At 38.6% G+C, this 67,266-nt stretch overlaps 6 protein-coding genes and 1 pseudogene across 6 annotated transcripts; 5 read left to right on the top strand and 2 right to left on the bottom strand.

The window, feature by feature from the left end:
- Nucleotides 1-4,659: 4,659 nt before the first annotated feature.
- On the bottom strand, nucleotides 4,660-5,542 carry LOC128317025 (olfactory receptor 52J3-like; annotated as a pseudogene).
- A 5,868-nt stretch (nucleotides 5,543-11,410) lies between these two features.
- Nucleotides 11,411-15,317, top strand: LOC117599102 (olfactory receptor 52K1). Its single transcript, XM_034310873.2, has 2 exons — nucleotides 11,411-12,424; nucleotides 14,875-15,317. Exons 1-2 carry the CDS (start codon nucleotides 11,539-11,541, stop codon nucleotides 15,315-15,317), a joined length of 1,329 nt encoding a protein of 442 aa, XP_034166764.2. The 5' UTR covers nucleotides 11,411-11,538.
- A 3,121-nt stretch (nucleotides 15,318-18,438) lies between these two features.
- LOC113539071 (olfactory receptor 142) lies at nucleotides 18,439-20,991 on the bottom strand. The gene is made up of 2 exons (XM_026934628.3): nucleotides 20,872-20,991; nucleotides 18,439-20,535 (listed from the first exon to the last, which is right to left on the bottom strand). Exon 2 carries the CDS (start codon nucleotides 20,230-20,232, stop codon nucleotides 19,309-19,311), a length of 924 nt encoding a protein of 307 aa, XP_026790429.1. The 5' UTR covers nucleotides 20,233-20,535; nucleotides 20,872-20,991; the 3' UTR covers nucleotides 18,439-19,308.
- Nucleotides 20,992-33,787: 12,796 nt separating this feature from the next.
- Nucleotides 33,788-35,382, top strand: LOC113539072 (olfactory receptor 51L1-like). The gene is made up of 2 exons (XM_034310862.2): nucleotides 33,788-33,847; nucleotides 34,038-35,382. Exon 2 carries the CDS (start codon nucleotides 34,071-34,073, stop codon nucleotides 35,007-35,009), a length of 939 nt encoding a protein of 312 aa, XP_034166753.1. The 5' UTR covers nucleotides 33,788-33,847; nucleotides 34,038-34,070; the 3' UTR covers nucleotides 35,010-35,382.
- Nucleotides 35,383-46,755: 11,373 nt separating this feature from the next.
- LOC113539073 (olfactory receptor 1D2-like) lies at nucleotides 46,756-47,717 on the top strand. The gene has a single exon (XM_026934630.3). It carries the CDS (start codon nucleotides 46,776-46,778, stop codon nucleotides 47,715-47,717), a length of 942 nt encoding a protein of 313 aa, XP_026790431.1. The 5' UTR covers nucleotides 46,756-46,775.
- Nucleotides 47,718-51,862: 4,145 nt separating this feature from the next.
- On the top strand, nucleotides 51,863-52,807 carry LOC113539074 (olfactory receptor 142-like). The gene has a single exon (XM_026934631.2). The coding sequence runs from the start codon at nucleotides 51,872-51,874 to the stop codon at nucleotides 52,805-52,807; it is 936 nt and encodes a 311-aa protein (XP_026790432.2). The 5' UTR covers nucleotides 51,863-51,871.
- A 6,753-nt stretch (nucleotides 52,808-59,560) lies between these two features.
- Nucleotides 59,561-60,559, top strand: LOC113539075 (olfactory receptor 1500-like). Its single transcript, XM_026934632.2, has one exon. It carries the CDS (start codon nucleotides 59,564-59,566, stop codon nucleotides 60,494-60,496), a length of 933 nt encoding a protein of 310 aa, XP_026790433.1. The 5' UTR covers nucleotides 59,561-59,563; the 3' UTR covers nucleotides 60,497-60,559.
- Nucleotides 60,560-67,266: the final 6,707 nt, after the last annotated feature.

Raw genomic sequence — 67,266 nt, forward strand, 5'->3', positions numbered from 1 at the left:
AGTACTAAGTATAAAGTGTGTTCATATATTTCACATAGCTGTATATTTTGTAGAATCCATTTTAAATGTATAATTAAACTCAAGGTATTATTTCATGTTATTAATAACCTAGAAGATAGACTGGATAATTAATATAAATTTCAATTTCATTATTTTCAGTGCACTGACTGACTTGGACTATTTGACATGAACCATGCATTTAAAAGTTTTAATCTGGAATATCTAAAAATTGGTATTTAGAACATACTTTTATGTGGGAGTATACATGTTTGTAAAATGTAAAAAATAGAGAATGTAAAAAATAAGTTTGTAAAATGTAACATTTTTGTAGGAAAATTGCATTAAAATTAAAGTATAAACAAAATATTAAAAGATGTTCTAGAATTATATATATAACAACAATCTCTTGTATTCTTCAGATGTCTGGGCTATGGGGTAGGGTGGCTAGACAGAAGCACTTTCTCACAAACAAACATGTAAGCCCAACTAAATCACCCTAAACCATGTGGCAAAATGTGTTATGGTCTGATGCTAACAACTCGAAAAGGGATTATAATTTCATAATTCCAAAAGATATATTTCGAACGAAAAAAGCATATCACCAAAACAATGCCATACCCAATGTGAAGCATTGTGGTGGCAGCTTCATGCTTTGGCTGCTTTTCTTCAGCTAGATCTGTGGCTTTTATCAAGGTGGAGGGAATCATGAATAGCTACAAACAGCAGTCGATTTTAGTACAAACCATTCAGGCATCTGCTAGAAAGCTGACGATGAAAAGGAATTTCACCTTTCAGCATGACAATGACCCAAAGCATACATCCAAATCAACAAAGGAATGGCTTAACCAAAAGAAGATCAATGTTTTTGAATGGCCTAGCCAGAGCCCAGACCTGAATCCAACTAAACATCTGTGGGCTGACCTGAAGCAAGCTGTGCACAGGAGATGCACTCACAATTTGATGGGTCTAGAATGTTTTTGGAAGAAAGAGTGGGAAAATATTGCTAAGTCAAGATGTGCCACGCTGATAGACTCTTACTCAAAAAGACTGAGCGTAATAAAATCAAAAGATGCCTCAACAAAGTACTAGTTTAGTGGTGTGCACACTGATGCGACTTGGTCATTGTAAGTTTTGTATTTTTCTTTTTTTCCTTAAAAAAATTCTGATCGTTTTTCACTTTATTTATTTTACTTTGCAATCTCATATTGAAATTTCACATTGTTTCTGATTGTTTTTCACTTATTTTTTTTTATACTTTTTATAATTTCACATTAAAGGTGGGAAAAGTTCTGACATGATTTATCTTAGTTTCATTTTTTGCGTGTTACAACACATAGAGAGAAATTAAAACGGCTAACCAGATTTGTGTTTTCGCTTTTACATGCACTGCGAGGACAGAACACACAGCCGAAACTTTGGTGATTATGTTTGTACCCTTGACTAAAAATGTGTACATTTCAAACTTTGCTAGAAGAGGATAATAATCATATACCCTTGTTACTATTAGTCTATGTTAATATACTTAATTAGCTAACTCATCATATGGTTTTTATTTTTTTGTTTGTTTCTGATTGTTTTACATTTACTTTTTATACTTTGCAATTGCACATTAAAGGTGGGAAAAGTTCTGACATGATTTATCTGTTTCATATATACCACCTGTTAGGTCTGATACGGGGGTCCATCTTACTTTACCTTTTGCAACAGCAGCACGTTTCTTAATATCTGTATGCCTGAGCATGTCTGACAGAGCAAGTCTTAATACTTTCTCAGCAGCAGCAGCAGCAGATCTAGTCTGCCAAGATCAAACCTATTTACACTAAACGCTGTTAATTTCATATATAATTTCATTTTATATAAGTAAGTATGCAATTTGAGAGAGTCTCAGTTAATGGCCCCTTTTATTACATCTATATTATGGCTAGATTTTGATAAACTTAGTATGAGAGTTAGATTTTGATAAACTTAGTAAGAGTTAAGAAATCAAACATTAAAAAGGATATAAACAAGATTTTTGGCCAATTGATATTGCATGTCTGTGGTACATACAGTGTGTGTTCACATTATTCCTTGTAAATTATGTTAATAATTAATGAGGTCACTACCTTCTCATTGTTAACCCTATTTGTTCCCTTGATCTGTTCTGTATCCTGCTCCTCGCCATCAACCACCAGGAGTCCTTCCTGTCAGTGACCAGAAGCGTTGGTGGTGCTCCTCAGGTGTCCAGTCAAACGGCTTGCAGGACCACCCTCTTGATGCTGGAATACTTCAGCTGTGTCCATGGCGGCAGCAACAGGACAACAATATAATGATGGTCCATCCTGGAATCACAGCTGTCACTTCATCAAGTTCAAGTTCATGCTTGGCGGCATGTTTATGCAGGTGTGTCTCTCTGCCAGCTGAATCACACACTCTCTCTCTTGCCGGTTACAGGAGCCAGTGAAAGCACAAAGAGACACAAATAAGCTTCTGGCCACTGCTACCCATGACACTTACAGTATGTGTCCATTAATCAACAAAATTCTTTCATTATAGGCCAAATTTATTTACAACTAAATTAAAAACCTACAAATAAATCCTTGACAAAGTCTCATGCTTTTGTAGATTATTGGTAAAACAATAATCCATAAACAACAACAGTAAACTATCAACAGATTATCAGGAACATATTAAAAATATACAGGTATTTGTGGAGTACCATTCTATAGACATCAGATGTCTACAGTTTTCAAAGTTAATATGTTATTACATTTGGTAGATGCCATAGTTAATTTTACTGTCAGGGTAGCGCCAAAAGGGCGCTGAACTACACTACCCATCAGCCCCAGTACATCACATGTCACTAATCACTCACACCTGTGTCCTATTTTACTTTGATTGGCACCACTATTTAAGTTCATGTCTTCCAGGGTCTGTTTGACAAGCTTCTGTTGTCGTTATCATGGTCATGGGTTGCCATGTGTACCATAGCTTGCATGGTTTGCCATGTGCCTTCTGTTTAGTGTTATAGTTCTTGTGCTCACCATTTTAGTTGTTGTTTTGCACTTTCCACAATAAAAGTCTGCACCTGCAGCCACCGCGTCTAGTTTACATGACAGAAACATGAATGACTGTGGATGCAGCAGACATGTTTTGGTGCATGTGGGCCCAGAAGGAGCAAATATGGGAGAACCAGAGGCAGCTCAAACAGCTTGAGGCCTTCCTGGACCAACTCATGGCTGGGCCTGAGACCAGGTGCCTCCTTGGGGAATTTATTGGGTAGGGGGCTCCCTTCTTGGCCAGCTTCCACCCTCCCTGCCCCACTGAGGACATCACTCTGTCCCCTTGCTCCTCTGGGGGGTGTCCCCCTGCCTCTCTGCCCCTCAGAAGACACCTTTATCAATCATGGCCTCACCATGGGCATCACTCTGTCTCCCTGCTCTGCCTCAGACATCACTATGCCACCCGACTCCACTTCGGATGTAGCTCCACCTCCCTGCTCTGCTGAGGACGTTGCGCCTCCCCTTGCTTCACGGTGTGCATCGCTCCCCCTTCTTGCTGCTTGGAGGACATCACTCCCTCGTCTGGCTTCGTGGAGGACATCGATCCCCCCTCTGGCTCAGCGGAAAACGTCGCTTCCCCCTCAGGCTTTGTCGAGAAAGTCATTCCCCCCTCTGGCTCCGCCTTGGGCTTCGCTCCTTCTTCTGACTTCTCAGTGGCCGTCGCTCCGCTCTCACCCCTTAGCTATGCGGAAGGGATCGCTCCGCCTCACTGCCATGTGGAGGACATCACACCTCTTGCCGTCTACGCTAAGGGTATCGCTCCTGAGAAACTATGTTGGCCTAAGGGCCCTTATCATCAAAGAGACTTCAGGGCTCATCAGGAGATGTGTGTTAAGGAGGGCTCTGTCAGGATAGCGCCAAAAGCGTGCTGAACTACACTACCCATCAGCCCCAGTACATCACATGTCACTAATCACTTACACCTGTTTTACCTTGATTGGCACCACTATGTAAGTTCATGTTTTTCAGTGTCTGTCTGTCAAGCTTCGGTTGCCATGCATGTTGCCATGCGTACCATAGCCTGGATGTTTTGCCAAGTATATTCTGTTTAGTTTTATGGTTCTTGTGCTCACAATTTTATTTGATGTTTTGCACTTTCCACAATAAAAGGCTGCACTTGCATCCATCGCCTTGTCTACAATTTACATGACATTTACATGACATACACTTGCATTAGAGATGCATTGTTAATATGTTACTGCATGTAGATTAACAGTCTGTACCATTTCTCTTGACACACAGAATCTCAGTTACTGCAAAAGAAATAAAAACATCCTAATACAATATAAGTCCTTGAAAATAATTATTTACAACATGTAATATAATATTTACATTAAGGTCTACACAGATGCACTGATGCTTTTACTGATAGTTTGATAGTTTACAGATTGTCTCAATTAAAAATGCTTCACTACCACTAATCTACTCATATGTTGATAAATTGTTGAAGGTCTGTAAATTATTTACCACTTACACTGCAACACTAAAAATGAACTGTTATTAAACCTTATTACTATTTCATAAATCAATACATGGAAGCCCAAACTTTTGCTATTTCACTGGAACAACTGTGACTAGGTGCTAATTTTATTGTTTCGAATATTTGATCAGATTGATTCTAATTCTTTAGTCGTAAACCACAAATAAGGGGGTTAAAGCAGGCAGGGTCTAGGAGATACATTAAGGTAGTCAAGACCTGCACAACTCATAGAATTGTATTTACCCTATCTCCAACAAATGCAGTAACAATACTGAAATAGGTAACTGCTATACTCATTGAGTGCTGCATGTCTGAATGGCTTTTTGGCAAGAGTCTCTATAGGGAGACTGAAATATTATCAAAAAATAGCAACATAGGAGGAAAGTATAAAGACACAAGCAGTACTTGAAATGCTGAAACCTAATACACCAGCTATATAGTTTTTAGAGACATCACCACAGGCCATATTAACAACTGATGTATGCTCACATACGCAGTGGTAAATTAGGTTTGACTTGCAAAATGGCATTGGTACGACAGGACCAACAATTCCAAGTACAAAATTATGAATTACCAAAATAGAGCGGAAAAGGAGAGAATTGTTTCAAATTTTTCAAAGTTATGGTAATGTAAAGGGTAGATAATGGCACAAAACCTGTCAACAGCCATCCAAATAAAATGCTTGACTGAAAGCAATTTGTAACATGAAGAACAAACATTTGGATGAGGCATTCACTTTTAGCTATTAAATTCAAATCACGCAAAAAACTATTCAGCATCCTGGGAATACGAATATTGGCACAGCAATATTACCAAGAGCAGTAATTAATGCAATCAAAATGTACACAGGAGCATGCAAAGTGTTTTGCTTTAAAATTACCAATATCAGTACAGAGTTAGCTGTTAAAGCATGGGCAAATATGATCAAAAAGGGAATAAAGAGGAGGGGCCGGTATCCTTGAAGGTCTGTAAATCCAATTAAATGGAATTCACAGAAGTTGTAGACTGACCAGTAATCCATCCCTTCAACTGAACTTTTCTGTACAAAACTAAAAATTCAGAAATAACAAATTTACACAGTCATGTTTTGACACAATTTCATAACATGTAGAGCAAATTCTGTGTAATTTTACCATATATAGACAGTGTGTTATTTATAATAGTAAATGGAAATAATCTAAAATGATTTTAAAACCTTAACACTTCTACGTGTTCTGCACAGTAAAACATTACTATGTACTCTGTGTAAATCTTTTAACTGCTATTGATATTGTTCATCAAGCACACTTGGAAAATCTTGTTATTGGTCTGCTTAACTGACCTGACTTTAAGGTGCTCTTAAATATAAATTCTATCCCCTTGACATTCTCCCAGTCCTGTAATAGAGCCAATACCAAAAAATCTGATTACTTTCTAGACAATTAGAGCCACATTTCAAGTCAGAATATTGTTAGTCTTTTTATATACCGGCTACAGATTATGACTGTAGATTGTGGATTGTTATAAGCTGCCTTGAATAACAGCATGTAATAAAGGTGCAGATGTTGAATGACTAACAAGATCAAAAAGAAACATGGCTAGAAAAGGTATTTGATATTTGAGGTGGAATTTATCATGTATGCACAGTACATATTTACCTAATTAGATGCTGGGTTAGTAATATGTTATTACACAGATGTGCTTTGTAACAATAATAATAATAATAATAATAATAATTATTATTATTATTATTATTATTATTATTATTATTATTATTATAATGAATATGCAGTTACTATATGAACATGATTAGCAGGTTTATCTACCAGGAAGTGAATCCACAATATTGACATTGCTACCTATAACCTGAGGGTAAGCACTTATAATTATGCTTAAGGAAAGACAATGCATTTGGGAATAAATCAATTAATATGTTTACACAAAATTAGCAGCCTTTTGTGGATGCACACAGTATACAGAAAAAATACCTGTTTAATTGTTCTTAATTACTATAAATTGAAAAAGAGCACTCTCAGCTGGGAAGGTGGGTAAGGTAGATAAGGTAGAGAGAACAGTTAAAATGTACAATTTTTAAAAAATATATAAATGAAGACAGGATAAACAGTAGATAGATGACTGGGTGGGGGTGGATTATGGGCCCATAAATCATAAAAACACTAACTTGATGAAACAGAATGGATTACTATTTTATCTTCTTTTATTTGTAAATTATTTTTCAAACTATATACATTTAAATTTATGATACACTCTATATTTCCTGTTAAGTCCATTTCACACACTACAAAATGCAGGGGGTGATACTTATGTCAGCCACTGTCAATATCAACCATTTGAGATTTAAGTTGTTTAAGTTGTTGATTAATTGCTATAATATAAAGAGTTTATTTTTCCACTGTTTTATAAACTAGTAAGTATTCATATACCTTGCCTTTTACCAAAAAAACCATGGTCAATTGATAATTAACTCTATGTCCTTACCTTTAAGCAACTTTCAGGGCTTTAGTCTGATTCCAGTGCTTTTAGGAGCATTGTTGCTTTAAACAAGAACATTGTTGACATATGCTGCCTTCATCCCTGCTTACTTCTATCGCCATCTAGTGTCATCTTTTTCATCTTGCATTGTTTTCTATTCTATGCAAAGTGGGTACTTAAGTTGCAATGGACCTGGCCTACTTACAATTAATTAAAAAATATATATATGGTGGGCAAAAGCCTTAATGCTAATTAATTAACTAATTTTTAAATCTTAAGATCTGAAACCATAAATCAGTTTCTTGTTTGCTTTCAGGATGCTTTGGTTCCATTAACTTATATAACGTAGCCTGTTATTTGGGTTGTTACTTGAAAGCAGAGATACAGTGTGTCCTACATGTTCCTGAGGTTATTTAATACATACGTTGGCATTATTTTATAAATTACTTTATTGTGTTTTTCAGTGGTCACTCAGTAACCTAAAACAACCATTTTTGTAGTTTCATTAATGTGCTTTTATTAATATTAATAATTCAATTCAATTCAATTTTATTTGTATAGCAAATAAAATTGGACAATGGACAACAATGGACATTGTCACAAAGCAGCTTTACAGAAATAAATGGATTCACAAAAAATATATTGTAAATATGTGAATTTATCCCTAATGAGCAAGCCAGAGGCGACGGTGGCAAGGAAAAACTCCCTGACACAATATGAGAAAGAAACCTTGAGGGAAACGAGGCTCAAAAGGGAACCCATCCTCATCTGGGTGCAATGGATAGTGCAATTATAAATAAATCCCTTCTATTTTTGTGTACTATATGGACAAATAGTGCAATTGTGCAACCAGTAAATTCAACACAGTTTTTGCAAGAAGTCTGGTTGGTTAAAATCTATCCACTGTCCACTGTTGGAGTCCTGAGTACGAAAGTGCTCGTGGCAACTGCAGCCCCAAAGCCACTACAGCAATCGCAGTCCCAAGCCATTACAGTACAGCTCCCCATATGTGATCCCCAAGCCATATCCACAGCCCCCAGGTGGAACTATCCCCAGCAATCCAAATGGTTCTTCAGGCCGTCCATATGGGGCCCACCCCCAGCAGCAGCGAGCAAACTCAGCTGATGAGAACTCCAACCAGAAGTAGGGCATCAGGATGGGTCAGACAGGTCCGGGAGCAGAAGGGGTCAGGATCACTGGCATCTCAGAAGTAGCATGTGTAGCTCGACAGAGAGTGAGGAATAAGAGTTAATAAGAGTGCTAATAAGAGTATCATCTTAGCTATCTTTATCTATCTATATATATTCCTAGAGTTTTTGACATTTACTCATAAATTTTGTGTAATAATTTTTATTATTAAGGTCATATTTATATAATGTTAATGTCAAAACTCCAGTTATGTAATCAGCAAGGTTACACAGTGTCACCGGTGTTTCAATTTCACCCTTCCTAACAACCAGGGACCATTTTTAAACACCTGGATAACTTTTTGTGCACATGAGGCAAAGTCACATGATGTGTGACTGTGACTAATGGCTATCTGTACTTTTCACCTTAGAGTGAATGCACACAAAGTTGTTGGCCCTGATGGCATTCCAGGCTGTGTGCTTAAGACCTGTGCAGAACAACTGGCTGAGGTCTTCGTAGACATTTTTAACCTGTCCCTAGACCAAGCAATGATTCCCACCTGCCTCAAGACAGCAACTATTGTGCCAGTCCAGAAAAATTCCATGGGCCTTGATCCTCAGTGACTTTTCTCCTGTTGTCCTCATACCCATCACTGCCAAGTGTTTTGAGAGGCTGATCCTTTGCCATCTGAAATCCTGCATGCCCTCAAAACTGGACCCATATCAGTTCGCCTACAGCCCAAACAGGTCAACACAGGACGCCATCACCACAGCATTCCACTCTGCCCTGACCCTCCTGGAAAACTCCTACGTTAGGATGCTATTCATTGATAGAGTGTGAGCCATTAACACCGTTAACCCTTCCAAGCTGATCTCCAAGCTTCCCGACCTTGGCATCAGCACCTTGCTCTGTAATTGGACCCTGGACTTCCTCACTAACATACCTAAGTCTGTTAGGTTTGACAGCCACATTTCCTCCACCCTTGTACTGGGTAGATAGGTGAGCTTTGCTCAGTCTCCTCAAGAAGTATAAACTCTGACATGCCTTCTTGATCAGGGTCCATCCCACAGGGCTGTGTGCTTATCCCTCTCCTCTACTCCCTGTCCACCCATGACTGCATACCTGTTTATAGCTCGAACTCCATAATCAAGTTCTCTGTCACCATGCAATGATGACGAGATGGCCTGCAGAGAGGAGGTCCTGCACCTGGTGTTGTGGTGTGCTGACATCAACCTGTCCTTCAACACCCAGAAGACCAAGAAGCTCATTGTGGACTGCCAGTGGACCAAGAAGACCCACATGCACACCCCTATCTATATCAATGGGACTGAGGTGGAGTGTGTAGCTGGCTTTAAGTTCCTGGGTGTCCACATCTCTTGGGCCATCAACACTTCCACCCTAATCAAGAAGACACATCAGCATCTTTACTTCTTGAGGAGACTGAGGAAAGCTCACCTAATCACACAGATACTAGTTAGCTTCTATCACTGTTCTTTAAAGAGCATACTGATGAATTGCATCTCAATGTGGTATGGCAGCTGCTCAGTCTCCGACCAGAAGGCCCTCCAGTGGGTGTTGAAAACCACCCAACACATCACAGGTGCCCAGCTACCCTACATTGAAGACATCTGTCACAAACTTTGTCTACTTTTGTCTACTTTGTCATGGACATCTTGCACCCAAACCATAGATTGCTCACTCTTCTCCCCTCCCAGAAATGCTACAGGTACCTCATCTCCAAAATATGTTATGCATGTCACTCCATATCAACATACAAAGACTCAATTTCATAAAGTCCAATTGTACATTTGGTATCCCATGGTGAAAAGTGTACAATGTATGTATAATGCATTATTATTTTGAAAATAAATTATAAAATGATCATGATTTAGTTAAATCTCTAGTCTCTAGCTAAGTCTCTAGAGTTTACACAGAATGCTGCAAAAAACAAAACAAAAAACAAAAAAAATGCCTTGTTGTTAAGAGAGGTCAGAGGAGAATGACCAGATTGGTTCGAGCTGCCGGGAAGAATATAATAACTCATGTAATCACTCTTTACAACCCTGGTGAGCAGAAAAGCATCTTAGCCTGCACAAAACATTGAACTTTGAGGTAGATGGGCTACAACAGCAGAAGACCACATTGGGTTCCACTCCTGTCAACCAAGAACAGGCAGGAATCTGAGGCTATCATGGGCACGGACTCATTGAAGATTAGAAAAAAATTTCACCTGGTCTTTTCCAGTCTTCAACTGTCCAGTTTTGGTGAGTCTGTGCCCATGATAGCCTCAGATTCTTGTTCTTGGGTGATAAGAATGGAACTTGATGTGGTCTTCTTCTGTCTCACTGCTGTGAGATGCATTTCTGCTCACCATAGTGGTAAAGAGTGCTTATTTGAGTTACTCTAGACTTCCTGTCAGCTCAGACCAGTTGGGTCATTCTCCTCTGAGTTCCCTTATCAACAATGTGTTTCCACCCAGGGAACTGCCGCTCACTCAGTGTTTTTTGTTTTTCGCACCATTCCGCGTATACTCTAGAGACTGCTGTGTGTGAAAATCCCAAGAGTTAAGCAGTTTCTGAAATACTCAAACTAGCCCATCTGGCGCCAACAGCCATGCCACGGTTAAAGTCACTGACATCACACTTTTTCCCCATTCTGATGTTTGATGTGAACATTAACTGAAGTTCTTGACCTGTATCTGCATGATTTTATGCATTGTGCTGCTGCCACATGATTGGCTGATGTACTAGTGTTCCTATTACAATGGACCATAAGTGTATAATCAATTAATTAATGTTCATATATGTATATATTAATGTTAACAAATTAAACTTTATATGATCCTTAAGAGATCTTAGTATTAAAAATAAATGTTAGGTTAACTCGATTATAATTTGTTTTTATTATATTAATTAATGTTAACATGGCACATAATGTTAACACATTAATCCACTCTATAGGATCATTAACAAATTCATATTAATCATTAAATAACAATATACAATTGCTTAAAATAGTTTAATAGCAATAGTAATAGCAGTAGTCTGTATAACAAAACTGCTTTGTATAACAAAGCATTCACAATATCCACTATACCTTTGACCTTAAAATGACATGTGCAATACTTCTTAATTAATGCCAGAGGGGAAACTGTTGCTCAGTCTTCCATAGAGAAATTTCTAACAGTTAAAGGAAAGCTATATAAACTAGTTTCTGGTGAACAGAAAACTGTCATGCTTGGCAAGGTCTTAACAAAGTCCAGGTATGGTCTGTAATATAATTCTCAGTATTTTTAACGCTGGCTTTTTTTAATCACTTTATAAAGATTTAAGAGTAATACATTTAGTGGAATGTAACTTTCTTGACAATGCTGTTCTATAATGTCTACTCTATGTCTTTTTTACAGAATCAGTAAATATGCTCAATTTTAACATAACTTTAATTTTTTTGGCTTATGGACCTTCTGGGCCTCTCAATTATGCAGTTTTCTTTGTCAGTTTGTTGACTTATCTTGCAACGCTTTTTGCAAATTTATTGTTGATGCTGGTGATCTACCTTGACACAAGTCTTCACAAACCTATGTACATATTTCTATTCAATTTGGCATTGAATGGAATTATTGGAAGCTCAGCAGTCCTGCCTAACATCATGAACAACCTTCTTGATAATATGAAATTGATCTCCTTTCACAACTGTCTGTTTCAAGTATTCTGTGTCAATATTTATGCAGCATGTGCATACTTAATATTAATGATTATGGCATATGATAGATATGTTGCTATTTGTAAACCATTGCAGTATCATAACATAATGACAGCAATGAAAGTTAGGTTGCTTCTAGGCATAGCCTATATTTTTCCGATTTGCTTTTTAGGTACACAAATACATCTTACTTCACAGATGCCTTTGTGTAGGTACACTATAAACAAGCTGTTTTGTGATAACTTGGCAGTTATCAGCCTCTCATGTGTTAAGAGTGTATTTGGAGACATGTATGGCTTGGCTTTGGTAGTTATCTTTGTTGTTTTTCCTTTGTTATTTGTGGTTATGTCATATGTAAAAATATTACTTGTTAGTTTGAAAGCATCAGCAAATGCCAAAAAAAAGGCTTTAAAAACCTGTCTCCCGCATTTAATCACATTTATTAATTTCTCATCAGCTACTCTTTTCTCTGTAATATATAATCGATTAAATTATTATCTTCCAAAAGAGCTTAATGTTTTCATATCTGTGCATTTTATTCTGATCCCACCCCTCCTGCATCCAATTATATATGGAATGAAAACTGAAACGATTACTCAAAGTTTCATAAAACTTCTGCATAAAAGAGTTTTTGCACTTGAATTTCATTTTCAATCAGTAAAGACCATTTAAAAGCCTGCTTTATGTTGTTCTTAATATAAAGTCTAGTTTGTTACAGTGCTGGTCAACCATAGTATAATTTTGACTGTATAGTTTGCATAACTTCATGATTTTTACACTGATTTGGTGTCTTTGGGGGGGTCAGTATTACAGTAAGTGTGTGTGTGTGTGTGTGTGTGTGTATAAGAGAGAGAGAGTGAGAGAGAGTGAGAGATGGTATGAAGAGTATGGTATGAAGCTATATGTCATCCATATTTCTCTAACATAAATTATTTGGAAATAGTTGCCTTAAAATTCATTATGCACCAATATGTGCAGCTTTCTGCCTTATGCTAGACAACAGTATACAAGAATGCCTACAAAAATGGAAGAAATGAGAAGACGTGGAAGAATTAATCTATGTATAATGCCAATGTAATGACAAGTATATGTAAATAAATGCAAATGTTTTTTATTTTGAAGAATGAATCTTCAAAATGTTATGTTTATGTGTGTTTTTCCCCCAAGAAATTAAATGTGAGTTCATGGACTAATGAAATTGTGAGTTTTGTGAGCTGTGCTTTGTGCATTGTAAAATCTTTATTTTGACAAAATTACACAGCATTTACTACAAGATTGAAAACAACAAGAAGATAGTAAACTAAAAATGGAAAAAATCTAAATTTAGATTGATATGTATGTGTATGGGAATCCAACGGAGACTGAAATTATGTTGGTAAGCCTGGTACACTGTTAAACATATTACAATGAAACATACAAACAAAATAATATAGCCAAGTATGTCAGTAAAGAAAGCAGCATTTAATGTAAGAGACCACTTTTCAGACAAAAATAATAATGAAGGCCACTTGGTTTGCATGCAAAAATAAGAAGCAAGTGCAACTGTCAAGGTCTCCAGAAGAACTATGGCTGGTTCCGCAAGATGCTCAGTAAAACTTACCAGCTAGTTTCCCTACAAAACTGCACAAATTGTAATTGAAACTACAATTTTTTTTTCCTTTTAAAGCAAGCGGTTGTCACACCAAATATTGACTTTGTTTATTTTATTACTGTTTACTGCTCTTTATAGTATTTTTTAATGTAGAAACATTTAAATTCATTATTTTGAAGGTATCTTTACTGCTATTTATAGTATTTTTTAATGTGGAAACATTTGATTTCATTTTTATTTTTGAAGGCATCTTTGCTCTACAGCATTTCTTTGCATGTGCCTAAGACTTTTGCATAGTACTGTACATGTGATACGGACTACAATAGGCCATTCACTTTTATATGTGGAATATGTAAAAAGTGGGAAAGTATACATCCAGGACCTACCATCTGTGTGCCACCTGTTATTATAGCCTAAGGGATTGTCCCGTATTGAAAAATACACTATATGGCCAAATTTGTGGACACCTGACCATCACATCCATATGTGGGCCTTTCCCAAACTGTTGTCACACAGTTGGAAGCACACAATTGTATAGGATACCCTTGTATGCTGTAACATTAAAATTGTCCTTCATTGGAACTAAGTGGCCAAGCCAAGAACTGTTCCAGCATGACAATGCCCCTGTCCGCAAAGCGAGGTCCGTGAACACATGGTTTGCCAATGTTGGAGAGGAAGAACTTGAATTGCCTGCACAGAGCCCTGATCTCAACCACACTGGACACCTTTGGGATGAATTGGAAGACTGTTCAGGTGTCCACATATAGCCATATAGTGTATAATGATGTGTCCCCTGGTGAGTCAATAAGGAACACAAATTGTCCCATATTCTTGTAAACTTCATTTCATACATACACAGTGGTGAGAATAACATAATGGTGAATAAAATCAAAGCATTTGCACAAGAAATAGCAGAGAAGCTCAAAGAAGCTCAGTGGTATGGGGAAGAGCATTATGGGCACACACTATATGAAGTTGCATGTCATTGTTGTCCTAGTTACAGAAAATGTCTTCTAACCCATGAAACACAAGAGGCTGTTGAGGTACGGGTGTGAATATGAGAGGAGAAATGTAGTCAGTCCTTCCCCTGATGATGAATACAAGGCAAACTATACAGTTTAGTGTAGAGCATTTTCTGTCACCCATGGTGTACTGTCTGACTTGAAACAGTATGAGGCAGGTAATAACCATGTCCAAATGGCTATAGAGGAGAAAACAGAGTGAAATCACTGAATTCTTTTAACTTGGACTTCCCTGATAAGGATATGGTAATCAGTTTTTATGTTATGTATTGCTCTTTTTATATATCTGATTGAATGTTGAGGGTTAGGGGTGTTCCTTATTTTTCAACATTGAAGGTGGCAAGCCTAGTGATGAGGTTTTCTTGCTTTTTAAATAAAATCTGAATTTTTGCACGGTAAATCCGTGCATCGTGTGCACACAATCGGTGGCCTATGCAGCTACTCCTGAGGTGGACTGGGTCCAGGGCCACTGGCCCACATCCCTGGATGAAGCCATGCAGCTGTCGGAGAAACACTTGGTGACGGTTCACGTCCCTGGTCTTTCTCACTCTCTCGCTTCTCTCCCCTCTTATTCCCCAGTTCCAGCTCCCCAGAATGAAGGTGCCAGGGACCCCAAAACTGACACCCTGGACCCGGTTTCCTCCCTGATTTTCTTCTCTCTCTACACAGGTAGGATCTTCCGGGCAAAGCCTGGGCAGGTTTGCAGGCATGGCGGGAAAGCCAGGCATTTCCATGATTATTGTTCTCTCATGGAAGTGGGCCCTGATGTGCCGCAGGCCTCCCCCGGTCGGGCAGGAATGTACCGCATGTCAGTTAGTATACGAATAGTACACATCAGACCTTGGTGGACTCAGGGTGTAACCAGACCACTGTCCATCTAAGTCTGATTCAAAGGCATTGGGAAATGCGTGATTGGTGAAGGGGGGGACCCTGAGGCATGCCTTTGACCAAGTGAGAGTAATTGATGGTCAACAAATCCAGCCTAATGTTGCGCTAACCCACCCGTACTTTTCAGTTATTCAGGAAAGGCTATATTTAGTGAAATAGGCCACTCAAACCAAGGAAGAGACTTGGGACAGTCTAAACCATCTCATGGCCCATTTTTATTGGCAAGGCATTCGTGGCAATGTTTGCAGGTGGTGTGCACCAGGTCACGAATGTCAGCTGGTGAATCCAATGGCCACCCCAAAAGCAGTGTTTACCAGTGTTTACCATCTGCAGACGGACGGGCTAGTTGAAAGGTTTAATCAAATGCTTAAAAATATGATTTGTAACTTCATTCACGATGATGCTTGAAATCAGGATAGGTGGCTCTAACCTCTGTTGTTCGCAGAACGAGAGGTCCCACAAGCCTCCACAGGGTTTTCCCCAATTGGCTTATTGTACAGGTGCAAGCCTTGCAGCAGCTTAGACATCTTTACGGAAAATTGGGATGAGCGACCTTCTAACAACAAAAATGAAATTCAGTAGGTTCTGGACCTGAGAGCAAAACTCCACACCTTAAGTCACCTAAAACAGGAGAATTTGTGTCAGGCCCAAGAATGACAGTCCCGACTATATGACAGGGGTACTCAGCTATGGCAATATGCACCAGAAGATAAAGTACTTGATTTACGATGCACTTCAAGTTCTGAATTACTGGCAAGGTGGCAAAGACCCTTTGAGGTCACATGGCGAGTTGGAGAAGTCGACTATGTGGTCAAGAGAAAGGATAGAGGCGATGCATGTCAAATATACCACCTCAACCTCCTGAAACCATGGAGAGAGGCAGTTCCTGTGGCTCTGGCAATGGTGGTTCCCGATAGAAAGGAGCTGGGAGCAGAGGTAAGTCTAAAAGTGCAGACCAATTCACCCCAGTTCAGATGAACTCAAAGCTATGCTCAACCTAGGAGTAATAGAGGAGTCACACAGTGATTGGAGTAGCCTGGTGTTCTTGGTGCCCAAGGCCAGTGGCTCAGTCCATTTTTGTGTCGACTTTAGAAAAGTCAATGCGGTGTCTAAATTTGATGCATACCCAATGCCTCGCATTGATGAACTGCTCGATCGGTTAGGTGCGGCTTGCTTTTATTTGACACTGGACTTAATCAAGGGGTATTGCCAGATTCCCTTGACACCAATATTTCAAGACAAAATAGCCTTTTCCACTCTGTTTGGGTAGTACCAATTTGTCACCCTTCCATTTGGGTTGTTTGGAGCCCCAGTGAAGTGTCAACATCTCATGGACAGAATACTCCGCCTGCACAATGCATATGCCGCTGCTTATTTAGATGACATAATCATTTATAGTAATGATTGGCAGTGGCATTTACAACATCTGAGGGCTGTTCTGAGATCCTTGAGACAGGTGAGACTCACAGCAAACTCAAAGAATTGTGCAATTGGATGGGTGGTATCTGGGCTTTCACTTGGACCATGGGCAGCAGCGATTGCAGCCTGCCTGAGACCCAAGACAAAAAAGGGGTTGAGGCAGTTCCTGGGGCTGGCTGGCTATTATCAGAGGTTTGTACCTAATTTTTCAGCCTCCTGAATGACCTCACTAAAAAGGGAGCACCAGATCCGGTCCAGTGGAGGGAGCCCTGTGAGCAGGCTTTCTGCCAGGTAAAAGTGGTTTTGTGTGGGGGCCCACTGTTGTATTCTCCTGAATTTTCTCTCGCATTTGTTGTGCAGACTAATGTGTCAGGCAGAGGGCTGGGGGCCATTTTGTCCTAGGTATTGGGCGGAAGGTGCACCCTGTGCTGTACATTAGCCGCAAACTTTCGGTAAGGAAGACCAAGAACAGCACAACGAGAAGGAGTGTATGGCCATCTAGTGGTCCTCACCCTCCGGTACCACCTACTGGGGTGCCCCTTTACCCTCTGTTCCAATCATTCTCCAATGGCTCCACCACATGAAGGATGCCAATGCACAAATAACTCATTTGTATCTGGCACTTCAGCCATTCAAATTCGAGGTGGTCCACAGGCCAGGGGTGCAGATGGTGGTGGTGGATTAACCCTCCCACTTGGCGGGAAGGGTGGGTCAGCTGCAGGCCGGACGGCTCCCTGGCCTGAGTCAGTGGGGGTATGCGGCAGCTCCTGAGTCTTCCTCCACACTCTCACACGCCGGGTTCTACACACTGAAACAGGCTGAAAGATATTAGCCCATATGGAGATTAAAACTAGGGGATATGTCACTTACAACCACTGGTGGTGTTGTTGCACTCAATTTCACAAAATTATTATTATTTTTTTTTTATCTTTGACAGACAGTTGGAGCTAGCCCTGCAAGCATATTATGAATGCCTTAGATACAAAGACACAAAAATACACACTGAAAAAAAAAATACACAAAAATACTCACTGCATGACCATTATGCATATGTGGAGAAGCATGCACAGAGCAATCACAAATTTAAACATGTACTGCATGCATTTTTCCATGTAATTTTTTTATATTATGGTAACCATGATTACTATGTTTACTATGGCTACTCAAATAGCTAGTTTCCAACGCTGATGTTAAACACTTGATTCTTATTATATGCCCAGTGTAACTATGTAGGTATCGTTCTAGCTAGTTAGCTTATGCTAACCTTAGCTTGCTGAAAATTATTTTAAAATTTTCAATTATTATCTATAATTATCAAAAATTATCTATATTGCAGAAAATGTTTTTTCCACAAATATCTCCATCATAGAAGAATCCTGCCGTCCTTTTCAAATGGACGAGGAGAAGTGATGTATATGCATATAACGAAGTCTCAGTTGCATGCGTGCAGTCAGAGAAAACAAGCATGTTAAAAGTTTGCCAGCATTCCCCTAAATAGAGTAATACGCTTAGTAAAGGTATGTAGTTATTAGAGTGAAGAATGTAAGACTTGACTGCTAGCAAGTCCTGCAAGGGGTCTCCTATAATTGTTATGGTTATTGTTTTTGTTAAAATAATGAAAAAATATATACATGGAACAAAAACAACAATATTTTATTAGTTCTTTTCATTAGCACCCCTGCTGTCTAGGGACAAAGGTAGAACATAACATGTGAACATTATAATAACATTTAAATAGTATGTAGCACACCACCACCATTTTTCTATCTGAATATCCTATATCCATCTAAGAATGCAGATGATTCTAATATGGAATATTGGAATCATCTCATATAGAATACATTGTGTATTTGGATGCCATTTTATACATATACAGTTGACAACATTCACACTTGGCTTATCACCTGAAATTACTTTTTCATTTTGAGACCTTTTAAAACACTCACATTACTGCTCCCAAAATAGTAACCTATACATATTGCAACCTATACATACACACTTGTCAGAACCTGTTACTGTGTCATATACACTTTTCCATCTACTGGTTCTTTTCTAGGCACTCAAGTCTGTGGGCCTCATGACAAACAATTTCTGAGTGCTGCCCACTGTTCCCATCCATAACCGGTTTTATTTTAACAATCCACATCAAATGTTTCATTGTAAACATAATTGTAGGCTTGAAATGGTAGATAGCATCTTAATAATATATACTAAGTGATATTTAGTTTGTAAAGAAACAATTCCAGCAATTTTGACTAATTTATTTCTGCATCACTGATTTCAGAGGCCACTGAAAGTATCTGGAATGTTTTACAACTTGGCAAATATAAAAGTTTTTTTGTTCTTTGTAGGATAGAAATATATTTTATGTTTTTTCTGGTCATCTTAGTAAGATCAATTACATTATCTGCATTAATCTTAACAAGTTTGGTAAAGCAAATATTTCTCTTACAAATGGCACAGGTTATTTTATGTTGCTTTTAAGTCTGATATTCAGTCTTTAATATTAAGGAAGCAATCCAAACATCACCAAGTGGAAAACATAGAGAAGAGAAGCAAATATTTCTACTTTAAATAGAAATGTTTTTTTAAAGATGTCTTTATCTTAGCCAACCTTATACCATACATAATAGGATTAAGAAGTGGTGGACAGATCACAAAATATACTGAAATTATCACACGCAACACAGGAGGCATGTGTATCTTATCAAATCTACTTGAAAAAATCTCAAATGAACAGCCAAGAGAGAAATTTAAGAGTGAAACAAGGTGTGGTACACAGGTGCTCATGGCCTTTTGAGTAGTTTCTACAGAGGAATTTAAGCAAACTCTCAAAATCATCATGTATGAATATAAAATAAGCATTAAGGGTAGAACTATAGTGACTATGGCACCAATTATACCATAAATATTATTCACACTGGTGTCAGAGCAAGCAAGTTTCACAAGAAGATAGTTGTCACACCACACTTTCTCTATTACATTTCCACATAACTCTAAGCGTAAACTTAATAAAATGTTTATGGTGAACTTTAAAAAAGATACAACCCAAACCAATACAATCAATATGCCCACCCTGTTACAAGTCATTATACTGCTATATAGTAAAGGATAACAGATAGCAATATACCTGTCATAAGACATAATTGCTAAACTTCCAAATTCCACAGATGCATAAGTATACAGACAAAATATCTGTACATAACAAGAAGCAATTGTAACTTCATGGGATGTGGTTAATATATTTGTTAAAATAAAGGGGAAAAATGCAGCACTGCCATATAATTCATTAAGAAACAAACAACAAAGAAAAATATACATGGGTTCATGTAGGGATCTCTCTACACAAATTACACCAATAAGTACTGAATTTGCTAATATGATTGTTATGTACAATATTATTGAAAGAGCAAAATAAATGTAGTTAGCCTGCCCTACCTCAAAGTAGCCAGTCAGTATAATAGTAGTGAAATGTGTTGAGTTTACCATGATTCTTTTTGAAGATTAAATTACATAGGTAAGTAAAGTAAACTAAGTTTAATAAGTGTAAAATGAGACTGTACAGGCAAATAGAGCAAGTCAAAAAATCTGTAGTGATCTGACAATTGTAAAAATATATATAGATGCATATATAGTATATATAGTATTGAGTATGCTTATCTGCTTTTCTTACAAATGTGTTTCTTTCAAACTGATGATATGATCTCTGTAGTTGAGTGTAGGCATCAGTAGCAATGTTGAGATTTTCCTTAGGAGTTCATATCACTTCAGTATCAGTGGCACACAGAGTTCCTTAAAGTTGCAAATAGAAAGGCAGTTATTTATAAACAAGACAGATTGTTTTAAAGAAAAGAATCTAGGTAGAAATAAAGAAAAATGGTGATTTGAGCATGTTAAAGCATTTGCCAAACCTTGTTTTTTATATATATATATATATATATATATATATATATATATATAGTAATTAGAGCAAAAGCTCACGTATATTTGCACATAAGCTCAATGTCTGATTACACAGAGACAACTAGGTTATCAGGGATCATTACAGTTATATATAATAAATCAAAATTAATCAAAACAGTCAAATTTAGGCATACAGAATTATCAGAAGGCATTATAATTACTTACTTTAAAACTTAGGGCTAAATGGAAAGATCACTGTGCACAAAAGTTCCTTTGCACTAAACAAATAAAAGATGGTAAGAAGCAAATATCAATGAGCTTTTGACTGAGTTCAGCAAGGAACTTATTTGATGTGTTGCCACAGTATGAAATCACCTATATTTATGGTGTGGGAAAGAGTGATGGGTGTTGTTTGCCAGAGAGTCCAGGGATTTCTTAAGCGATTGCTTTTCAGTTACTGGACCACATCAAAATCCCTGGTAAATTCATGGTACAAACCATGTCTGACTCTTAAACTACAGGACTGTTTGCTTCTCTGTTCTGATGTTAGATCTATACTTTCTTTAACCCAAACAAAGTTAAATGCCAGAACATGCTATCTAAAAGCATGAAAGTTTATATGAGCAACTTTCTGCCATTTCCAATAGAAAAAGTATAACTCCATTGTCCATAAAAGAAACAAGTCCAGAGAGAAATAACTGAAATTTCTCTATTTCACCATTTAGTTAGGAGAGCATGTTTGGAGACATAATATGTTAAAATTCTTTATTCATGTTTTGCCAAAACATGCCAGTAGGTCAATTAGCTACTCTAAATACCTGCTAGGTGTGAATGAATTTGTCAGTGTAGGTGTGCGTGGTGCTTTGTGATGGACTAGTATCTTATCGAGGGTGTATTCCAGCCTCACGCCCAATCATAAGGATAAAGTGGATATTAAAATGAATAAATTCAATACCTCAGTTCCATTTTTTCTCATGTGGGAAAAATCAAACACTGAATAAAGTCCATAAAGTCTTTGAACTACTTCAATCTGTTCCTAACCTGTTCCTACTTCAATCTGTCACTATGTCATCTGTCTTTCTGCAGTGAGTAACTGGTAAATATGAATTCAGTGATCGTACATCAAATCACATAATTTTAACTATTATATGTTTGTTTTCAATAAAAGGATAAGTCAGTTTAGTTTTGGGCATTTGCAGAAGTTGCAGAAGGATTGTTGCACGTCAACACCTTGCTAGACTGTATAGGTCCTCAACAAACCCTTCCCCAATCTGTTTCCACAAAGTTTGAAGCACACAGTTCTCTAGAATGTCCTTGTATGCTATAGAATTATGATTTCCTTTCACTGTGACCTAGACCAAACCATGATCGTCCTCCACTAAACCTTACTCTTGTATGCCTCCAGTCACGTTCTGTGAGCTTGTGTGGCCTGCCATGGCTAAGCTGTTGTTTCTCCAGTTTTGATTCACATTCTTCTCCTGTATGCAGATTTTGCCAATGAAATCAAAAATGGTTTAGATAGATGCTTGTGGTCACTTTGGTCTCTGATAATTCCAAGTGCAGACATGAGATACACTTATCAGTGCTCCTATGAAAAAGGCTGGTCATAAATTTGCTGTCAAAATCATTTTTGAGGAGGAAATGTTGAGACAGTTGGGAATGGCAAACCATGTGCACCACCTTCAGTTTAGCAATTATAAGTTGTACTTAAGGTAACTGGGATCTGCAGAAAATAATGATAACTGATAACTGAAATCTATTGTACAATAATTTTCTTAACTGCACAGACTGCATTGAAGGCCTGAACCTAAATTTAATTGCATGGCACCACTATAAACAAAACAACTGCCCCTGAAGTATCAGCAAATAAATACATTCATTGTGTTTTTATAAATACTATATAGTAAGAGCTGAATTCAGAGTTGGCGACTTAAGGCCAAACGTTACATCAATATTTATGGAAAGTTACTCACATTAAGAGACAGTTTTTGCACATCCTCCTCATGCATGCAAATCCTGTAGTATATATATAGTGTATACTATATAAATAACTAAATAAATCCAGAATTACATCTGCTGTTTGAATACTATTCCATATTAAATCCTCACTTTGTGCGCATAACTCAACTCAAACTATTTTCAAACAAATAAAATTACCTTTACCACATTATTTGTGAAATCATTTTATTAACTTCAGTAAATGAACCAAAACCCATGGAAATGTATTTTCTCTGGATTATTGGATTATACAAAAGATATCATCATTTCAAATATCATTTGCTGTATGTTAGCGATTTAGGAAATTGTTAAGAAGAAAATGGTTTCCATTGTTGGCGATGTAGAAAATTAATCCCATATGCTTGTTTTGTAAAAGCCAAAAAGCAAACTTTCTGTATGAGAATCTTTTTCTATTAGTATGCCTTTTTGCATTGTGCAGTTCACTTTTAAAAGCTCTGGGCAAAAACGTAAGCAACAGTTTGCCTGGACTGTTACAATTTTACAAAAATTAAATTAAAACTACATACAAATAAGAATTTATTATTAATTAATTAATTGTAAGTACACCAGCATTTTGAGGTGGAAAATAAAATTAGATCAAGTTAAAGAATAATTACAGTTTGTGCTTAACTTGTTTGGATACATTATTACTGTCTTTTGTATGCCCTTGTTAATTTAAGGGATAAAATTAAATTAAATAAAAACTATTTTATCTGACTTTATACATAATTTTAAAGTGTGTTTGTATGTTATACAGAAACATGAAGGATAAATCCTTACTATTCTTGTGAATTCTTCTTGTGCCATCTAATCATCATCATCGTCTTTCAAATGCATTCTCTACAGTCATCATGTTTTACGTTATATATACTTATTTTTGTAAATACTTTAGTGGAAATTAGGAAGCAACAATATTTTCCTATTCACACCAGTATTTTGCTTTTACCTTATTATAATTTATTGTAAACTAATGTTTACATCATAGCTACTTCCCTATGGCTTTATCAAGCTAAGCATTTGTTCCTTCTTGTTCTGGCCACAGAGAATTCACATTGTTACGGAGTTGCTAGATTTAAAAAACAAGTGGACTCGGGAGAACAATAAGATATAGTGGACTAATGATCGGTTGCTTAATGTGAAATGAGAGACATGTTTATTAAGCATGTTTATTTGTGGTTTTTAACAGTTGATGATAATAATAAATATGTTGACACTCCCATTCACACTTAAATTTTCCATTTTCACTGTATGGACAAAAAATATCCATGTTATCCACTCAATAAAGTTACATTGTCACTTGTTATAATTTTATCATAATATGAAATAATTTTATTTAAGAAATGCCATTTTTTGTATACTTTCATTCACGGTCATTTCCTTCATAGTGTACAGTTCAAATCAAGATTGACACAAATTAAGCAACTTGTGGTTTGCCTGACTGCATGACCAGTGGGACTTAATTATATGAGCTGTAATTGCAAAACACGTTAAAGTCTGGACCCACACCTAGGGATGTTGTACACTGTTCCCTGTGGATAAATGGCTTAAATTGCTTTGCTAGGTTTCAGGGTGGACTGTTTTGTAGTGTGTAACAAAACATGTTTATCTGTGCTGTATGAGGTCACATGAGGATACTAGAGAGTTTGACCTTGCAGTAAATGATGCCTGCATTACTACAACTAGGTTAAGATGAAATGTGGTGAAGGCAGGCCTATACTGCTTAGTTGTAGCCTGTCTAAATTTTAAGGCTGTTTGAGGGCACTTGTCTTTACATTTGGAGTACTGCAAACTTTCTTATGACTACTGTTCTTTTGATGTAACTACAACTGTGTAAACTTATTGAAGGCTCTTATAAAATATTTACTAGTCACATTTAAAAATCTATTTAACCTAGACTATTATTGAATGTGGTAAGCTTGCTATTTGAACAAATGAATGTACAGTTGAGGTCAAAAGTTTACATACACCTTTCAGAACCTGCAAAATGTTTATTATTTTACCAAAATAAGAGGGATCATACAAAATGCATGTTATTGTTTATTTAGTGCTGACCTGAATAAGATATTTCACATAAAAGATGTTTACATATAGTCCACAAGAGAAAATAATAATTGAATTTATAAAAATGACCTAGTTCAAAAGTTTACATCCCCTTGATTCTTAATACTGTGTTGTTACCTGAATGATCCACAGCTGTGTTTTTTTGTTTACTGATAGTTGTTCAAGAGTCCCTTTTTTGTCCTGAACAGTTAAACTGCCTTCTGTTCTTCAGAAAAATCCTTCAGGTCTCACAAATTCTTTGGTTTTCCAGCATTTTTTGTGTATTTGAACCCTTTCCAACAATGACTGTATGATTTTGAGATCCATCTTTTCACACTGAGGACAACTGAGGGACTCATATGCAACTATTACAGAAGGTTCAAACGCTCACAGATGCTCCAGAAGGAAAAACCATGCATTAAGAGCCGGGGGGGTGAAATCTTTTTAAATTTGAAGATCAGGGTAAATTTAACTTATTTTGTCTTCTGGGAAACATGTAACTATCTTCTGTAGCCTCTGAAGGGCAGTACTAAATGAAAAAATACGATATTTAGGCAAAATAAGAAAAATGTACACATCTCCATTCTGTTCAAAAGTTTTTACTCCCCGGCTCGTAGTGCATGTTTTTTCCTTCTGACTTTTGACCTCAACTGTACCATACCTGTTCTTATTGCATACATTCCATAGAGGTCATTTCACCTTTTCATTCGTTTCATTCATTCATCTTCATCTAGAGCATCTCAGGAATATTGGGCATGAGGTGGAATTAGACCCTGAATGTAATCACACTGGCATACTTATTCACGCAAAGGGGTAATTTAGAGTAGCCAATCCACCTACCAACCAGGATAAAGATGGATGTATGGATGGATGGATGGATGGATGAATTAATATTTTCTACATTATGTATGCTGTTAGGTGTATATGACAGTAGGTCAGGCCTTAATCACAGCTTTATTTACAGTGACAATGTGATCAATGTGTTTGTTTCAATGGGCTCACCAATGGGACTAATTAAAATGAACAACAATTAACTACAAGTTGTCATTATATTTAAGGGTCTGTACAAAGATGCCCATTGGGAGATGGTGGACACAGAGCTCATTCAGGATTAATGAACTAGGGAAGCATTTGAGAGACTGGAAAAAATAATATTTTGTAACAAACATTTCACAAAGTTGAATTATTATTTTGGGACAAAGTGAATTAATTGAGTTATGTGTAGACACTTTGGATCTCCAATAAATGCAACATTGAAATTGAATGTTTGCAGGCCTATTTGTGTTTAGGCATTTCTTTTAAAACATCTTTTACAACCAGTCCCATCTGTTGTAATGAAGTTCTTGCAATGAGCTTGTATAATAAACCATTTGTATAAGAATTGTTTTAACTATTAGGAACAGATTAGGTCATACTGTGTGAATGAAGGGGTGAAAATATGCCATCATTAATTGTATCTCCTTTAAAACTTCAGAAGCACATTTGTTGCCACACTTATAGTATGACTGATGAAGTACTTAATGTGAAATGGAAATGTCTGGCATTTTTATATTATATATAATAATATATAGTATATTTTAATATATTCAAAACAGTTATTCCAAAGAGTTATTTAATAACTCTGGAAACATTTGTCAGAAATTCGTAATGTACAAATCTATTGTCTCACTCAAAACACAGTCAGACTTGATGCATGTGTATATTCGCATATTCGAAGTTGGTGACTAAAGTCTACTACTTCAGTCCAAATGTTGTGTCAGTACTGATGAGTGTAAAGTTTCACATATTCAGAGACAGGTTACACAGCTGCTTAAGCTGATTTTCTGGGCTCCAGATTCAAATAAAACACCTGCAAGTAGTTCACAGCTCCACTTCAATAGTGTCTAGGCCACCAACTTTAAACAGAAGCACTTGCATTTAACCTGGAAGAAATTCAGGAATAGGAAGAAGACTGAAGAAAGAAATAGCATTTATAAAAGCAACATAAAAGCAAGAGACAATTTGAAAGTAAAAATTAAAAAAAGACTAATACAATGATATATGAATGAGAAAATTGCAAGCACTGAAATAAACATTTAATATGACCAGGGGCTTAGCAGACGTGGGGGATGCAGGGGGACACGTCACCAGAACTTATTGCGGACAAGTGACTGTCCCCCTCACTTTTTCTTCACATTGCGTATGCCCTTGAGCTGGTCACTGAGAATTACAAATCTCTGAGGAAAAAGAGGCACACAATATTTTTAGATAGATAGCATATTTCAAAGTATTGTTTATTTTGGACTGACTGAATGGTGACCCAGCCAATCCCAATTAAGCTGCATAGGACTGACTCAGAATGAATGCATTGCATGCATGAAGTCAGTGACAGTTTTATAAAAAGTCAAGCTCCTTTATTAGTTAGGATTAAGGAACTCCACACAGGGGGTAACCCAAGCTGTGAGGTGGCAGAGGTGCCCAATGCACCATGCTAAAAACTCATTATGTGCTGTCTTTTTTTAGTACATTTGTTTTAGTACATGTATTTTCAATCAATTAACAATGGGATTTATTTAAAAAATATCCAAAAAAAATTATCCAAATTTAGCCACCCCATTGCCTTGGATGAAAGTTGGTGGAGATCAGTCTGTCTGCATTGATTCAGATGCAGATGGCTCTCTAAAGTTGAACATGTGCAGCCTCCCATGTCTGCTCACTTCTTCTCATCTACTCATAGACCACTGGCTTTTCTGTGGGCTCTTTAGACCAGGGAAACAAGGGACCATGTGGTAACGCCCATGAACATGTCAATAAGTGAATTTTGGGTGTAGTCAGCCCATAGCAGATAGTGACTCCAATCATGCTGGTTTTGGCTACAGTAGTGTCTAAGGAAGCATCTGATTTCTTGGTTTAAACTCACTATTTGTCTATGGACTGTGGATGGTCTCCAGAAGAGAGACTGGCATGTATGTGCAACTATTGGCAGACAGCTCTCCAAATGTGTAAAGTGTATTGTACCTTTCTGTCTATGGGATGCCTTCATGACAGTATAATACACTGAAACTTGCTTCTGCAGTTTCCATTGCCTCGGGGTAGCTTGGGTAATGGTAATAGATGGCAGGCTTTTGAGAATCTGTCAGTGGATAGTGGTAAAACATTTAGAGACAGGGAGATCAGTGAAGTTTGTTGAGATGTATGGCCAGGGGTGACAAGGGACAGAAACAGGCTGAGAGGGTCTGAGGGTAGGTGCCTTGAAGTTCAACAAAGTGTACACATATGACAGGCTTGGACATATTGAGTCACATCTCCAAATGAAGAAAGATTTTGGCAGGAGGGCAGTTTGGGAGTGCTGATTCCTCGCTCTGGGCCATCTGGATAGTGTCCATGCATTCATCTTATGGGAGCAGTGATGCATGAGGCATGGTTTGGTCATGGGGTTGATCCTTCTCCTTGTCATAGAACCGTGATAAAGCATCAGCTTTAGTGTTCTTGGATCCAGGACCTCACATATTCCAGATTTTTATGACCTGTCAGAATGATGAAGGGGTGCACTGCTCCCTCCAGCCTGTGCTTCCACTCTTCTAAGGAAGCTTTAATGGCTTGCCATTTAATTGATTGGCATTGTCAGAGTTTGTTCTGCAAAATTTAACTTTCTAGAACAGAATGACTGATGACTGATGGCACATTAGCTAGCACATAAGACATCACCAAATATTCATAATGCTCAGGTGTGGTGATGAAAGCAGTATTCCATTTGTCAACTTCTCTGAGGAAGTGCACCAAGCACTACTTGGATTCTGAGGACAGTTGGTGATTAGAAAGGAAATGGTTTCTAAATGCAAAACTCTGGTATGCATGATGAGAAGCATGGTGCACTAGATAATTCTTTCCTTTCCCATCAGGCACCCAACAAGGGCATGCATGCTGAGGGACTTGAGCATGAGAACATGAACACCATGAAATGCAAAACGGAACAGAAATTTTCTACCATAGGGGCGAGTGTTATGATTAACTGAGTGGAGTGTCCCTCTCTAGAACAAAACATGCCCTTATTTCAAAAATGCCCCTTTTTTCACAGTTTCTCACAATGCAAAGTCCAAAATTCCAAAAGATAGTCCAGAGTCAAAATTACAGAGAATCAACCAGGGGCATTCAGAACCAAACCAAACCAATAAATAAGGCCAGGGTCATACACAAGAGATATCAGACAGGATACAGTGATTGAGAATTATAGCAATATTGGCAAGACCTCATAATTTGACTATGAATGAATTGGTCCTTAAATAGTCTATGAACAGGAAATGATTAGCAGATAGGAAGTGTGTGTGAGACAGTTCAAAACTCATGGTGGGGGACCTCTGCTGGCATAGAGGTGCCACAATGTAAACTGGTGTTACAAAATGTTAATAATCTACCGAGCCCTAGGTGGCCCAAGGCATATGCAGTCCCAGATCAAAGGGCTGACACCACTGCAGAGAGTTTGATGGAGTAGATGTTTCACCAGTTCAAGGCACTCTTGAAATTACATAGTGACCAGAAGCAAGGTCTGTGCCAAGGTCTGTCAGCAGTTGGGAGCCAACAGAACCCACTTTACCAGCAGAGTAATGGCCTTGTTCAATGCATTAACTGGAACTCTACTGTCTTCTTTCTGGATGACTGCCCCGTAGTCCACCAAATGCATGCCAGCTGTTCTGATGTTTGGCCAGAAGCTAAGGACACCAGAGAATTTGGTGTTTGGGGCCCCATCAGAGCCAGAAATGCGAAGGGAGCACTTGCACCAACTGTGACAGTACCTTTAGGAGCTTGATAATCGTTAACACACTCATCTCAAAGTGAAGACCTGCTCCTTACCAGAGCTTGTATTTTGTCCTCCTAACTTAGGTTTCTGGCATTTTTTAATGTTTGTTTTTTTGAAGTTGCCTCTTGTTATCTTGTTTCTGCAATAAATGGCTGTGTTAGCATTGCACCCATGTCTTTAGTGTGTGTTACAGAAAGATTTACCTTTCAAAAATTGACACGGTAGAAGGTTAGGTAACATAAAAGCCAGATTAGCATGGAAAAAGTCCTCCATAATCTAGCTCTTTAACAACATCATGATACATGAAGCCACCCCACAACCCATGCTAATTACTATGTTTTGCTGTGGCCTCCAAAAAGAACTATAGACAAAAGCTAACCCTTGACCAGGTCACCTCTCTGCCCATCCATAATGTAAAATTTGCTTTGTGAACTTCAGACTCTGGATCCCCAATGACCATAAAAATTGAGCTCATCTGACCTGGAAGTGGGGGTGGTGTGGGTGCTGCTGCACCCCGAAATTTCAGGATTCCTTTAACTATAACTGAGCTGCAATTGCTATAATAATAATAATAATAATAATAATAATAAGTAAAGCTTCAAGCAGCATTTTCAGGGGCCAAGCACCCAGACTTAGAGAGCCTCACATTCACAGACATGATACAATTGTTGCCTAAGCAATCACAGGAAAGCAGAGCCATAACTTTAGGCAAAGAGATTCAAGAGTGATTTGTAGTTTCAGTCATGATGTGTATGTTTTGATCATGGAATTCTCTGACTGTAGGAGGAAAGGTCTAGATGAACTAATGGGCGGCAGCGTGGTATTGCTGCTGCAGCTGCCATTACTGCTGTGACATGTGGTGTTGTCTGTTGCTACTTTGACCTGTGGTTGTGATTGATGCTGCTCTGACCTACATTTTTTTTTCTAAGTTATTGATGTTTTTTCCCACTATGTGCAAGTTTAGACAGGTTTCAATGTGATGTGAGCCAAATTTGGTGAAGATTGGACAAAATTTGGAGGAGGAGTAGCAAAACTGGCAGTTAGATGTAAGCATTTTTAGCATGTTATTGTAACTTTTGACCAGTGGCACTGTCACGAAATTTGTTGCATAGCCTCAGGTCATGGTCCTGAAGATGCCTACCAAGTTTTGTGTCCCTGCGCTAAGTTGTTGCTGAGATACAGCCTCACATCCTGGTTGGCAGGAAGAGATCGTCAGATTCATTGACCCATTACAGCCAAACCGCTTGGAGTAATTAGCGTAGGAAGAGTAGAAAAAAAAAATGTTTTTGACAGTATCCAAGATGGCGGAAAACCTAATTAGGCAGAAATTCAACATCACAGGGTGCACTGAACACATCTCAACCCAGGGAACCCAGGGATGTCGGGCTTTTAAATTTTAAATTTGCAAGTGGCGATCTGCAGCATCCGAACAGCCTTTGCATACACTTGTGAAGTGTGTGCTGTGAGTTAATTGGCCATGTTTTTAAAGTGACCCAGTCAACATTATAAAGCCACTTACAGAGTAGCACAATGCTGCATTAAACTACATTTCAGCTTGATCAGACTTACAGAGCCTGAGAAACAGTTATTGAACTTAATGCTGCCCCCTATGGAGGACGAGCATTTAGTCCTGTGATTCAAGTTTCATACAAATCCATCTAAAATGATTCTTGAGGCTTTTTTGTGTGGGAGAACCCAAGGAATAAATGGGAAAAATATGATAGAATATGATAAAATACAAATTACACCCAGGGTTCCAGAAAACATTTCCTGAAGTCCAATGAACAATAGAGCACTTATTCCAGCCTTTCAGCCTCCCAGGATAAAGCATTTCCTGAAGTCCAATGAGCCGTCAGTTGGGAGAGACAGAGACACAGTGAATGCGTTTATGGAAGGAGACTGGCAGGTACAAACAAATTCAAATCATAACACCAAGATCAGAGCCACAAGGTCAGGCATTGTACAGACATGTTATCGAAGAACAAGGCTATAATCACAAAACAAGAGAGCAAATGTGGCTCAAAACAAGAAGTAGCAAACATGAATCAAAGGCTTGGCATGTCAGATGTATAAGGCAGCTGAACAAATACTTTGCAGTGTGTGTGTGTTTGGAGTGTGCTTATATTGTTGAGCTGAACGCCAAATCTGGCATTGACATGGCATGAACTATAAAGCACTTACTAAAGATGAATTAATTATGAATAAATATCACAATATATTTCACATATGTGATTTAAATGTGGTTAATACCCTAACAGATATTCCTATACTGTACTATTTTATTCTTCAATGGCATTATTATTGTAATATACTACTACTACTACTACTACTGATAATAATAATAATAATAAGAAGAAGAAGAAGAAGAAGAAGAAGAGGTATTGCTCCAATTGGGACCAAACAGGGTCCAAACATTCTTAGCGTATAGCAACCATAGTGCCTAGTTCTTGTGAAGTGTGTGCCGCAAGTTGATTGGCCAAGTTTTTAAAGCAATCCAGTCAACAGTAGAAATCCACTCACCACAATTATGCAGCACAGCAAATTCCAGCTTGATCAGACTTAGAGTGCCTGAGAAACAGTTATTGATCAATGAATGATAAAGCACTTACAAAGGGTGGATGAATTATGAATAAATATCACAATATATTTCAATCACATATGGGATTCAAGATGTTGGTAATATTATACCAGATAACCTTAGGAACACACAGCTGAGACAGGGTTGAAGAAATCAGAGAAATGCATCATTTTTTTGTGCTTATTTCCATCCAGATATAATCCTGATACTCAAGACACATGACACCCCCAAGTAGGATCTTTGATGTGGTAACCATCTTATTCATAAACTGTCACTGAAGAGACTGTCAGTCTGTAGGAAAGTATTGAAAATGAAGACTAAGGACTATTCTAAGGGAGTTAAAGATAATGTAATAGAATTTCATAACTGATAATAGTATAAGTATAATATAAAAATATGGGGGTTGGACATCCCAGTAAGCACTGTTGGATCGATATTGAGGAAGTGGAAGCTGCTTCACACCACACAAGCACTACCCAGACAAGGCCCTTATGCAAAAACAAGACAGACACTGGTGAGGGAAGCCACAGTGAGGTTAGCAGTCATTCTGGCTAGAAGCAATTGGGTGGGTAGAAACAATTGCCCAAGAAGAGCCATATGAAAGCACAAAAGTGGCCCAGTGAAGATGTAGCTTTTTGGTATGATGAGACAGTTTTTAAATTTTTTGTTTAAAAATCTGCTGACACATAATGAATTTGAAGATTTACTTTAAGAGCATACTTATTGAAGTATATTCTAGACAAATTTCAAATTGCAATTGCAAAATACTTCAATAAGCATGCTCTTAATATTTGCATAATTCAAATGCAAATGCAAATTGTGACAAAATTCAAATGGAATCACAATTCTCTGTGCATTTGCATTTCCGATGCCTTGCACAGAAACTTGTCAATCAGTGCTTGGGGTGGGAGTACACTATGCGACGTGTTTAAAAGAATTGGTGCCAGCTAAAACATATTAATCACTGCAGTAATGATCCAATCATAGGCTCTTAAGTATTTGCTTATTTAAACCCAAACAGCGACCTTTTTTTTGGCCAGGCAGTGTACTTCCATACACATTGATTTGCAATAAAAAATATTCACTGGAATAGTGTGTCATGTGTAATCCAAACAAATCTGATGACTTAAATACTTTTGCAAGGTACTGTATAAAGTAATTATGCATTAATATTAGCAGAAAACATGTTTTTAAATTAGTTTGCTGCAGAGTGTGTTTACTGCTTTTAATGTCAAAAATAAAAATATATGAAATTTGCTGGTACAACTGTATATACAGTAAGGGAAATATGTATTCTTACACTTTTGTTTATTTGAATAGCGTACCTATTTAACTACTTTGTAGTCACAGCACAAATATAAATCATAATGCACTACTTTCACAGTTTGAAAAACAGTCAGGTCTGGAAGTATTTGGACAATGACAGCGTTTTTGTGATTTTATACATCACCACAATAAAACAATCAAGACGTGATCGAAGTGTAGACTTTCAGCTTTATTTTAAGAGGTTCCACTAAAATATGGCATTTACCATTTAGGAATTACAGTCATTTTCAACAAGGTACCTCCATTTTCAGGGTCTCAAAGGTATTTGGACAATTGACTGGCAAGAAGTTAAACATCAGATACTAACAGCTAATTAGCAAGAGCTAATCAGCAGTGTATTTACATTAACTCAAAGGGAAATCCTTAGTGACATATCATATACTATATAAGGTAAGAGAAGTGTTGAATGCTTACGCATTCACATGGACCCTTTTGTTAATATTACTACAGTTATTGATGCAGTTTATTTAAATTGTAATTAGGTACAGTATGCTTTTCAGTTCAATAATGAATATATTCAAAAATTAAGCCTAAATGTTTATTATAATATTAGAATTTATTTTATTTTTTATAGCTATTTTTTCATAATAATGAGAGTATGGGTAATCACATTTGTTTCTGCAGTTAAAATGTTATATACTGCATAATTTAAATGTTCTTTCTTCATTTCAGTTCAAGACAACAACATCCACGTTTTTGAGAGTAATGGAAAATGATACTCTTCTTTATTTCTCCATGTTTGAAAACATGGGCCACTTTCGATACCTTTACTTCATTTTAGGATCTCTCCTATATTGTACTATTTTGTTCTTCAATGTCATTATAATTCTTGTAATATTTATGGTATCTTCTTTGCACCAGCCTATGTATATTTTGATAGCATGTTTATCAATTAATTCTCTTTATGGCACTGCTGGCTTCTTTCCAAGATTACTAACTGATTTGTTATTATATTCTCATTCAATCACTCGTTCTGGATGTCATGTACAAACGTTTGTCATTTATACCTATGCATCATATGAATTTACAATTTTAACATTAATGGCATATGACAGATTTGTTGCTATAAGTAAGCCATTGCAATACCACAGCATTATGACACCTAAGATGCTTATTGTTATGGTAGCTATTTCTGGGATTTATCCAATGCTTTCTATTGGTCTTGGGATAATTTTCACTGCTAGATTAAGATTGTGTGGTAATAACTTAAGAAAATTGTATTGCAACAATTGGATCATTGCAAAGCTCTCTTGTGAAAATGCTACTTTTGAAAACATTTATGGCTTTGTTGTGCTAGTAACTACAGTTTTAATCCCATTTAGTTTCATTTTGTATTCTTATATTAAAATTCTTATGATTTGTCAGAAATCTTCAAAAGAGTTCAAGAGCAAAGCTTATCACACTTGCCTTCCTCATCTAGTGACTTTTGTTAACTACTCAATTACCATCTTCTGTGAAATGACCTTTACCCGTTTTGAAAATTTACCTCCAGTAATAGCTATCATTCTGTCATTAGAGTTTCTGATTATACCTCCTCTCCTAAATCCTGTTGTTTATGGCCTTAATTTTCCTGAAATTCGCAGAAAAATTCAACATCATCTAAAAGTATCAAAAAAATGTGCTGCTCCTCAACGTGCAGGCTGAACCTTTTGCCATGCTATCATGTAGAGAGTAGCTACCATGGTTTACTAATATTAGGAAATATTTTCATTCTTAAATAAATATACTGTCATAGGTACAAAGTGAATATGTCGCATTCCCGATTCTGACCTATAATTAATACATATACTGTGCTGTGATATTAAAATGTCTTTATTCATTCAGAAACAATGTGCATGATAAATTTGCTCATAGTACAAAACGATAAAATACTTTATGTTTAATATCTTTCACTGTTGTTAATGCCAACATTCTATTAACAGTTTCCCAGTCTTTCCCATACTTTATTACCAAGCATTAAATGTTTTTATTTTATGCTTTACAACAGCTAAATTATAAATATATGAAAATAAATGGACAGTGGCTTACCAGATATTCTATACAATGCCCAAAAGTGAAGAAATGTTGTTTGCACATAATTATTTTTAAGGGCATCAGTTATACAAAAATAATATATAGTGATTGTTTTGAAAAAAAAGAAGAAAAAGAAAGAAAAAGTTAAATAAACTTAGGGTTCATGACATTTTGTCCCTGTCATACTGTGAGAGTTGTTGAAGTTAAGTTGCAGAACTTCAGAAAAGTCCATCATGTAAATACTTCTAAATACTTCAATCTTTTTTTAAACATTTAAAAAGCAATAATCTTTCTTTGACTTTTTATTGTTGTTCTTTAACCTTTCTTTTTTATTGCTGACGTCTCTCTCTTTTTTTTTTAACAAGCCATGTCATCACTTAACTAATCAGAACAGAAAGGGTAAATTAATTAGAAAAGTCTATGAAACTCCATCACAGGGACCACCATTCACACACAGATGTGTGATCTCACACTCGTTCACACTTAGGGGAAATTTAGCATGGATAAACCCCAAAGAGGATCTGCTACAGAAGGCAAGGTGCTTCATGTTTCAAAAACTGGAGTTCCTAAACTATTGCTAATTTTTTGTACGTTTGTTTGTTTTTCATTTATTTATCACCTTTGTTACAGTATTTTTAAGTAATAATCTGGACACATGTTTGGATTTATTAAGCAACAGCTGAGTGTGTAAACATACTTTATACTGTTCTCACTGGGCCACAGTCTGGTCCATGTCAGATGTCAGATGTTATACACTGCTCAAAAGAATTAAAGGAACACTTTGAAAACACATCATATCTCAATGGGGAAAAATATCATGCTGGATATCTATACTGATATGGACTGGGTAATGTGTTAGGAACGAAAGGATGCCACATCGTTTGATGGAAATGAAAATTATCAACCTACAGAGGGCTGAATTCAAAGACACCCCGAAAATCAAAGTGAAAAAATGATGCAGCAGGCTAGTCCATTTTGCTGAAATTTCACTACAGCAACTCAAAATGGTACTCAGTAGTTTGTATGGCCCCAACATGCTTGTATGCATGCCTGACAACATCGGGGCATGCTCCTAATAAGACGACGGATGGTGTCCTGGGGTATTTCCTCCCAGATCTGGACCAGGGCATCACTGAGCTCCTGAACAGTCTGAGGTGCAACCTGTTGGCGTTGGATGGACCGAAACATAATGTCCCAGAGGTGTTCTATTGGATTTAGGTCAGGCAAGTGTGGGGGGCATTCAATGGTATCAATTTCTTCATCCTCCAGGAACTGCCTGCATACTCTTGCCACATGAGGCTGGGCATTGTCATGCACCAGGAGGAACCCAGGACCCTCTGCACCAGCACAGGGTCTGACAATGGGTCCAAGGATTTCATCCCGATACCTAATGGCAGTCAGGGTGCCATTGCCTAGCCTGTAGAGGTCTGTGCGTCCCTCCATGGATATGCCTCCCCAGACCATCACTGACCCACCACCAAACCGGTCATGCTGAACGATGTTACAGGCAGCATAACATTCTCCACGGCTTCTCCAGACCCTTTCACGTCTGTCACATGTGCTCAGGGTGAACCTGCTCTCATCTGTGAAAAGCACAGAGCGCCAGTGGCGGACCTGCCAATTCTGGTGTTCAATGGCAAATGCCAATTGAGCTCCATGGTGCCGGGCAGTGAGCACAGGGCCCACTAGAGTATGTCGGGCCCTCAGGCCACCCTCATGAAGTCTGTTTCTGATTGTTTGGTCAGAGACATTCACACCAGTGGCCTGCTGGAGGTCACTCTGGCAGTGCTCATCCTGTTCCCCCTTGCACAAAGGAGCAGATACCGGTCCTGCTGATGGGTTAAGGACCTTCTATGGTCCTGTCCAGCTCTCCTAGAGTAACTGCCTGTCTCCTGGAATCCTCCTTCATGCTCTTGAGACTGTGCTAGGGGACACAGCAAACTTTCTGGCAATGGCACGTACTGATGTGCCATCTTGGAGGAGTTGGACTGCCTGTGCAACCTCTTTAGGGTCCAGGTATCGCCTCATGCTACCAGTAGTGACACTGACCCTAGCCAAATGCAAAACTAGTGAAAAACAGTCAGAAAAGATGAGTAGGGAAAAAAATGTCAGTGGCCTCCACCTGTAAATCCATTCCTGTTTTGGGGATCGTCTCATTGTTGCCCATCTAGTGCACCTGTTGTTAATTTCATTAACACCAAAGCAGCTGAAACTGATTAACAACCCCCTCTGCTACTTAACTGACCAGATCAATATCCCAGGAATTTAATTGACTTGATGCTATACTCTGATTAAAAAGTGTTCCTTTAATTTTTTTGAGCAGTGTATAAACACAGTTCATACAAGTCATACAACAATAAAAAACAGTTGGAACCAAATCAGACTGGGGAAACATGCTCCACCACCATTTGCTCCAGACCTTGCAATAGGGATAATTGCCTTATTATTACATCACAATAATAAAGAGAGAGAGACAAAATGGATGAGCACTAGGGGATACTTCTCACAAACCACTGGACAACCCTGGCCTACCACAGCAGGTGGTCTCAATGCATAGTTACAGACCAGACAGTACTTCCTAGACTATGAGCTGGAAACCATAGTAATGTGACACCCTGCTGGGTAACAAGGGGAATGAGTACAAAAGAGTCAGGCTATGAAGAGTGTAGCCTTTTTCTGTTATTTACTATTTTTCTGAAACTGGAGCATTTTTAGTGCTTTGCTGGGCAAATCAACACAAAATCAGAGAAACACAAAGACACACATTTTGGTTATCACCCTGCTTCTGGTGCTACTCATTCTCTGTCTCAACATGATCTCTAGCTGCTTATTGAAACATAGAGAAATAGTTTTTCTTTAATCACACACAGGTGTCCCTGGTTCACCCATCTGTGCTCCTTCTCCTCAACCCCTGCTCCCATTCACAAATAACGCTTGGCCATGCCCCTGCTGTGACATTAGTGTAGCCATTTAGTGGAGGTGCAAGGTAGATAACTCAAAAGAGTTAAAGTGCCAAATAAAAACACACAAGCCAACATAAAAACAGAAAGAAGTTGGCAGTGTTTGTCTAGGCTATCGCTGTTATATCATTTTGCCAATGATATAGCAGTCACCAGCACTTCAAGTGCCCTCCATAATTATTGCCACCCTTCAGATAAATAAGCAACAATGTTTGTATAAAATAATCACTACACACCGTTATTCAAAGTTTGTTCTTTTCCTCAACCCTTCCATGGAGAAAGAAGCATTGTTTTGATGCTTGCACATTATGCACTCCATAATCCCCCTATCTGTCTCCCAATCTTTGCAATATATCACAAAAAATGTGATCCCATAAGAGAGAGTAACACTCTGGATCACATCTACACAAAGATACTAGGGGTATTTAGGGGCCCCTTGCCCCTAAATACAAATAAAAAAATAACAAACAACAAAAAAAGAACCAAAAACTCAAAAATATAGAGCAAGACTAGACTTGAACAAGGCAAAGAAAAGAAAACTCAGAATGAAAACAAAAACCACTCCCGGTGCAAATACAACATAACAGCTATATTACGAACTACACACACACAACGCTACACAACTAAAGAGGGAAAACACAGAACTAGGGTGACTAATTGGGAAACACAAAACAGGTGCGCACAAACAAGGAAGGAAGTGGGGATGACAACAAAAGAAGAATTTTAAAAAAATGTGAATGAGGGTGCTCTCTGGTGGTCTGGGGGAGAGGGGGGGAATTGTTCATGGTGGACATGATATCGTGCCCCCCTTAAGGTGTGGCTCTTGACACTCCCAAACTTAGGAGGGCCAGGGCCAATGCGAGGCCAAAGGGGGAAGTGATGACCACGGCGAGGCCAGAGGGTGGAGCAACGACCACAGCAAAGCCAGTGGGGGGCGTGACAACAATGACAAAGCAAGGAGGCAAAGCAACAACCTCAGAAGAGCAGGGGGGCAGAGCAACGTCCTCAACCAAGCAGGGGGCAGAACCACGTCTTCAGCTGCAAGCTGCATGTCTGCAAGTATATCTGCTGCTTCCAATTTTAGGTGGCGCATTCTGTCAGGAAATCCCAGGAAGAAGGTTGCAATTGCAGACATCTTTATTAAAAACAAATAAAAAAATAACAAACAATGAAAAAGGAATCAAAAACTCAAAAAACTAGAGCAAGACTAGACTAGAACAAGGCAAGGAAAAGAAAAATCAGCATGACAAAAAAAAATCTAAGTAGAGTGTGTGACGGTGGGCCGGTGGCCCATGCATGGAACAAACTCGGAGCTCTTTACACGACTTGCCAGCGGGGTGCTGAATGGACAGCACTGGTTCAGCACCCCGTTGTTTTGGACAGCCGGAGTGTGCGTGGCTGCAAGGCGGCAGCCAGAGTGTACGTGGCTCACAGCGCTTCACCAGCCACCCATCCCTGCACTCCCATTCACCTCCTACACAACCTTTGTAAATAAAAGAGCACGTTCCCCTCATTCCTGGCTCTGGTCTCTCAGTGTTACAGTGGTGGAGAATGTGGGCATGAACACAGCACCCAGCTCCAAGATGGACCCTGTCTTCCAGCAGTTTCTCCAAACAAGCAGCAGGCAGTGACCCAAGAGCTGGCCCGCGGCCTCCTGAGCTCCCAAGAGCTCCTAGAACTCCAACAGAAGGCCACCGCCACTGCAGTCTCCCACTCCGACCCCTGCCGAGAGGTCCAGTGCCTCCTTACTAAACTCACGCCTGACGATGAGGTGGAGGTGTATCATTTGACCTTTGAGTGCATCGCCCAGCGAGAGAAGTGGCCTAAGGAGGACTGGGCCTGCATCCTCGCTCCCTTCCTCACAGGAGAGGTTCAGCTAGCCTACCATGCCCTCTCCCCAGATGAAGCCACCCAGTACGATGTCGTCAAGAGTGAGATCCTGCTATGCTGTGGCCTTTCCCCCTCCAGCGCGGCAGCAGAGCTCCACAGGTGCAACCCCAAAGGCACCCCTCACAGCTAGACAGACACACTGCTACGCATTGCCAAGAGGTGGCTACAGCCTGAACGACTTTCCACCGCCAAGGTCGTAGAGGTGGCCATGGACCGGTTCTTGAAGAACGAAAGGCTGTTGGCATGAGAGGAGCCTGCAACCCTGGGAAATGTTGGAGGCCCTGGGGAGAGTGGTGGCCACCCTGGCCTGGAGATTGGCAGGGGTGAATGACAAGAGTTTTCCCGGCCCCCATCGGTGAGATGCCAGGACCTGCACTCCCAGGGAAGAGTCCATGCCTACTGAGCCAGACCATGCCACCCCTCGACATGTGGACAAGCCCTGGCTCACAGGATGCGCATTGCATAAGGCGACCCCACTCAGCCTTCCCACTATCCCCATCTAGGTTAACAGCTGGCCAGTCTCGGCTCTTCTGGACTCGGGGAGCACAGTTCCCTCAGCAGGTGAGTCCCCCATCCCCACTAATCCTGTGTCATCTGTGTTTTCCCAGGTCGCCCAGGAAGGGAATTTGGGCCCTGAGCAGAAAGAGAACGCCAGGCGCCTACTTCCTGATGCGTGGGGGCCTCCTGTACTTCAAGACAATGCGGCGAGGCCAACACTGCGAGCTGCTGGTGGTTCCCTGTAGCCGTACTCAGGCTCTCATGCACTTGGCTCACTCAAACCCATTGAGGGGACATCTTGGGGCCCGCAACACCCTGGAAAAGCTCAAAGACCGCTTCCTCTGGCCTGCGATGGATGCCGAGGTCCAGGCCTTCTGCCAGCAGGACCACCCCCTACAAGCCTGCTCCCCTGCCACTTAGCCCTCTCCCCATCATCAGCATCCCCTTTGAGAGAGTAGGTATGGACTTCGTAGCGTCGCTGCCGAAGTCTGCCCAGGGCCAAGAATACATCTTGGTTATAGTGGACTACACCACCCGTTACGCTGAGACAGAACCTCTTCAGAAGGCCACCTCCCGGAACATCGCCCATGCGCTCCTCTTCAATCACGTGGGAGTCGCAAAGGACATCATCAACAACCAAGATACACCCTTTATGTCCAAACTAAAGGCGGATCTGTGTCAGTTGTTGCAGGTGAAGCACCTAAGGATGTCCGTCTACCACCCCCAGACCAAAAGACTGGTCAAGCGCTTCAACCAGATGCTGAAGAGGATGCTCCATTGGGTGGTAGGAGAGGAGGGGAGGAATTGGGACCTTCTCCTCCCCTACGTCCTCTTCACCATCTGAGAGACCCCTCAGGCCTCCACAGGATTTATACCCTCGAGTTACTCTTTGGACGGCGACCTCGGGGACTGCTGGACATGGCCCGGGAGGTATGGGAATATCAGCCCTCCCCCAACCGCTCCCTCATTGACTACATCCAGGAAATGCAGAATAGGATTGACAAGGTGATGCTGTCATCCAGGAGCATATGGATGCTGCCCAGAGAGAACAGAGTAGGGCCTACAACCATCACGTGAAAGCCCTGTCAATTCCAGCCTGGCAACAAGGTCCTCCTCCTGCTACCCGACACCTCCTGCAAATTCCTGGCGTGATGGCAGGGCCCGTTCAAGGTCCTTAAGAAGGTGAGCCCTGTCAACTACCACCTGCAGCAGCCAGGTAAGCATGCAGACACACAGATAAACCACATTAATTTACTGAAAAAGTGGACTGCCCCTGCCCCTGTGGTGTCTGCATTTGTGAGCCTTCCCACAGATCCGTCAGAGGCCCAAAGCCCAAAGCCAAGAGCTGTCTGAACTGGTGCACCAGTTTGCCGATGTCTTCTCCTCCACCCCCGGCCTCACGCATCTGGTCCACCATGACATAAAGACCCCACCGGGAGTCGTGGTCTGACAGTGGCCTTACTGCGTCCCAGAGGCCCATCGCAGGGCAATCAAGGAGAAGATCACCCGGATGCTCCAAGACAGAATCATCAAGGAGTCCACCAGCCCATTGTGGTGCCCAAACCCGACGGGAGCATCTGGCTGTGTAATGACTTCTGGAAGCTGAACCAGGTCTCGGACTTCGACAGCTACCCCCTACCTAGGGCCGACAACTTGGTGGAGCATCTGGGGAGGGCCCAGTTCATTTCCACCCTTGACCTGAACAAAGGCTACTGGCAGGTGGCCCTCAACTGGCAGTACTGGGTCCTCCCCTTCGGCCTACATGGGGAGCCAGCCACCTTCCAGCGCTTGATGGACATCGTCCTATGGCCCCACATCCAGTACGCTGCTGCCTAAACAGACGACATCTACATCATCCTGATGCCGCAAGAAAAGAAGGTGGAAGCAGTGAAAGAGTACCCAAGACCCACACCAAGAAACAAGTACGTGCCTTCTTGGGGTTGGCTGGATACAACCGCAGATTCATGCGTAATTTCTCCTCGATTGCCTCTCCTATCTCAGATCTCACCTGGAAAGGCAAGCCGGACCGGGTGCGCTGGAGTCAGGAGGCCGAACAAGCATTTGAGGAACTGAAACAGGTGCTGACGAGCTCTCCCGTCCTGCGAAACCCTGACTTCAGCCTCCCCTTCATCATGCACACTCATGAGTCAGAGACAGGACTGGGGCCGTTCTGTCACAGGTCTTCTACAGGGAGGAGCATCCAGTCCTCTACACAAGCCAAAAACTGACCCCTGCGGAGAAGAAGTATGCTGCTGTGGAGAGGGAGGCCCTGGCCATCGAGGAGTGGAGAGGGAGGCCCAGGTTCCCCTTATTCCTGTCTCTGGGTGTCTGTGTTCAGCCCTTCAAAACTGTAAGCTGTGGACTGAGGAAGCCACCTCAATGTTGCAAGGCTGTTTCAATAGCACTAACAGGGCTTTGTTTGCACAGGGAGCAGATCTGTGAGAATATGCCTCCTCAGTCTTGAAATAAACTCCTGCACTTGAAATGTCCTCACACATAAGACAATAAAAGTGTTTCCTAACCAGAAGCTGTGGCTAAATAACAATGTGTGGGCACTGTTCAAGGAACGATATGCAATTTTCACGTTGGGAGATAAACAAGCCTACAGGAAAGCTCAAGGGAACCTCAAGAAAGATATCAAGGATTGCAAACACAAGCAGTACATTGAGAAACTCTTTGACAACAACAACCCCTCAGCATATGAAACTGAATTAAAGGACTGATGGTATAAAAGAGCAATACTCTTCAGCCCAGCAACCTACCCAATGTCCTGAAACACTTCTTTGCCCAATTTGACACCCAACATGGGGAGCTGTTCCTTATACTACACCACACATAGGAGGGTAAACACTAGTTGTACAGCATCACCAGGTGAGATCCACCTAGCAGAAAGTTGTTGCCAGCAAAGCAGCAGGTCCAGATGGAGTGCCCAGATAGATGCTGAAAGCATGTGCCAACTAGCTAGCAAGGGTGTTCACAAACATAATCAACCTCTCACCAAAACAACCTGCTATCCCACAATGCTTTAAATCCTTTACCATCATCTCAGTGCCCAAAAATCACCAGTGAAGTGCCTTAATTATCGTCCGTGATTATCGTCCAGCTGCTCTAACACACATAGTCATGAAGTTCTTTGAAAGATTAGTGCTCTCACACAACATCCCTCTAGATCTGGACCAGCACCAGTTTGCCAATCAGGCAAACTGATCCCAGGATTATGCAACCTCGTTCACACTCCACACATCTCTAACCCACTCAGACCAAACCAACACCTACTGTATGTGAGAATGTTATTTGAGGACTTCAGCTCCAATTTTAACACCATAATCCTTCACAAACCCATCAACAAACTGGGGACATCTATCTGCTCATGGATCATGGACTTCCTCACTGACAGACCAAAGTGCATCAGGAGTGGAAACCACACCTCTACACTCTTACACCACAGCAACACCACAGGGTTGTGTGTCTAGCCCAGTGCTCTTCACCCTTTTCACCCATGACTGCACCTCATCCACTCCTCTAATACTATAATTAAATTCACTGATATAGTATAATATAGGACTGATTTCAAATTGATGATGAAACAGCCTACAGAATGAGGTGGAACACCTGGGCAAGTTGTGCAGGGACAATGACCTGGTCCTTAACACCACCAAGACAAAGGAGTACATTGTATACTCCAGAAGGACTGAGAAGAAAGACCACCTCCCCCTCCACCTATTTGGAGAAGCAGTGGAATGTGTGGAGAGTGTCCATTACGTTGGAGTCTACATAATAAAATGGCTGACATGATCCCCTAACACCTCTTACCTGGTGAAAAAGGCTTTACATAGACTTCCTCAGGAAGCTGAAACAGGCCCAACTCCCTCAACAATTCCTGGTGAACTTTTACTGAAGCACCATTGAGTGCATCCTCTCCCACTACATTATCAAGTGGTATGCCAGCTACACAGTCAATGAGCAGAAGGATCTGCACCTTGTGGTGAGAGTGGCTCAGTGGATCATTGGGATGACCTCGCAAACCTGGACAATGTCTATGCTTATCATCTGAAGAAGAATACTAGCAGCATCCGCAGAGCAAAACATACACTGTTTGCTCTGCTACCGTCTGGCAAGAGGTACAGGGCAATTCTATCATACACAAACAGACTGAAATACAGTTGTTTTTTTCTGCCAACGCTGTGGCCTCCATCAATCCCCTCCCAGTGTAAGTGTTAAAGGACTGATCAAATTCCCCTCTCCCCCACAGACTGTCATTATGCACATGCACACAAACCCACTTCATTGTATAACAACTATAAAGATCTCTTATATTTCTTATCTATCATACGTTACAATAGAAATTGTTCTGTACATAGACAAACTGTGTGCACTTACATTTTGGAATTTAGTGGGGATTTGTTTGATTTAATTCAAATTATTTGCTATAAAACTAAATATTGGCTGCCATGGAATTTTTTTTTTAGGTAACCCAATCTGGCAACCCTGTAATTAACTGTCCTGTCTGCTCCTCCTCCTCCACCTCCTCCTCCATCTTGCCCCATGGATTTCTAATAGCGCTTATTGCAGTTCCTATTTTTGACCATTGGGACAATAATAACTCTATGGAAGCAAGAAGTGGGGCAGTGAATGTGCTTCCTTGCTATTGTGCAAGAGCTACAAATGTGAGCAAATTTACAGAAAATTGCTTTACATTTGTCAAATAACATTTTTTTAAATAGTTGGTCACTCAAAATAGGTCATTTGATTTCTACAGAGTTTAAAATATATGGAGTTATCAATGAGGACTTTATGAAAATTTATATTTGTTGAATGGTTGATATAAATGGTGGGGCTCTACCCCACCTGCCCCCACTGACAAGCATCCACTGTCTGAAACATTTTAATATTTGCCAGGAACTGCATCATGCTGTCACTCCATGCAGTGAAGAGGATAGTGAAGGAGGGAAAAAAGAGCTTTGAAGATCACAATTTTTGGAATTATACAATTTAGTTAATTATTGTGGTTGGCAAGTTTCGAAATCAACTGCTAAACACCACTTTTACAATAGCAAGCTACTTGGAAGTATTGCATTAAGAGGCCCTTCCTAAGATCACTTCACAGAATATAATGCCTGAACTTCTACAAGCATCCTTAGAAATACAGTTGCCATGGTGTGGTCAAGACCAAAGTCAAACTGCATAGTACTCGTTATGCATTGCAACAGCATGTTTGGCACCAAAAGCGGACTACATTCAAGGAACAGCACCAGACACCCACTGTAAAATATGGTGGCAGATCATTGATGCTTTGGGGTTTTTGTGTGGCTGGGCATTGATGGCATCATGGCTGGCCATTGATGGCATCATGAATTCTGCCAAGTACCAGGATATTTCAGCCTATAAGATAGTAGCTTTTGCCAGGAGGTTCTGACTTGGCCATAGATAGTGCTTTCAACAAGATGATCACTTTGTTTCTTTGTTTAAAGAAATATAATATCATATCAATGTTTTTGCAAGGTTCATTCTCTTTATTTGAACCCAATTGAAAATCTGTGGTCCACATGCACAAACCTAATAATATAAAGGAGTTTAAAGAGTTGGTGGAGGAATATGGAGGAGTGGCTCAAGATTCCTTTATACTGTAAGTGCTGTTATTCTCTCCAGGGCAGGCATCAAAAATCTTAAATGTAACAGTGCCATTAATTTTGTGTTTTGTAGAAAAATTGGTCTATTTAAAAACATTTTCTATGTGACAAAGACATGTTTAAATAAATTATACAATGCTCATTTTCATGAATCTTGCCAATGATTCTCAAGGGTACCATAGGTGGGAAACAAGACAGACATATAAAGCCACACCTTTGCAAAAACCTCATAGATAAAATCTGCATAACAGTTCACATAAAGCAGAAATGAACTGTGCAGTGGCTGTGGCGACAGAGAGATTTTGACAGGTATAAACATTTGCAGCATCTGTGTATGGAAGGCTAATTTTTAATTAAACTTATTCACCCTATTCATTTACAGATTCTAGCACCGAGAAAGACAGCGACAACTATTCACAATGGAAAATATTTCAACCATTTTAATGTTCACCCTCTCTGGTTTAGATGGAACCATGGAAAACAGATATGTGTTTTTTTGTTTGACAGCATTGGCTTATAATTTTATTTTATTGTGTAATATCACCATAATTTTCTCCATTGCCTCAAATAAGCAGCTTCATGAGCCTATGTACATATTTTTGTGTAATTTATGTATAAATGCACTCTATGGCACTTCTGGTTTCTACCCTAAATTAATGTATGATTTGCTGTCCCATATTCATTCTATTTCTTATGCAGGATGTCTGACTCAAATATTTGTTATTTATTCATCTGCTTTATGTGACTATTCAACTTTAACAGTAATGGCCTATGACAGGTATGTGGCAATATGTAGACCACTAAAATACCACTCAGAAATGACAAACCACAAAATTGTAAAATGTATCCTTTTTTGTTGGCTTGCACCATTTTTTTCCATGGCTGTTTTAGTCTTGTTAACATCAAGACTAACCTTATGTGGCTCAAATATTGAAAAACTATATTGTGAAAATTGGGCAGTTGTTAAACTGGCATGTTCCTCTACAACAGTGAATAATGTGATTGGATACATAATTATAATTGTGTATTTTGGACATGCAGTGTTGATTGTTAGCTCATATATTCAGTTGATTGAAAAATGTAAAAATTCACAAGAGGGCAAGTACAAATTCATGCAGACTTGTATGCCACACCTGCTGGTATTGTTCAATGTTACTATTGCTTTGCTTTTTGATGTTCTTTACAGTCGATATGGTTCAACTTCCTTTCCACAGGGCTTGAGAAATTTTTTTGCACTGGATTTCCTATTTATGCCCCCTATTTTAAATCCCATTATTTATGGACTAAAACTGACTAAAATACGTAAGCAGGTCATGGGACTACTATTCAGTCATTGCTGTTGCCAAAACCTAAAAAGTTAAAACTTTTTTTCTTTTTAATTTAACCATTGTTAAAAAAAAAAAAAAAAAAAAAAAGTCCAGTAAATTTGGAATGGTAGGAAACTAAAGAGCTCATATCTTTGAACCAAGGAGGAAATCTTTGGTGATTAGAATTAAGAGTGTTAGAGAAATATAAACACATAAAGTGTAACAACATTCTTCTCAAAACCATGTTCTTCATAGTTTGGCAAATTGTTTATCTGTGCTTACATTTTTCCAATCTTTCTTTCATTTACAGATAAAACATACTGTTTGCAAGCCAAGAAACAGAGCTATACCTACTGACTGCTAGCATGCATACAAACTTAGCCATTACATTCTCTATGTTTTCTTTAAAGGATAGCAAAAATCAACAAAATATGGGCGCAATTTTAAAAATTCAAAAAAGGCAAAGTGAAAATATAAAAAAGTAAATTGTTTTTTGTTTGTGCTTTACATTAAGGGTAAAACTGACATTTTTTAACCCATAGGTTAACATTAACAAACAATAACAGCATTAAAAAAACAAGTAACATAACAAATAGCTAATAGTTTTATAAAGTGAAGTGTATTAACCAATAAATACATACAATCAATGAGTAAAATTAGATACGCAATTACCAGTTTGAACCAACAATGTAATTAACATTTGTGGTTGTTAAATGGCAAAATTAAAAAAGCTAACAAAAATCTCTGTAGAAGGACAGTGGCAAGCTCTCCAAAGGTGCTTGGAACAACCTACTATGTAAACTATACAACAGTGTACCTGTAAGAGTATTGATGCAGTTTTAAAGGCTACAGATGGTCATATCAAATATTATTTTGATTTTGTTGGTTACAGTTTAATGCACTTCATAATACATTTATTTGCTGGTTCTTGTATTTTGAGCTCAGGCTATGAATTCTATACACATTTATAGTACAGAATATCTTATCTTTGATTGCAGTCTTATTTGCAATGTCTCTACTCAGTAACATTTAAGAGTTACATCAAGTTCTAAGTGAAGCTGAAAAGATCCTGGGTTTGACATATGTACATGGGCATATGTCTACTCATCTACTAAAAGCTCTGTGTGAGATGCAAGTCACAATTTAAAAGCTGTTGTAAAATAGTTACCCAGGTTCAGAAAAATAAATAAATGTAAATAAATGACGGTCTAATCAAATGAAGACTTGTGCTACAATGTCATTGGCGTGGAGGGCATTGATACAACTGAGATGACAAGAGATGTCATCATGCATCATGTAGCAGGTATCAGAGGACAGGCAGGCAAAAACAAACAAAGATACTCCGTGATAAGATACAAAGGCATGGGTCTAAACACAGAACACAAGAAACAAGACTTAAAACTTGATGAGGCAAGATGCATGATAACAAGACAAAGACTCAGGATGGTATAAATAGACAAACTAATCAAAGGCTAAAAAGAGAACAGGTGAATGCAATTGGGATATAAACCAATTACAAGATGGGGGCAATAAAACTAGAATCACAAGAAAGTCAAATGTCAAAACAAAGTCAGAACGAACCACATGACATGAATAAAACACTATGAAGATACCACTTTGAAGATTATTGAGCTCTCAAGTATCACAAACTTTACTGCCAATCACTGTCTGTGGTAGATGTCTAACGGAAACAGAGGCAGTATTTGTGATGCAACAAAATTTAGGGGTTTATTGTCCCATGCACAGGTTATATAAAAGGTAAAAATTCAACCAACACTGGGAAACCCAATAAGTGAAAGAAAGGGGAAAAGGGTTTTAAATTATGGCACTTCTACTCTTTCCTTAGAGTTACACATAGGTGTAAATGCAGCAGATTATTGCTAAGAATAATTTAAACCTCATGTGACTAGTAAATGTCAAGATGCTCACACCAGATAAGGCAACATTAACCACCACATAAAGACTTCACAACAGCATATATACCCTGGCGTCCAGCAACAAAATTACAAAAAAGGGGGAACAGCAAAAATATGATACCAAGCACACACTAGTTCAGACTTATCCTCTATACATCTCAAAATTATACAAAAGGTATTAAAAAAATATGAGCAATCACAAGTTAATTAGCAAATTCTGTGCTCCTCAGGCTTAAAGTGAAAATTTTGATTTATGAATATGAAATTTAGCTAAAAATAAGATTAGATTTATTATATAATAATGCTGTTCTCTGGCTTTGTCTTAATCAAGAAACCCAATCACTATATCCTTCCACAATAGAGCGAAATCTTCATGTAACCGATCAATAATAAATCCAGATATCTTTGCCATAGTTTTTTAGAATACGGGCAGTACCAGAAATTAACGGTAACATATGCAAACACTTAAGCACTAAAATTGCTGTGTTACTCTGCCTTAAATAGTGCTACACTCGACGTGTGCACCTATTTTGGTATGCAATGCATAAAATCATGCAGACATTGAAGCCAGCAGCTTCAGGTAATGTTCACATCAACCATCACAATGGGGTAAACTATGATCTCAGTGATTTTGACTGTGGTATGATTGTTGGTGCCAGACGAGTTGGTTTGAGTATTTCTATAACTGCTGATCTCCTGGAATTTTCACACACAACAGTCTTTTGAGTTTACTCAGAATGGTGCAATAAAGAAAAAACATCCAGTTAGTTATGTGGACAGAAATGCCTTGTTGATGAGAGAGATCAACAGAGAATGGCCAGACGGGTTTGAGTTAACAGAAAGGCTCCATAACCATTCTGTACAATTGTGGTGAGCATAAAAGCATCTCAGAACGCAGAACATGGCACAGCTTGAGGCAGATGAGCTACAACAGCAGAAAACCTGATCAGGTTCCACTTCTGGCAGACAATAGCAGAAAGCTGAGGCTACAGTGGGCACAGGCTGCCAAAAATGAAGCACACAGATGGTAGGGTCAGAATTTGGCACCAACAGCATGAATCCATGGACCCAACGTGCTTTGTTTCAACAGTCCAGTTTGGTGGGGGTGGTGTATTGGTGTGGGGAATGGCACACTTTGGGCCCATTCATACCACTCAATCATTGCTTGAATGGCACAATTTACCCATGAGCTATTGGCTACTTCCAGCATGATAATGTACCATGCCACAAAGCAAATGTCATCTCAAACTGGTTTCATGAACATGACAATGAGTTCAATGTTCTTCAGTGGCCTTCCCAGTCACCAGATCTGAATCCAGTAGAACACCTTTCTTTGGAATCCATGCCACAAAGAATTGATGCTGTTTTGAGAGCAAAGGGAGGTCCTACCCAGTATTAGTATAGTGTTCCTAATAAAATGTTCGGTGAGTGTAGTATGTATTCTTTTTACTTTTAGTGGCATATATATTCAGTGAAATATAAAATTGTATTTTGTTCTTTGTGATACAGTGCAAGGCACTGTATCGTGAACACCAGCAAGTTTATTAGTCCCAGATCATCTGCTGGGTGGGGTATATATATTTTGCTGCAGTTTTCCAATCTTAAATACACAGTATGACTAAATATACTGTTCTTCAAGTGGAAGAAGTCTAAAGGGAACTGGAAATAATTAATGGTGATAAAGCATTGCAACACTGCTTATAAAAAGATGATCCATCCTTCACATTGGAGGACAAATGCACAAGATGGTACGATAATTATTTATTTATTTACTTTTTTAAAGATTAATGTATACTTTGTCTGACAGATAAAGCAATCTAATATTAAAATAATATTTACTGGAGAGTTTAAAAACAGCACAAATCCATAGCTGCTGTATAATTGTGAATTCTGATGACACATTTTAGTCCATGTTTTCTGAATAATTGTTCTACCTTCTTAGAAATAATGTATGTAAATGAGGCATTGAGGTTTAATGTCATTTAAAGATAGTTATATGCAAAGCTTTGTTTGTGCTAGTCTCAAGATGTAGTCACTACGTTACACCACTGTATACTGTACATACGCTTCCAGAAAAAAAAGCAGTTATTATTACAATAAAAATTTGCAGAAGTGTTAAGACCTATGAGCATTCCAAAATATTAATACTTGTTTATTTTGATGTGCAAGTGTGTGTCTGACCAGCAGAGAAGCCCAATGGCAAAGAGGAAAGGATGTTGGAAGGTTTGAAACCAGTTATGAATCTGTCTATTAAAGACTAATCTTTAATATAATTGCTTATTTCCATTACAGATGGAGAATGTTTCCAATATTTTTGTGTTCTCTCTCTCTGGATTAAATATGACAATGGAGGACAGATATGTGTTTTTTTCTGTGACTGCATTGCTTTATCAGTTTATCTTGTTATGTAACATTACTATAATTTTTTGCATTGCCTTAGATAAGCAGCTTCATGAACCTATGTACATATTTTTGTGTAATTTGTGTATAAATACACTATATGGCACTTCTGGCTTCTACCCTAAATTCATGTATGACTTACTGGCCCCATTTCATATTATTTCTTATGCAGGATGTCTTACTCAGGTTTTTGTTATTTATTCTTCTGCTTTGTGTGATTATTCAACTTTAACCGTAATGGCCTATGACAGATATGTTGCAATATGTAAACCATTAGAGTACCATTCAGAAATGACAAATCAAAAAATTGTAAAATGTATCATTTTTTGTTGGCTTCCACCTTTTATTTGCATGGCTGTTGTGGTGCTGTTAACAGCAAGACTAACCCTGTGTGGCTCGAATATTGAAAAGCTTTATTGTGAAACCTGGGCAGTTGCTAAACTGGCCTGTTCCTCTACAACAGTAAATAATGTAATTGGATACATAGTTATCATAACATATTTTGGACATGCAGTACTGATTACATTCTCATATACTCACTTGATTAAAAATTGCAGGAAGTCAAAGGAGAGCAAATACAAATTCATGCAGACTTGTGTGCCACACTTAGCGGCACTGTTGAACATCACCATTGCATTATTGTTTGATGTCTTTTACAGTCGATATGGTTCAAATTCATTCCCTCAAGCTTTGCGAAATTTCATGGCACTGGATATCCTCTTTATACCTCCCATTTTAAATCCCCTTATTTATGGATTAAAACTGACTAAAATACGGAAGCAAGTCATGAGATTGTTCCTCAGACACAGCTGTCTAAATTGGAAATAGTTTCTGTGTTGTCATGGAATATCTGAGCATCCCTTGTTATTACTGTATCTCCAATTAAACTGTGATATTACATGTCTGAAATCTAGAATATTTATGCATAGACCATTTATCTGAATTTATCTGAGCCAAAAGGCCAGTCCATCAAGTGATTGTGTTTTATGTGGATAAACTAGCCCATGAATGACTTGATCAATTCAATGAACTGAAACACCTGAATTCAATAATTAGGTAATAATAATTAATCTTCTTTCTCGCCAAGATCTTATATCACAAAAGCATTACATATGATTTAGGCTATTAGTTTTTGGTTATTTCTCCTAGCTGACAAATATACTGTGGTAGGTCAATGGTTAAATTTCTATACCAGTGAATGGAAAATAGTGAGTTCAAATCCTGAGGTGCACTGTATGGCCATTGAGCAAGTACTTTGAGCCCTAAACCCTCAAATGCTCAGGTGTATGCTTGCATTTGTTTCTCCTACATGTTTAGTTGTTTTGGAAAGAAGTGTTTCCAAATAAATAAATAGTATGCCTACAAGTTCAGTAGTGTCACAAAGTGTGTCCTAGACCATTATAAATGCTGCATACATTCATGCATTTTAATGTGGCCTACTGAAAAGATGGTACACATAAAAACAGAAGTATTTTACAGAAGTATTTTATTTATCATGGTTATAAGTTGATAATCATGTGCATAAAGACATGACTGGGAAAGCTATGAACAAGCTTATGAAAAACTATCCTTTTTCTGTCTTTGATTATTTGCATGATGGATGGATGGATTGACTTTAATGATACCTGAGGGATAATTTGGGTGCTACAGCAGCAAAAGACATTGATGCACTATGCAAGTTTAGTCATTCAATACATATTAACAAATCACACACACTGCAAAAGATATCACTGTAAGAAACATGATAAGGTTAAAAAAACACAGTGAAGAAAACAACAGACATTCATAACAACCCAGTGGTGGAATTGGTTTGGTGAGTATGGGATCCTTTGTCTGTGATTGTATGTATATACACTCACTGAGCACTTTATAAGGAACACTATACTAATACTGGGTAGGGCCTCCCTTTGCTTTCAAAACAGCCTCAATTGTTCATGGCATGGATTCCACAAGATGTTGGAAACATTCCTTTGACATTCTGGTCCATGTTGACATGATTGCATCGTGCAATTCCTGCAGATTTTTCAGGTACACTTTCATGCTGTATTCTACCACATCCGAAAGTGGTTCTCTGTAATTGTTTCCAGTGAGTCTAGAGTCAGTCCTGTGATTGAGTTGATCAGCTTGCTGAGATGATTGGTGCATCCTGCAGTGATGTTGCTCCCCCAGCAGGCCACATAGAAAATAATGCTGGCCACAGCAAAACAAACCTAGTAGATGGCTGCATACAATGAAAGAATGTACAGAGCCTGTTATCGCCTTTCCTATATAATGCATTGGTTTTTTCTGTCCAGTCCAATCCGCAGGTCGATCCCCAGGTCCCTGTAGAACTGGAGTCTCACAAACTGTGGCCTGTTGGTGAAATAGTCCATAATACAGCTAACTGTATGGACATCAATGCTCAATGCCCTAAATTTGGTTCCCAGTTGAACAGGCAGGAGGGTATTGCAGTTTTCCTAATTGCTTTGACTCATTTCTTGAAACAGTTTTAACATTCTCTAAACTCTAGATGCATTTGTCAAAACAGCTTATATGGAACAGCACAACACTATAGTTCACTTGCAAAAAGTTATAACTCACCCAAAACATTTAACTCATGCTTCAAAACTTAGTTATTGTGTCAGTAAATTTGCCAGTGCTACCAAAATGAAAGATTCTTTTGTCATTGTGTAAGCAGTGGTGGTCAAGATGTTTAGATGTTTTGTCACAATGGCAGTAGATCCCAGAAGTGTTCCTTACAGTACATCCAAATTTCAGTCTTGTTCTACTTTTTCATTGATGCTAAATGCTTACTGTACCATAATGTCATATATCTCTACCTAAGGGAATGCTATTGTGTATCAAATTGAATACTATTCAGATGCAGATTTAAATAGTACATGGTTTTACATAAAACTTTGTGCAGCAAATGGGCACTCACATTTCCATCTAACTTTTTAGATGAAGAGGGTGTCCAACAATGTCAGGAGTTGCTGGGTGTATGGGCCAATATTGGGAATATGTGTACTCATTCTCAGCACAATAGAGTGCAAAAATGAATCAATACAAAAAAAAAAAATTATGTGCTGTAGAAACCAAACCCAAAAATAATCCATTGTACTGTAATGCAGTAACACTACTATGCTACACTGAAGATTATCCACCTCACCAGACGTCCTGTCACTCCTGTCTGTCACAGACTTTCCACCTCCATGCAGAAAAGAATTCTTCAGGTGGATTCAGGAATGGAGAATATGGTAGAAGGATATTGGACAATGTGTACTCATTCTCAGATATTTCCGCACACATTGTTATATTGCCCCTGCGTTGGCCTGGTACAGCTACTATAGCTGGATGGCCTATGACATTTTGGCCACGTCTCCTGCCTTTGGCCAGATTGAACCATCCTCATCCATGAACACAAGGGTGTAAGGAATTTCACTTCCTTCTAATTCCATTTTCTCTAGATCCATTATACAGTAAACAAAATATAACATCAGTTTCACTTTAGAATCATACAGGTATAGCAAAGTACAATTCTTCTCTGTTCTTCTGTAACTTAAATACATATATACATGCCATAATGAAGGAAAACCATTACACTGTGTAGTGCACACCACTGCTTTACCTGTACATTCTGATATCGCAGCTCCTTCACTCTGTCACAGCTTTTCTCAAATGATACCTTGCACAGCTGTTTCACTGTCATCAGATGTCTCTTCAACACTCTATTGTAGAGATGCTGACAGAGTTGATATTTTGAAAGTCATTACTGTTTTCTAAAATTGCACTCTGGATCTCTCTCAGTCTAATAGCATTATTTTCTACTACCGATCTCCTGCTCTTGCTGAGGTGTAAAAACTGCTGTTCTGCCACCAGCACAAGACAGTTGTCTAGTCCTACAATTTCGAATTTACAAATAGATCATATTACTGTATGTGAACTGTGCTGTACTGTGTACCTCATGTATTTCTTACAGCATGAGTTTCAGACATTCAATGACATTTATTTGCTGTAAGTGGAATACTTTAACATGAATATTTCCTGTATTGAGTGAGTACATACCTGTTTTTGTACAAGCGAGAACAATGATAAATGAAGACAATGTGGACTGGATCACATTAGGCAGCACTCTGCGACCAGCTTCTGCCATTGTAAGGGCATGGTTAATGACACATTCCACAGTTGTGGCCCATATTTCATCTGGGACAGCTCTACAGAATGTCTTTGCACTCTTCTGCCACTTCCTCTGTACTCCTGTCCTCCCCTCACTACAGCATTATGCATCCTTACTCATCTTCCATGAGCATGTAGCATTGCTTTGAGTATTGCCCCTGTTCATGGTTAACCTGGCCAGGTTCCTCCATGTTTGGAAATTGTAGTGATTCTGTTGTGGTCAAGCTCCATGAATGTGTTCTACCTGTTGGCTAACTTGATGTGTGATTGGTCGATGGAAGATATGAGAAACTCCCCATTCATTAGTGAAATTCAAGTTTCAACTGAGGGCCAATTTGCCATTTTAGCAGACATTACAAAAATTACATATAAATGATATTTATGTAATATAATTATAATACGATATAAAAAAAAATAATGTAATATAATGAAATAGTGTAATATAAATAAAATAATGTTTTGGACAGTATGACTATTTCAGTGAGAAGCAAAACATCAGTTTTTGTCTCCATGATATGTGAAGTGATTGCAACCAATTTGTAGTCAGTGAGAGTGCTGGGGTGTCCTGTTTTTGTCACTGGAACTATGCAGGAAGTCTTCCAGAGATGGGGCAATTTCTGTAGTCCTGGGGAGAACAGGTGCTGTAGCACACCAAACAGCTGGCTGGAGCAGGTCTTCAGCACCCTGAGGCTGATTCCATCAGACCCCACAGCCTTGCCTGTGCAGAGTTTTTCCAGTTCTTTCTTCACTTGGTCACCTGTAATAGTCAGGCTAGTCAGTGGAGTCCTCAATGAACAGTGTTAATGGATGGCAGGACTAGTGCCTGGGAATCGATTCTGTTTAAAAAGAGATTCAGCTCATTAGCACTCTATGAACTCCCCTCCACCATTTGGTTTCCAGCCTGTTTGTAGCTGGCATTGGTCCTCATTCCACTCCACACCTCATTCACATTGTTCTGCTGCAGCTTGAGCTCCAGCTTTTCCCTGTAACTGTCTTATCGCCCTTCCCAAAAGTCCTTGTCATAGAAGGGCCTTCAGATCTTTTGTGATCCATGGCTTGTTATTGTGGAAACAGTGTACTCTTTTTGTGGTTATCACATTTTTCAAAACAGAAGTTGATATAGTTGTCATGGATGAGGATTGTGCTGGTGCTGGAAACCCAGTGCAATAACCACTACACTGTGGAGGGGTGATGACCCAACTGCAGAGAAACAGTGGAGGCAGGGTTTTGAGGAAAATAAAAACAGTCTTTACTTAGAGTCTCCTAAAAAATACAAACAAAAGGTGCAAGTATCCAATGCAGGACTAAAGAGGGTAACAATCATAGAACAGTTTGACAAAGGCAGCAGTGTCCAAAAATCCCCAAAAGGGAAAAACAAAGTACAAATCCGAACAAAGAAACAAGTCCAAAAGGGGTAGGCAAAGTTCCAAAAATAAGTCCAAGAACGGGTCACAAAGAACAGGTGGTTCGCAGGAGATCTACCAAACGAAGAAACTCCAAGACTGAGCACAAGGTACAAACAAATGAAGGGCTTATATACACACTACCAAACCAGGTCCAGGTGATCTCACTGAACTAACAATGGGGTATTGAACAGGAAGTCAGGAGGAGGTTGGTCTTGTGCTCTCTGCCTCCCTCTGCTGGGCAGGTCTTGGTATGACATGGCCACCCCCTCTACGGCCAGCTCCAGACAGCCCAGGGCGGTCAGGATGCTGGTGATGGAAAGTCTGGATCAAGACTGGGTCCAAGATATGTCGTGCTGGCAGAGAGGTATGCTCCACTGGTCCACATCCCTCCCAGTTGACCAGACAGTAAAAGCCCTGGCCACAAAATCGAGAATCTAGCAACCTCCTCACTGTATACACAGGGCCACCATCTATAATGTGAGGGGGACGTGGAGGGGGACTGGAGGGGACAAAGGAGAGGTTATAAAAGTTTTTAATAAGGATACATGAAAGGTAGGCCTCACTCTCATAGACCTAGGTAGGGCAAGCTGGTACATGACAGGGTTAATTCCTCTAGTGATCTTAAATGGCCCAACAAATCTTGGGGCTAACTTTCTTGATTCAACTCTTAAAGGCAACCTTAGTCAAGAGCCAGACCCTCTGTCCTACTCTGAAGCGCAGGGTCATTCTCCTTCTCTTGTCAGCTTGCTTCTTATAGCGGGTTGAGACATGTTTCAAAGTTACCTGAGCCCTCCTCCACATCGTTCTGCATCGCTCTATGAACCTTTCAGGAACCCCGACCTCCACTTCCTGACTGGAGAAATTCATCACCCACTTTGATGCGAACCAAGTTGTAAGCAAAGCAACTTTTGAAAAAATCTTAGCTTTCTGTAGCAGTTCAAATGCAGACGACATCAGGGGAAAAGGGTAGTGATTCTTAATCGTTATTTTGTTAAAACCTGTGATATTCTATGCAGGGGTGAAGACCACCATCTTTTTTGAAACAAAAAAGAAATCAGCACTAACAGATGAAGTCAGGGGCGAATAAAGCCAGTCTTTAAGGCATCCTGCATGGTATTTTGAAAGTAATACATGCTAACTCACATTATGATACCTGATTTGTGCAGTTTCTTTAGCTACTAAGCCAAATTTCAGTGGGAGAAACCTGTAGCCTTGGAAAACCACTGAACCTGAATTGATATTGGCCCAACTTGAACAAAGGTTTCTTTAGCTCTGAGTGAGGTAAAGAGAAGAGACAATGCTACTTTAAAAGAAGACTATACCAATCTACAGAATTAGCTTTGATTAAAAGGTTTGCAATGTTTTTATTTGATAGGGACATTTGCTTGGAAAAATATGAGAAACTTGCTTGTCTAAGCAGTAAGAAAATACAACAATACATACTAAGTCGTTACCCCAGAGCTTGTACAAAATACCTACCAGTTAATGTCTACAATTTAGAAGTTTATAAGAGGTTACCCTTTTTTTTCATTGGATAGAAAAAATAATCAGAAATAATAGTAATAAAACCTATTATGAAAATGGAACTTTTAATCAATTGTTATTGTGATTAAATAATGTTTTTCACTTGGGGGGAGTCTTTAGAGAATTGTCAGTAAGGAGGATGACAAGACTGCTTATAAAATGATCCAGTCTTCTCTTCATTGGAAGAAACAAAAAGACACAAGATGGTATGGCATAATTATTCATTTACTTTTTAAGGACTAATACATGCTTTAATAAAAATGCTTCTGAAATCTAAATCATAATCATAAACTGTTCAGAGTGTAAAGAAATAATCACGACTCTGAAAATAATAATAATAATAATAATAATAATAATAACATTTTTACATTAAATCTACATGATCGTACATTGTTAGATTTTTTGATCATAGGCAAAGGGTAACAAACAACATGTGCAGCATATTGCTGTAGTCATTAATTAAACCTAACTACTTTTTCTATTATAGACTCAATCCAGAATGGATAATGTTTCCAACATCTTTGTGTTCTCCCTCTCTGGATTAAATGTAACAATGGAAAACAGATATGTTTTTTTTTCATTGACCACACTGGTTTATCATGTTATCTTGTTGTGCAACATCACTGTTATTTTATGCATTGTCTTAGATAAGCAGCTTCATGAGCCTATGTACATATTTTTGTGTAATTTATGTATCAATGCACTTTATGGCACTACAGGCTTTTACCCTAAATTCATGTATGACTTACTGACCCAGCTTCATGAAATTTCATATGTCGGATGTCTGATTCAGGTATTTGTCATTTATTCATCTGCCCTATGTGATATATCAACTCTGACAGTAATGGCGTATGACAGATATGTGGCCATATGCAAACCACTAGAGTACCACTCTGAAATGAACAACCAAAAAGTTGTAAAATGTATTCTCTTTTGTTGGCTTCCACCAATTATTTGCATGGCTGTTGTAGTGCTGTTAACAGCAAGACTAACCCTGTGTGGCTCAAATATTGAAAAGCTTTATTGTGAAACCTGGGCAGTTGCTAAACTGGCCTGCTCCTCTACAATAGTAAACAATGTGATTGGTTATATAATTATTATTGTTTATTTTGGACATGCAGTATTGATTGCTTATTCATACATTCACTTGATTAGAAACTGCACAAAGTCAAAGGAGAGCAAATATAAATTTATGCAGACTTGTGTGCCACATCTACTTGCTCTGTTTAATATTGCTGTTGCTTTGTTGTTTGACGTGTTTTACAGTCGATATGGTTACACATCTTTTCCTCGAAGTTTGCGAAATTTCATGTCATTGGATTTTATGTTTGTACCTCCTGTTTTAAATCCCCTTATTTATGGACTAAAATTGGCCAAAATACGGAAGCAAGTGATAAGAATGATCTTCAGATTCAACACTGCTATTGCATAAGCCGGAAATGGTTTGCTGTGTTTTCACTTTCATTTTAATCTTTCAACAGGCACACAATGAAAATACTTGCACAAAAAAATTATTTTTATGTTTTTTCTTACTAATTGGATCACATTCAGCAGCATTTCATTGATTTATTTATTTTTTTTCCAAATTCACCCTTTTTTGTTGTTAATTTGGTGTTAATAATTATGGACAATTATAGCCAGTTGAGCTGCCCATTTAAGGCAGCAGTACAAGCACCTACTGAGCACAATGGACCAGTAAAACAGTTTTACTTTTGCAACTACTCATTTAAAGAATTTTAACTGTAAACTTTACCAAGTGCTTAGCTATGAAATTACAATAAAATATTTTTAAATATTTATTATCCCAGACAGACTAGACAGGACAAGACCATGACTATCAACCCCTATTTAAAAAAAAAAAAAACAGATAAGCAAATACAACAAAATAAAATATGCTGCATATCCTACACACATATTTGTCATTCTATATATTTTAGTAAAAAGTTCACAAAATTTTAACCCATAGCTGCTAAGTTTGCTTACGACTGTTCATGAGTGAGGGTTTTTTGAACTGTAGATATCTTTTGATGTCTCTAATTGATATAAAACAACAAGTTATCATGATAAAACTTTATGTTCATGAACTTGCTAAGAAATCTAGTTCACAGGTGACTGACAGCTGGCAGTGAACTCCTGCTAAGTCACTTCAGTTTAGCCATACATTTCAATTAAGCAGTTTTTAGATATTTTTCTATTTTTAAATACTTGTCAGGATATCTAAATAATGTAATTTATTTAATTTATTAATTTATTTTATTCTGCAGAGAGTCACTTCTAAAGGAGCAGAAAGAAGTCCCATTCTAATATACTTAAATTTGATGTTGCAATATAGCAAAAAGAGAAATAATCACTAGGTGGTGAGTACTTTCTGGGAGCACTGTATATGGACCTCTAAATAAACAAAAAATGAACATAAACAATTAAACAAAATTTTACAATTACAATTTATTTACAATATTTACCCATTACAATGATAAAATAACAAGCTTTACTACAGGGTGTCCCAAAAGTCTCCATACATACGGCAAATTAACTCTTTTTTTAGCAAAATGTAACTTACTTATTTACAAAACATCCTCTACATGTTTGCCATTTCTTTGTAAACATACAGAGTCTCTCTCAACACAACTTTGTAAACTCACGGAGTCTCAACTTTGTAAACACACGGAGCCTCTCTCTCTCTCATCTCTCCCAACTTTGGCTCTCAGTTTGGCAACAGTGTCGTGTGTGATGTGTTTGCCGTGTTTCCTGTTAAAAAGTCCATTGCAACCTTGTGACAGCTTCCCGATCCAGCCATGAGAGTGATTTCAATATATTCTTTTGTCAAAAGCATTCTTAAAGGCTCTGAAAAAATATATAATATAAATTAAGTATGAAACATTGTGGAAGACATTTTGATAAAAAGTGTCAGTTTCCTCTATGTATGGAGACTTTTGGGACACTATGTAGTAGCATAAAACAAGGTTTTACATAAAAAGTGGTATGGATTCAGTTATGGAATAACTACTCTAGTAGTCAGTGCAAAACACATTAACAAACCACAAACAGCAACAAACAAATAAACAACAAAGCTAAGGTCAGCTGTTCACTGACTGTTCATAATCACCTCATTTTGCACCACCCTAGCAGATAAATTAACAAGGTTAATATTCGGTGTGGCTGCTTCTGTAGGCATAAATAATTTCTGGGAAGTGCCCTCTCTCTATGCCCATTAACCCAAGATCTGCAACTTAGGGAGCCAGTGTGTTCTGGATAAAATGGGTTGTGGATTAATATGGTCACACATAAATAAAAACCTATTCATGCACCTACTGGAATATCCAGATAGCAAGTTAAAGTAGTCAAACCTCGACCTTTTTAAAGCATGAACTAGTTTTTCTGCATCATGTAACAATCTTTTATTTGTTAGCTTAGCAATGTTTCAGAAATGAAAAAAAGTTCTAGTAATTTCATCTACATGTGTTTTAAAAGAAAGCCTGACATCAAAAACCATTATTTTGATTATTAATTATCAAGACCATTATTTTGGTCTTGATTATTTCATTTACACATGATGCAACTGAAAGATCATCAGGAGTTACAATACAATCAGAAAGTTACTTCTAGCTACCTGTGGCCCTAGTAGAAGAACTTCTATCTTGGCAGAATTAAGAAGTCGCTCATCATCCAATGTCTAATGTCCTTTGCACATTCCTCAGATTTATTGAGCTGGTGTTGATCATCTGGTATGACTGAAACATACAGCTGTGTCTCATCATCATAGGAGTGGAAGCCAATACCACGTTTATGAATAAATATGAGGTAGCATACCACATACAATATGTAGACAAAAAAGCAGCGGCCTTAAAACAGAGCCTCGGGAAACATCAAAATGTACTTTAGTATGCAGAGCAAGATAAGACCTGAGTGAGGGCAAGGACTGTTTCCTCCAACAAATTTCTCACTCTAAATGCAGTCCATTTGTTGAAGTAGATAAAGTGTTGTTGTTGCCCTGTCACTGTGCTCCTCTCTCTCTCAACCACATGCGCACACACACACACACACACACACACACATACACACACATGTGTAATCTAGGCCTTGTGCTGGTGTTTAAATAGCATGTCAAATTAGTAAACCACCAATGGTTTACTAATGGTTTATCGTTACTATTTCAAACATACTACTATTTCACATGGTAGGGGTCCCTGAAGGACTAGTGGTTAGGCCACAGCGCTTTCACCACTGCAGCCTGGGTTCAATTCCCAGCCAAGGAACCAACCCCAGCCACTGGGGTTGCATGCAACAGTGCGCTGTCAGTGCCAGTCCCAAGCCCCGATAAAATTGGGGAGGGTTGCATCAAGAAGGGCATCCAGTGTAAAAACTGTGCCAAACCAAATATGCGGTGCAATGATCTGCTGTGGTGACCCCTAACAGGAGCAGCCGAAAGAGGAACAACAACTATTTCACATGGTGGAATGCAGATTGATTCACAGTCTGTGTGTAGCCACATAAGCAAAGTTAGCCTACTTTATGGCTGAGTTTGGAAATAAAAAGGTAAGTGGAAGTGGTAGCTCAGTGGTCTTGCATCTTGCATTTATTCATCTAGCAACTATATGAAGCCTAGCAATTTTTTTTTTGCATATATAATGTTTTCATAAAGGCTGTTATTGGAAGGAAGGTGATTATAGACATAAGCTCAGTTTCAGTCATTTGTACCTTCAGGGCCACCTCCCACTTGAAGATTCTTTTCAAAATAATGGATATATCAAAATAGAGAAAATACTGAGTTTATTCAGTTACAATGTCACATTAGAGCCATGTAGTTATATGTCAACATATTATAATTTATTGTTGAACATTTTCTACTACATGAAGAACATCAATGAATAAGCCTTCTCAACTAAGCAACATGCTAAGTAATAATGAAAAATACCTCTGGAGAGTTCATCTTTGTGCTACATGGTCTGAAAACAAGGATAAACAAACATATTTACTTTGCAAATGGCATTTTAATTTACTTTTTTACACTATCTGTAAATTTTATACAAGTTATTACAATTATTTTAGATAAAATGCTATATGAACCTATGTATCTGTTTATATGAAACTTATTTGCAAATGGAATATATGGTGCCTCCGCCTTTTATCCAAAAATCCTTGCTGATCTTTTGTTATGTGATATATTGGCTGCCAGACACAATCATTTATAATTACCTCTTATGTTTTCTGTGAATTCATGACTCTAACAGTTATGGCATATGACCGGTATATAGCCATTTGTAAGTCTTTGGAGTATCATTCAATTATGTCACTTCAGAAGGTGTCTACTGATTTTCCTCTGATTCTTTCTCTTACTAGAATCATCGATTGGGAAGATGTGACTCTGAACAATGTGTATGGATATTTCGTAACAATATCCCAGGTCATATATTTGCATAATCAAAGCATTGTTGATGTCTAAGACATGCATAAATTTATGCAGACATGCCTCCACTCTCAGGAACTTCACCATTGTCCTGGTCTTTGATGTCAGAAGCCACGTACTGCAAGCTCTGTGCAACATCTTGACTATGGAGTTTCTTGTTGTGCTTCCTCTCCTAAACCCCATAATATATGTTATGAACCTAAGTCAAACACAATGTGCATTAGTAAAAATGTCCAGGAACAGACTTGAAGCAGAATCTAGCAATTCTTGATAATCATGTGACTCCAACTTTGTGGCAAAAATTTGGGGGAGGCCCACATATGGGGGTCATGGTCAAGTGTCCACAAAATTTGGGCCATTATATATATATATATATATATATATATATATATATATATATATATATATATATATATATATATATATATAGTCAGGTCCAGAAGTATTTGGACAATGACAGATTTTTTGTGATTTTGCCTTTATACACCAGACTTTCAGCTTTATTTTAAGAGGTTCCACAAAAATATAGCATTTACCATTTAGGAATTACAGCCAATTTCAACAAAGTACCTCCATTTTCAGGGGCTCAAAGGTATTTGGACAAAGTGACATAATTGTAAATATAACCATAATTTTAATACTTGGATGAAAATCCTTTGCAGTCAATGACTGCCTGAAGTCTGGAGTTTCCTCCCTGGAGATGCTTTCCCAGGCCTTCACTGCAGCCACCTTTAGTTGCTGCTTGTTTGTGGGTTTTTCTGCCTTCAGTCTTGTCTTCAGTAAGTGAAAAGCATGCTCTATTGGGTTGAGATCAGGCGACTGACTTGGCCATTGAAGAATATTCCATTTCTTTGCCTTCACAAAGTCTTGAGTTGCTTTTGCAGTATGTTTATGGTCATTATCCACCTGTACTGTGAAGCGGCATCCTATCAGTTTTGTAGCATTTGGCTGAATGTGAGCAGAGAGTATAGCCTTATACACCTCAGAATTCATTTTGCTACTTCTGTCAGCAGTCACATCATCAATAAACACCAGTGAGCCCATTCCACTTGCAGCCATACATGCCCATGCCACAACAATTCCTCCACCATGTTGGACACATGATGTGGTATACCTTGAATCATGAGCTGTTCCTTTCTTTCACCATTCTTTTCTCTTCCCATCATTCTGGTACAAGTTAATCTTGGTATCATCAGTCCAAAGATTCTTATTCCAGAACATGGGAGGCTTTTTTAGGTGTTTTCTGGCAAAGTCTAATCTGGCTTTCCTGTTCTTGAATGTTACCAGTGGTTTGCACCTTGTTGTGAACCCTCTGTATTCATGAAGGCATCTCTTGATTGCAGATTTTGACAATGATACACCAACCTTCTCCAGAGTATTCTTGACTTCTGTTGAAGTCTTCTGCTGAAGACTTCTGTCTTCAACCCCTGTTGAAGGGGTTTTTCTTCACCAAGGAAAGGATTTAGTTTTCTTCCGTGGTCTTTCAGGCCTTTCAATGTTGTTGAGCTCACCAGTGCTTTCTTTCTTTTTAAGAATGTACCCAACTGTTGATTTGGCCACTCTTAAAGTTTTTCTATCTCTCTGATAGGTCTCTTTTGTTTTTTCATCCTAATGATGGCCTCCTTCACTTGCATTGAGATCTCCTTGGACTTCATATTGGCAAATGCCAACTCAGTACCTGATATCAACTCCAGACCTTTTATCTGCTTCATTTGTCTTGAAGTAACAAGGGAATGGACCGCACCTGGTCAATTAACTTCTTGTCAGTTAATTGTCCAAATACCTTTGAGCCCCTGAAAATGGAAGTACTTTGCTGAAAATGGCTGTAATTCCTAAATGGTAAATGCCATATTTTTGTGGAACCTCTTAAAATAAAGCTGAAAGTATACACTTCGTTCACATCTTCATTGTCCAAATACTTCTGGACCTGACTGTGTACATATATATATATATATATATATATATATATATATATATATATATATATATATATATATATATATATATATATATATATATACATGGACTGGACTTGTTTGTCCAGTACATCCCACAGATCAAGTCAAGTTGCTTCACTGTCCTTTCAACAAGAGGTAGTGCAACAAGGTAGTGCAAAAGAATATCAATATAATAAAAATCTTGTGAATGTAAACATAGCATCCAATGACACTGTATTCAGCAGATTACCTTATACTCTATATGGACATAGCAGTTATTGGGTAGCAGCCAGGTAGGGAGTATAGTAGTGACAAGAAATCAATTACAATATTTTTATAAATACAGTAGCAGCAAAAATGCAGGTAGTCAATACAGAAATGTGCAAAAATTGCAAAGGGAGTGGGATGGTGTTCAGTTGAGAGTGTGTGTGTGTTGTCAGTCCAGTCTCTGAATATTGAGGATTCTGATGTATTGGGGGAAAAAAACGGTTACACAGTCTGGCCATGAGGGCCCGAATGCTTTGGTACCGTTTGCCGGATGGCAGGAGGGTGAAGAGTATGTGTGAGGGGTGTGTGGGGTCATCCACAATGCTGGTGGCTTTGAGGATGCAGCATCTGGTGTAAATGTCTATGATAAAGGGAAGAGAGACATCAATGATCTTCTCAGTTGTCCTCACTATCTGCTGCAGGGTCTTGTGATCTGAGATGGTCCAATTTCCAAACCAGGCAGTGATGGGGTGGCTCAGGATGCTCTCGATAGTCCCTCTGTAGAATGGGGTGAGGATGGGGGTGGGAGATGGTCTTTTCTCAGCCTTCGCAGAAAGTAGAGACTCTGCAGGGATTTCTTGGTTATGGAGC

This window comes from Pangasianodon hypophthalmus, chromosome 14 (assembly GCF_027358585.1).
Source record: "Pangasianodon hypophthalmus isolate fPanHyp1 chromosome 14, fPanHyp1.pri, whole genome shotgun sequence".
Taxonomy (NCBI): Eukaryota; Metazoa; Chordata; class Actinopteri; order Siluriformes; family Pangasiidae; genus Pangasianodon; species Pangasianodon hypophthalmus.

Excerpts from the sequence above, each read along its gene's own strand:
- LOC117599102 (XM_034310873.2), top strand. The coding sequence starts at position 11,539 with ATGCTCAATTTTAACATAACTTTAATTTTTTTGGCTTATGGACCTTCT. Across the intron at positions 12,425-14,874 it reads AACTGAAACGATTACTCAAA|CTACTCCTGAGGTGGACTGG; the intron begins GTTTCATAAAAC and ends TGGCCTATGCAG.
- LOC113539071 (XM_026934628.3), bottom strand. The coding sequence starts at position 20,232 with ATGGTAAACTCAACACATTTCACTACTATTATACTGACTGGCTACTTT.
- LOC113539072 (XM_034310862.2), top strand. The coding sequence starts at position 34,071 with ATGGAAAATGATACTCTTCTTTATTTCTCCATGTTTGAAAACATGGGC.
- LOC113539073 (XM_026934630.3), top strand. The coding sequence starts at position 46,776 with ATGGAAAATATTTCAACCATTTTAATGTTCACCCTCTCTGGTTTAGAT.
- LOC113539074 (XM_026934631.2), top strand. The coding sequence starts at position 51,872 with ATGGAGAATGTTTCCAATATTTTTGTGTTCTCTCTCTCTGGATTAAAT.
- LOC113539075 (XM_026934632.2), top strand. The coding sequence starts at position 59,564 with ATGGATAATGTTTCCAACATCTTTGTGTTCTCCCTCTCTGGATTAAAT.